Here is a 61,065-nt window from a genome sequence, read left to right on the forward strand (position 1 = left end):
GCTAAGCTTAAACAAAATGGTTATTAATTATGAATGTATATTCTGTTAACTTCTTTGGGCTTGCTATTCTTGGCAGATATATAAGACAATATAAGCAACTATTCTGGCTATTAGGCAAAATAAACTTTACCTGCTAGGGACAGCATGCGGTTCAGGGCTATTAGGTGTGAGGTTACCTGCTAGTCATCAGTGTCTATATACTTTAGCCTCCCCTTTATATATACTTGCAGTAGTTTCTCTCCATTCTGTATTTCCCATTTTCTATCTTGCACGACCTACTATTATGTAAGATGAACAAGGAAAGAAAACGGAAATAAGACGATGTATTCCTGAGATAACACAAGGCGTGAACAGTATGAGAGGGAAGGGTTCAACAGGGTATGGGCTGAGGTCCGTAGCTGGCCCAGCTATACGCCTAAGGCTCGCCCAGCTCACAGTCTGGGAAAAACAATCACCCTCCACCCCCCCCCCCACTCTTCCCTCATACTCCAAGTTTTGATTTATCTTTTATTGTTTTCCATTACTTACATGTTCGTAATATCCTTCATAACTCATACATACATACATTGCCTTTAGAAACTGACTTTCTTTAGAAACATTGCCTTTAGAAACTTGTGTTTGCTGATCTGAAGAACGTACAAAGATACGTACGTACTGCCTAAATCCACTCAATAAAACATTTAAATTATTGAGAGTGCTTAAAATGTTTAAATCTGAATTCCATAGAGCGCAGGAGAGATATAGACATGAAAATCTGCACTCGAAAAGTATTAGAGACTGGTTTTAAATCGGCACACGAAAATAACTCTTCATGAGACTAGAAGATGTTGCAGGAAGTGCTAAATATCCCCCCTGAAAAATAAAGGTACAATAGGTACGCTGAGAGAGAATTCTATCAACATCATGGGCCCAGGACTTTTCAACACTCTCCTTCTAAATATAAGGAGGCATAGCGGAGCGACCTCTCACGGTGTTCAAGGGAACTTGATAAACACCTGTAAATGAAGGTGTTTATCAAGTATGAATGACTAGCAGTCGGATGTATGTATCGCAGCCTGATCATACATCCGGCTGCGAGCAACTGCATCTAACAGCCGGGTTGGCCAGACCACCAACAGGAGGCCCAGGCTTTTGGGACATTAATACCCAAAACGGTCAACAGAGAGGAAGGTGCGGTCTAAGACCTCGGAAAAATATGTACCCCTCTACGTAATCGATAGTCTACACACCAATCTAACCTAATCTAACCTAACCTGATTGAACCTAAACTCACCCAACCTAATCTAACCATACCTAATCTGACGGTAAGTGACTAAACTTTACTTAATTTAATGTATCCTAACTTGACCGAACCTAATGAAAATAACAGATAAATTTTCGTGTTTTATATGAGTGTGGACCTGGTGTGTGACGTCAGTGTGGCGTCATAATGTTCATACTGGTACTATTTAGTTTATGTACTGCTGAAGCGAGTACAATATCATACTGGTACAGAACTTAGATCCTACTACTTTTATCCTCTAATTCCGTACATGTTGTTGAGGTGATGCGTGATGCTCAGACCTAGGCCTAAGTTATTCTTTGTGGCGATAAATATATAGCAAATAACAGACACGTTAGATTTGTTCAGAATCATGAAGAGATTTTCTTAATACTGATTCACAGAGTTGTTGACTTATTGAACACGATGCCTGGTGGCCTGGAGGATGTGGCTTTGCTGGATTGTTTAAAACTCAAGCTAGATAGATACACAGAGAAATCACATTATCCTGATATATCAATGAGCAAATCCACAGGAGCCGTGATGAGGATTCGAACCTATACGCTAAGTGTTCCCAGATCCACGCGCATTTTAAGCTTGATAGATGTATGAGTAGCTATAAAAAGGAACGGCCAGGCATGTGGAAATAGGCTTTCTGCAAACGGCGTTCGTCTTAGGTCTATAGATGATCGTTGGTGGTAAGCATTCATGTAAAACGCATTTTAAAATGATAATTTTTACATTGTTTATTATTGTAATATATTGTGGGTCGTGTTCACCACAAACTTCATATAATCATTTTGAAGAAGTGGTCGTCGTTCACTTGAAGGTGATGCCTCGGGCGCGCTGGTCCTCGGCGATGCGGAGGAGCTCGTGGACGTGGGCGGGGAGAGGGTGGGGCGTGGGCAGCAGCGGAGACTCGGGTCTGAAGCCGTTATCGTCGGCGACGTAACGGACCTCAGCGACGGTGCCGTCGTCGAGGGGGAACCTGAAGTGGCAACCAGTTGAATCAAAAGATTGAAAAAAGAGAACAATTGCAAGAAATACCGCACTATACCAGTACATGTAAACAGTTTTTCAAACGCCTTACGCAGTAAAATATAAGTAAATAGCAGACACTCCAACAACGAAAGAAAGTAGGACTAGTAAGAGAACATAGGCCTACAGCAGGAAGACCTCACCTGTACACGCCCTGGATGTTGCTCTGGCCCTCTGAGCCCGGGCTGCCGGAGGCTTCCACGGAGATGCCGTTCTCGGCCTCGAAGGCGTAGTTGAAGTTGCCCTCGCCGGAGTCCTGACGGTCGTCGCGGAGGATGGCCACAGGTGGGGAGTCCTGGGGCTGGGGGGCGGCGGCGGCCATGGCGGCCAGGCAGGCAAGAATTACCTGCAGGTGCGGGAGGGAGGTCGCTGGTGGGGGTCCCTGCTGGTTGCTTTACATTACAGCCGACCTGTCCTCACACTTAGTTGTTTCATTGTTATTTTTCTTCTCAACCTGTCCTCTTGCAATGACTGGTGGGAGTGTTGGTTGTGGTGTTAGCGATGGTGTTGGTAGAGGTGGTGGTAGTATTGGTAGTGATGGTGGTGGCAGTGGTGGTAATGACGTTGGTGGTACAAATATAATGACGCGCTGCTGACAAACATCATAACATTGTTTCCTAGCCCAATATAATGAATGATGGTGATATCAACAGGGATATCAACAGGTCGTTATATACTTTCGTGGAGAGGAGCGATGACTAACGATAATTGTCGTGCAGATGACACTACCAACAACCCCCATCTGCTCCCAAGATTCATGACGTCGAGAGACAGTGTCTCTGACAGCGGGAAGCTGACCCAGGGTCAGAGCCTTGGTGTCAGGATACTCTCTATACATACCTAACACTGCCCCAGGCCTGCGTGCCCAAACGTGGGCGGAGCTTCGAAGAGATGGCGGTAAGGAACCACTTTTTATCATATACAATTGCTAGAGAAGAGCCCGCGTGTGGTCCTTCATCCTGCATACCCATCGTCGAGGTCAGAGGTCATGGCTGTAGTGGTGTGGCTGCTGATGATGACGAGGAGTGACCTGGTCACTGGTCATCCTGGGGATGAGCACCAGACAGGGATGGTAGGACGGGCAGGAGAAAGGGATGGTAGGACGGGCAAGAGACAGGGATGGAAGGACGGGTAGGAGACAGGGATGGGAAGACGGGCTGGGATGGGGCCTCTCCCGAAGGTCGACCACATGGTATGGTAACGGGATGGGTCTTGACTTCTTAGCATAGCAGGAACCTAGATGGAGGTGGCGTCACATACACACACACACACACACACACACACACACACACACACACAAACACACACACAAACACACACACACACACACACACACAAACACACACACACACACACACACACACACACACACACACACACACACACACACACACACTGGGTGTGTGTGTGTGTGCTGGTGTGTGCTGTGCTGGGAAGACGGGACACCACGAGCGTAGCTCTCATCCTGTAACTACACTTAGGTAATTACACTTAGGTAATTACACACACACACAAACATGGGGCCTCGTAGCCTGGTGGATAGCGCGCAGGACTCGTTATTCTGTGGCGCGGGTTCGATTCCCGCACGAGGCAGAAACAAATGGGCAAAGTTTCTTTCACCCTGAATGCCCCTGTTACCTAGCAGTAAATAGGTACCTGGGAGTTAGTCAGCTGTCACGGGCTGCTTCCTGGTGTGTGTGTGTGTGTGTGTGTGTGTGTGTGTGTGTGTGTGTGTGTGTGTGTGTGTGTGTGTGTGTGTGTGTGTGTGTGTGGTGTGAAAAAAAAGTAGTTAGTGTACTTAGTAAACAGTTGATTGACAGTTGAGAGGCGGGCCAAAAGAGCAAAGCTCAACCCCCGCAAAACACAGCTAGGTGAATACACACACACACACACACGCACGCACGCACGCACGCACGCACACACGCACGCACACACACACACACACACACACACACACACACACACACACACACACACACACACACACACACACACACACACACACACACACACACACACACACACACACATTCACATTAGTACGCAGGTGAAATCAAGGAAGAATGGTCAAGTCCTGTGTATCCCCTCTCATGTTGGAATATGTGGAAATGAATAAGCAGATGATTTGGCTGCTGATGGAGACCACATTGAATACTTCATACCCAAGACTCCGCTACAAATTAGAGGTATCATCAGGCAATATCACCGTGACAAGGTAACTGAGGCAAGGAAGACAGTAGAACAAATCAGTGAATCTGTACGCTGGTAAAATGTGGTTGCAACTAGCAATCCCAATTATTATGGACGAAGAGGAGGTGGCCGCGAAAGAGAATTGGTAATAGCAAGAATTCGTCTTGGATACAAATATCCATGGAGATTCGGAATGGAAACAACAGTTGAGCAGAGGTGTTGCAGAATCTGTGGTGAGAGTGACGGACACCGCCTTGACCACAACCTGAGAGAGTGTGAACATCTAGGAGTCATTAGAAATAAGTATAGAATAATAAACCCCACAATGTTTGAAAGAAAAACACTATTTGTCAAATATAAATACTGTTCTTAAAAGATTTCCCCATTTTGCACCCGCAAGATAACGTAAGATTTTAAAGGTTGACGAAAGTTAATCTTTTTGTTTGATAAGCTGTTCATTTGAAACGGTTAAGCAAGTCCCAGCTGTGTCTGGGTACAAGTGATAGGATGAACAACTCAGCGGGTTTTCTTCCTTTTGGGAAGTGTTGTACATGCTACTATGGCAGTATGTCCACTCACAGGATGAGTGGCGCTGCCCAATAAACTCGCCCCTCGAGGCAAAATTAAAAAAAAATAACAATTACTACGCACTCATACATTAGTACACACATGTGTGTACTAATACACACTCATGTGTATTGGTACATATTAGTACACAGTAGTGATGACCAGTTGAGTCCCACAGGGATCAGTCCGTGGATCTCTGCTGTTCCTGATATATGCAAATGATCTCCCAGAGGGTATAGACTCGTTCCTCTCAATGTTTGCTGATGAAGCAACAATTATGAGGAGGATTAAGACAGAGGAAGACAATATGATGCTACAAGATGACCTAGACAAGCTGAAGGAATGGTCCAACATATGGCTACTAAAGTTAAACCCAAGTAAATGTAAGGTAATGAAACTAGGTGGAGGAAATAGAAGGCCAGACACTGGATACCGAATGGGAGATGAAGTCCTTCACTAAACGGATAGAGAGAAAGATCTAGGAGTTGATATCACGCCAAACCTGTCTCCTGAAGCCCACATCAAAAGAATAACATCGGCGGCCTATGCGAGGCTAGCTAACATCAGAACTGCCTTCAGAAACCTGTGTAAGGAATCTTTCCGAATCTTGTATGCGACGTATGTAAGGCCAATCCTGGAGTATGCGGCTCCAGCATGGAGCCCGTACCTTGTCAAGCACAAGACGAAACTGGAAAAAATTCAGAGGTATGTCACTAGGCTAGTCCCAGAACTAAGAGGCATGAGTTACGAGAAAAAGCTGCATGAAATGCACCTCACGTCGCTGGAAGACAGAAGAGCTCAGGGAGACATGATCACCACATACAAAATTTTCAGATGAATTGGCAGGGTAGACAAGGATGGATTATTTAACACGGGTGGTACACCCACAAGGGAACACAGGTGGAAGCTGAGTACCCAAATGAGCCACAGGGAGATTAGAAAGAACTTTTTCATTGTCAGAGTAGTTAGTAAATGGAATGTTCAATTTTGCTCTAAGCAAAATTGAACGGTCAATTCCACAGGGAAGCCTCACTGAAATAACAGTGACACCAACAGTAAAGAAACAACTGCACGAACTGGACGTAACGAAAGTCGTGGGACCAGATAAAATATCGCCATGGGTACTAAAAGAGGCAGCTGAAGCACTGTGCAGCCCACTTGCCATAATATTTAATTCGTCTCTAGAGATAGGACAACTTCCTGATTGCTGCACAATGGCTAACATGGCGCCAATCCACAAGAAAGAGGGAAGGCAGAAACCGTTAAATTACAGACCCGTATCATTAACAAATATCCTGTGTAAGTTGCTAGAGAGACTGATTCTAAGCAGGCTAGTAGAACATTTAGAACAAATTAATTATATCTCAAGGCTCCATCATGGTTATAGTAAAGGAAAATCTTGCTTGACAAACTTGTTGGAGTTCTACAACAATATGACATAAATCAAACAAGAGACAGATGGATGGGCTGCCTGTATCGGGTTGCCTGTACCTAAGGTGGGTCACAGAGTATTTCTCAGGAAGGAAGCAAAGGGTTACAGTGAGGGCAGAGACATCAGAGAGGGGAAAGGCTGTGAGAAGAGGACCACAAAGGTCGGTTCTAGGGCCCGTAATATTTCTGATATATGTCAACCACCTAACAGAGGAAATTGGCTCCTTCATATCAATGTTTGAAGATGATGCATAAGTGATGAGAAGAGTCAGGACAGAGATAGAGTGTGTGAGATTGCAAACGGATTTGGACATATTCCAGAAGTGATATGAAAAATGGCTGCTAGAACTTAATATAGCCAAATGTAAAGTAATGAGGATTGGCAGGAGTGGGATGTGCAGCAGTATAGGATGAAGGGAAGACAGATTCTTCAATCAGAAAAAGAGAAATACCTGGGATAAATATAATCCCAAATCTGATGCCAGAAGCCCACATTAGCAGAATAACAACAGCTGCATATAACATACTGGCCAACATCCCTGAATCCTTCAGAATGCTGGAGAAAGGGGTTTTCTGGGTCCTATATATAACGAAGGTGAGACTTACACTTGAATATGCATCCCCAGCATGGAACCCGTACCTGAAAAAAGGACAAGGAGAAATTAGAAAAGGTCCAGACATATGCAACAAGACTCGTTTCTGAGCTGAAGAGCTTAAGCTATGTGGAAAGACTGAGAAAACTGGACCTTACCTCACTGGAGAAAAGAACAGATAAGGGGGGGGGGATAAGATAACAATATATACGAGGCGTCAAATGACTATTGTTGGTCACATCTTGGAAATAGATTAGTTGGCTATTGGGTCCTCGGTGAGACTAGGCTGCTTCTTGTCCCTATGCAGGCGATGAGTCACAATAACGTGGCTAAAGTATGTTGACCAGACCACACACTAGAAGGTGAAGGGACGACGACGTTTCGGTCCGTCCAGGACCATTCTCAAGTCGATTGTGAAGTCATTCTCACAATCGACTTGAGAATGGTCCAGGACGGACCGAAACGTCGTCGTCCCTTCACCTTCTAGTGTGGTATGGTCAACTTTCTGTCCCTAGATAATGGGAACCATATATTTTAAGAGTGATGTATGTGGATCTCATGTATTGGAAGAGGACGTCGAAAATTATAATATTCTTAATTTCCGTAATCGACAGTAATAAATGGAAATGGCTTATATGAATTAGTATCTTATCACTACAATTGTGGACCCTCGTGTCCATCCTATGGACGGTGACAAAATGTTTCAGGAAATACTTTTCCTGAAGGTCTTTTATTATCTCTACACATGTTTGAGTCTTAGTATCTAAAACACTGGCAAGTCTATAGGTTTTACCAATTATTTTCAACACTCAATATCATTAACACTATCTGCATCTTAAGTCTAACAACACCCACTACCACCTGAAATAACTTGTAATTTCATCGCTAATTGTGTTGCTATGTGTGAAGGTATTCAAACACACGAGAAGATGAAAGAGAGGTCAAGACCACCTTTTCTTTTTTTCTTCTTGTAGGGGGGGGGAGAGGGAGCAGATATATGCTCCTCCCCCAAGGTAGCAGAACTCCGCCCCCATCGCTGGTGCAGGAGCGGGCAACGTTGGGTATAAATACTGGGGGCATCCGGCAGGCAGTCAGCGTCCTCAACACCAACCTTAGACATGAAGCTGGTGAGTTGGCCATCACCCGCAACCCCTGCGTCTCCCACCTGGATTCTTTTAGCGGTTTTGGGCCAGGTTTCGCCTGTTCTAAGCGTGTTGTGTTGTTCTAAGCGTTTTCTACTGTTATCATAGTTTTTGGTTGTTCTAACCGTGTTATGCTGCTCCAAGCGTTTTCTTCTGTTCTAAGCGTGTTATGCTGCTCCAAGCGTTTTCTTCTGTTCTAAGCGTGTTATGCTGTTCCAAGCGTTTTCTTCTGTTCTAACCGTGTTATGCTGCTCCAAGCGTTTTCTTCTGTTCTATGCGTGTTATGCTGCTCCAAGCGTTTTCTTCTGTTCTAAGCGTGTTATGCTGCTCCAAGCGTTTTTTTCTGTTCTATGCGTTTTCTGTTGTTCTCAGCGCATGCTCGTCGTTTCAACCAGTGATACTATTTTATTATTTACTATTCAGTACAGTTACAATAGATTTTTGTATTGTTTCTAATGTTATTATTTATAGTAATATTAATGCTATTATTACAATTACTTTTACATTTTTTCTTGTAGCTATTACTACTACTTCTATTACCATTACTACTACTACTTCTAATACTATTATGGTTTCTCTTACAAATTACTGGCACTTATATCGCTGCTTCTACTACTACCATCATTACAACCACTGCACCGGGTGCTTCCACTAGTATTAAACGATTACAACCACTCAACATATCGTTAGAACTAGCGTGATTGTGCCATGGACGGTATTGTGCGTGTACTCACCTAGTTGTGCTTGCGGGGGTTGAGCTCTGGCTCTTTGGTCCCGCTTCTCAACCGTCAATCAACAGGTGCACAGGTTCCTGAGCCTATTGGGCTCTATCATATCTACACTTGAAACTGTGTATGGAGTCAGCCTCCACCACATCACTTCCTAATGTATTCCATTTGTCAACCACTCTGACACTAAAAAAGTTCTTTCTAACGTCCCTGTGGCTCATTTGGGTACTCAGTTTCCACCTGTGTCCCCTTGTTCGCATACCGCCAGTGTTGAATAGTTTATCCTTGTCTACCCTCTCAATTCCCCTGAGGATTTTGTAGGTAGTGATCATGTCTCCCCTCACTCTTCTGTCTTCCAGTGTCGTAAGGTGCATTTCCCACAGTCTTTTCCTCGTAACTCATGCCTCTTAGTTCTGGGACCAGTCTAGTGGCATACCTCTTAACTTTTTCCAGCTTCGTCTTGTGCTAGACAAGGTACGGGCTCCATGCTGGGGCCGCATACTGCAGGATTGGTCTTACGTATGTGGTGTACAAGATTCTTTTATGTGTGTGTGTGTGTGTGTGTGTGTGTGTCCTTGAGGCAGTAAGCCTTGATTTCCTTCTCCTCAATATCATTCTGTTTGCTCACTACTTTTACGGATAAATAAAGGATTTCTTGCTGACCAAAGATTCATCAGAATCTTCTTGACTTTTACAACTAAAGTTTTTTGTTTACGTTAAACAGCTCATCTTTATAGTTCCCATCAAGATCGTATATAATTCTTTTTTAATTTCCATCAAGACATCCCAAGACATTAATTCCCATATACATCACGATCATGTCCCCTTCGTCCAGATTCTTTAGTGAAGTAAGATTTAGCTTTTTGAGACTTTCCTCACATTCCAAGTCATTCAGTTTTAGGAATCAATGAGGAAAACTCGTGAAAAACTGGTGCCGTGTTTATGGGTGTTCCTTGTAACCTTTACTCATGCTATGGTCTTGTGTGGACAGCGTGCAATGGCCTTAATCCCTCTTTGTGAAGTGCTTAATAAATGCTAAATCCCTTAATATATAATAAATCCCTTAATAAATGCTGTTCAAATTGGCATATGTTTTGGATGTGATTCTGCTAATGTGTGCTATCTAAGACAGCCATATTGTTTACTCCAGCTTCCACGTCATAATATTCTGTCCTTGTTTGTCTCCGTGCTCCTCTCATAATCCTGCATTTACTTGGGGTTGAAGTCGAGCAGCCATCTCACACCACACTAGTTGCTCACGAATATTTATTCTTCTTTTGCACCTTCAGGTAATTCTTGCCTGCCTGGCCGCCATGGCCGCCGCCGCCCCCCAGCTCCAGGACACCCCACCTGTGGCCATCCTCCGCGACGACCGTCAGGACTCCGGCGACGGTAACTTCAACTACGCCTTCGAGGCCGAGAACGGCATCTCCGTGGAAGCCTCCGGCACCCCTGGCTCAAAGGGTCAGAGCAACATCCAGGGCGTGTTCAGGTGAGGTCTTCCTGCCCATATAGTTTCGTTAATTTAATTTCTTCAGCTGTTGTTATAAATTTCCAATCTATATTTGCATTTCGATTCGACCATTATCGTAAATTTTTCTGGTTCCCACTTTAGATTCACTCTTCCCGACGGCACCATCGCTGAGGTCCGCTACATCGCCGACGAGAACGGCTACCAGCCACAGTCTGACCTGATCCCCACGCCCCACCCGCTACCCGCCCACGCCCTCGAGCAGATCCGCTTCGCCGAAGAGCAGCGCGCCCGAGGCATCGTCTATGACGATAATGGATTCATCGTGAATAGAAAGTAAACTCATTTGGAGATCCCTCCGCTGTTAACGACGTCGATAACCACGCCAAACTCCCGCTGCTGGCCACCTCCCGCGCATCCTTCAACCCACACCCCTCTCACCCAACGGCTCAACATCTCCCTTTCCTCAACCCTCATTTCACAGTTTGTCATGCTCTCCCTTCCCCCCCTTCCTCCTTCGTCCACACGTCAACTAACAAACTCGATTCCATGAGGAACGTCACCGCTAACGCCTCCATCAGTGATGCTGAAGGAGACTGCTGGATTTTCCATGACTGATCAACGCTCAGAACATTGCCAGTACACCGGTGCTCTCGTTATAGTCACGGAATGACGACCAAAAAACACACCTGTAGAAACGACTACGTTTCGATCCGTCCTAAACCGATCCGTTCTGGAGCACGATCCGTACTCCAGGACGGTGAACCGAAACGTCGTCGTTTCTTCATCTTCGAGTGTGTGGCTTGGTCATCCTATCTTTAGTCCCGGATTACTACTACGACAGTGATGTGCATCACTGTTAATATTTGTAATAAAATACACGAATTTGAATTGCTTTTTACATCTGACTCCAGTGAATAAGGACACAATTTGTTCATATCTCCACTGAATACAGATTGTATTTACACACTCCAGTGATAAACAATCTGTTTTACCCCTGATTCCAGTGAATAATTATAGTTTACACTTGACTCCTGTGAATAAATACTGTGTTTTACAACTGACTCTAGTGAATTATGATTGTGTTTACATCTGACTCCAGTGAATGAAGATTGCGTTTTACAACTTCATCTCCCCTCCTCTTGTCCCATCGTTGTGGAGAGCCGGCTGTTGCCCGTGCAACAGATCCACCCTCTCCACGCCACCGATGGTCCAAGGGAAGGGCTGGGGCCGATACGCTTGGCATAAGTGTTGTTGCAGGAGTTGCTGGAATGTAGCTGTAAACCGTCATAGGTTGATATACATATATATATATATATATATATATATATATATATATATATATATATATATATATATATATATATATATGATGGGAATATCAAATCATTTGAAAATTCATTGGACGGGGGAGTGGGGAATGGTGGGGCGGACGAGGGAAGAGGGTATTGTGGGGAGGATGAGAGGACGGGGGAGGGGGGGGGAAGATGAGGAGGACGAGGGGACAGGGGAGTTCGGGAATGGTGTGAGGGACGAGGGAACGGGGGGGGGGAGTGAGGAATTGTGAGGAAGACGAGGGGAATGGGAGAAGGGGATGATGGGGAGGACGAGGGACGGGGGAATGGGGAGTGGTGGAGAGGACAAAGTGATGGGGGAGTGGGGAAGGGTGGGGAGGACGAGGGGACATTGGCACAATGGGTATAATAGGCCAGTATACCCATTGTACCATTGATCCACTTGTTCATCTCAATAATGTCCTGTGTCCGTCACCCGAAGCAAATATAAGAATTAGCAGAGTATGGAAAATTTGTCTTTGAAAATGTAAGGAGTGTCTTGTAAAATGCTTCCTTAGGCATCAGACCATAAATATAGTGCGAAAAGGAACTTTGGAGAGTTGATTTTTCAACATCCCTCGACAGTGAAGTAAAACATAAGAAATATTGAGAAGATCCGTGTTAGAATCATTAATCTTACCTTTTCCGTCACTTTCAACAACATATGTTTACAAAAAAGACTGCTACCAAAATATACCAATATATTTATATAGATACTTTCCTTAGCTACTGTTGAAGCTCACAGAAGAATTCCAGTTTGGAAGCAGGAGGCTGCTTCTGGAAACTTTCCTTACTAAGATAAGGACTCAATAGCTCGGTCGATAGAGCTGCGGCCTCACACACGAGGGGCTCCTAGAGCCCAGGTGAATGGAGCTGCATGAACCTCCAGGGAATATGAAAGGTAAGTTGCTGCGAGGGGAGCCAGGCATGCGTCACAAATTGTCATTTGTTTGCCTGCAGAGGACAACGTGTAATTTACACGATGATGATGACAATAATGATCTACAGATAACTTTATTAATGTGAACATCCTGCTTGAGACACTCTAATATGACTAGAAAGTCACTCGTCTGTGTCTGTTTCATTGTTATGTCGCTTCGTTCTCTTGTTTGTCGCTTTGTATATTGCTAGTTTGTCTGTGTTGCTAATTCCATTAGAATTTTCTATGGTACAGTAATGTTTCACCTATTAATGTGTGTGTGTGTACTCACCTATTTGTACTCACCTATTTGTGCTTGCAGGATCGAGCATTGACTCTTGGATCCCGCCTTTCCAGCTATCGGTTGTTTACAGCAATGACTCCTGTCCCATTTCCCTATCATACCTAGTTTTAAAAGTATGAATAGTATTTGCTTCCACAACCTGTTCCCCAAGTGCATTCCATTTTTCCACTAATCTCACGCTAAAAGAAAACTTCCTAACATCTCTGTGACTCATCTGAGTTTCAAGCTTCCATCCATGTCCCCTCGTTCTGTTACTATTCCGTGTGAACATTTCGTCTATGTCCACTCTGTCAATCCCTCTGAGTATCTTATACGTTCCTATCATGTCCCCCCTTTCCCTTCTTCTTTTGTGTGTGTGTGTGTGTGTGTGTGTGTGTGTGTGTGTGTGTGTGTACTCACCTAGTTGTACTCACCTAGTTGTGTTTGCGGGGGTTGAGCTCTGGCTCTTTGGTCCCGCCTCTCAACCGTCAATCAACAGGTGTACAGATTCCTGAGCCTATCGTGCTCTGTCATATCTACACTTGAAACTGTGTATGGAGTGAGCCTCCACCACATCACCCCCTAATGCATTCCATTTGTCAACCACTCTGACACTAAAAAAGTTCTTTCTAATATCTCTGTGGCTCATTTGGGCACTCAGTTTCCACCTGTGTCCCCTTGTGCGTGTTCCCCTTGTGTTAAATAGACTGTCTTTATCTACCCTATCAATCCCCTTCAGAATCTTGAATGTGGTGATCATGTCCCCCCTAACTCTTCTGTCTTCCAGCGAGGTGAGGTTTAATTCCCGTAGTCTCTCCTCGTAACTCATACCTCTCAGCTCGGGTACTAGTCTGGTGGCAAACCTTTGAACCTTTTCCAGTTTAGTCTTATCCTTGACTAGATATGGACTCCATGCTGGGGCTGCATACTCCAGGATTGGCCTGACATATGTGGTATACAAAGTTCTGAATGATTCTTTACACAAGTTTCTGAATGCCGTTCGTATGTTGGCCAGCCTGGCATATGCCGCTGATGTTATCCGCTTGATATGTGCTGCAGGAGACAGGTCTGGCGTGATATCAACCCCCAAGTCTTTTTCCTTCTCTGACTCCTGAAGAATTTCCTCTCCCAGATGATACCTTGTATCTGGCCTCCTGCTCCCTACACCTATCTTCATTACATTACATTTGGTTGGGTTAAACTCTAACAACCATTTGTTCGACCATTCCTTCAGCTTGTCTAGGTCTTCTTGAAGCCTCAAACAGTCCTCTTCTGTTTAATTCTGTTTAATGTGTGTGTGTGTGTGTGTGTGTGTGTGTGTGTGTGTGTGTGTGTGTGTGTGTGTGTGTGTGTGTGTGTGTGTGTGTGTGTGTGTGTGTGTGTGTGTGTACTCACCTAGTTGTGCTTGCTATGGTTGAGCTCTGGCTCTTTGGTCCCGACTCTCAACTGTCAATCAGCCGGTGTACATATTCCTGAGCCTACTGTACTCTATCATATCTACATTTGAAAATGTGTATGGAGTCAGCCTCCACCACATCACTTCCTAATGCATTCCATCTGTTAACTACTCTGACACTAAAAACGTTCTTTCTAATATCTCTGTGGCTCATCTGGGTACTCAGTTTCCACTGGTGTCCCCTTGTGGGTATATCCCCTGCGTTAAATAAATTGTCTTTATCTACCCTATCAATTCCTCTGAGAATCTTGTATGTGGTGATCATGTCTCCCCTAACTCTTCTGTCTTCCAGCGACGCGAGGTTAGTTTCTGTAGTCTCTGATCATAGATCACACCTCTCAGAACGTACTTGTCTGGTGGCATTCCTTTAAACCTTCTCCAATTTAGTCTTGAGCTTGACGTAATGCGGACTCCGTGTTGGAGCTGCATACTCCAAGATTGGTCTGATATATGTGGCATACAAGGTTCTTAATGATTCCTTACACAAGTTTATAATGGCCGTTCATATGTTGGCCGACCTGGCATATGCCGCTGATGATATTCTCTTGGTGTGGGTTTCAGGGGCATGTCTGGCGTGATATAAACACCCAGGTTTTTCTCACTCTCCGATTCGTGAAAAATTTCGTCTTCCAAATGGCCTCCTGCTACCTACACACATTTTCATTACTAGGGTTAAACTCTAACAGCCATTTGTTGGACCATTCCTTCAGTTTGTCCGGGTCACCTTGAAGCCTCATGCTGTTGCAATCTGTCTTAATCCTTCTCATAATTTTGGAATCGTCAGCAAACATTGAGAGGAATGAGTCTATATCCTCTGGGAGATCATTTACGTATATCAGAAACAGGATAGGTCCGAATACAAGACCCTGCGTGATTCCACTAGTGACTTCACGCCATTCTGAAGTCTCACCCCTCACTGTAACTCTCTGCTTCCTATTACTTAGGTACTCCCTTATCCACTGGAGCGCCCTACCAGTTACTCTTGCCTGTTTCTCCAGCTTATGCAGCAGCCTCTTTTTGGGTACTGTGCCTAAGGCTTTCTGACAGTCCAAGAAAATGTAGTCTGCCCAACCTTCTATTTCTTGCTTAATCTTTGTCCCCTGGTGGTAAAATTCTATTAAACCTGTGAGGCAAGATTTGCAATCCCTGAACCCATGGTTGTGGTGTGTCACGAAGTCCCTTCTCTACAGATGTGCTGCTAGGTTTTTCTTACAATCTTATCCATTACCTTGCATGGTATACAAGTTAGGGACACTGGCCAGTAGCTCAGTGTCCCTTGTCTGTCACCCTTTATTGTATATTGGGACTACATTAGCCGTCTTCCCTATTTTTGGTAGATCTCCCGTCTCCAGTGACTTACTATATACCATGAAGAGTGGCAAGCAAAGTGCTCCTGCACACTCTTTCAGTACCCATGGTGAGATTCCGTCCGGACCAACACCCGGACTGCTGTTGTGTGTGAGTGTGCGCGTGTGTATATGTGTGTGCCCGTGTACATGTAATGTGGGTGTTCATGTGTATGCGTGAACAATTCCACTGCCACAAGCCACACTGTAGAGGACTAACGTCACTACAGGTCATCAGGACGACCTTCACTAGGTATTGTTCCTCCTACTAACTTTCTCCCCCCACCCCTCACCCCCACACTCCTCCCCCCCCCCCACCCCATACAGTCTCTCGTGTGCTACCTCACCCTGGTTGCATGCTCACTTCCCAGCCGCCCTAACTCACTATCTACTCAATAACCACACTTCATAAATAACTTTCACAGTCGATTCAAAATGCAACTCATATCAGCAATTTACCAATCTAAATTAATCGTTACGTAACCCGGCAATTTTTTTCCCCGAAGTCCTGAGTTCAATGTTATGAATGCAGAAGCCCCTCCCCCCCTTTCAGTAAGTCCCCGCCCTCTCCGTCACGCAGATCGAAGCGGCTTCTGGTATATAAGTCAGCAAGAACACACACACACACACACATATACACACACATATACCAGACATGAAGCTCGTGAGTGTTCCAGAGATTTCATCTCTCTCTTGTATTTTATCCGTCTGTCTTAGTGACTGTAGTTCATTTGGATTATATAAACAAGCAATATGTGATTGTGTGTATTAAGCTGTAGCATCACCAATTAAAATTATTTATCCAGCAAAGTTAATTGCATCTATGTGTTGGATTATGTCAAGTAATGATACACTGACTTTCTTCAGCGGGTGATCCTCCTGCAGGTAGTTCTTGCCTGCCTGGTCGTCGTTGTCGTCCCCGCCCCTCAGGACCAGGACCTACCGCTTGTGGTGGAAACAGTTCGCGATGACCGGGAGCACAGCGATGACGGCAACTTCAACTACGCCTTCGAGGCTGACAACGGCATCGTGGCGGAAGCCATCGGCAGCCCTGGTTCTCAGGGCCAGAGCAACATCGAAGGCGTCTACAGGTAAAGGCGCCTTTCTATAGTCACTAACACAAGCTCAAATTCTGTCAACTTGTCTTCAGGTTCATCTGGACACGACAACCCAAGTTACAAAGACCATTACATATACAATTTTCCTTTTCAGACACACTTTCCCTGACGGTGTCGAGGCTGAGGTCCGCTACGTCGCTAACGAATTCGGATTCCAGCCAGAGTCTGACCTGTTGCCCACCCCCCACCCCCTGCCCGCCCACGCCCAGGAACAGCTCCGTATCGCCGAAGAGCAGCGCGCCCAGGGCATCCAGTTTGACCAAAGAGGTTTTAGAGTGAACAAAAAGTAAACGTATTCTGAAGAGTTATATGAACGAATAACACGTGCGAAACCTCCACGAACGTCTTATTCGAACGTCGACGAACCCTCGCTGCTGCCCAGTCTACTCCCCCATGCACGCCCACGGTCCCTATGCATGCCACTGTGCTCGTGTGTTTCCACAGCCCACTGCACGCCCACGGTCCATATGCAGGTCCAATAGCCGTGTACTCCCACAGCCCACTGCACGCCCACGGTCCCTATGCAGGTCCAATAGCCGTGTACTCCCACAGCCCACTGCACGTCTACGGTTCCTATGCAGGTCCAATAGCCGTGTACTCCCACAGCCCACTGCACGTCTACGGTTCCTATGCAGGTCCAATAGCCGTGTACTCCCACAGTCTACTGCACGCCCACGGTCTCACGCCCGCCCATACTTCTAGTACACACCCACAACCATGAGGATCGTCATGATAGCTGCATCAATTCCCGGAGGTACGAGAGAGTACGCGGTCTTCCACGATCGCTCCGAAATTCTAATACTGAGTTTTTAAAGAGCATAATCTTCATTGTATTTTCACGGTAATAAAATATAAAAATAACAGCAAGTAATATACCCGCACACTTACACAGTACTAGCACCTTGAGGACCGCTTGTTCTTGCTGCCCGCCTCACTGAAAAGTCGATTTTTGTGTGGCTGGTCGACCGCATTGGTAAAACCTTGAATTTAATTGAACATAATTGTTAGTTTCCTCTCTCCCTTGTTTTCCAGTTTTATCCAGTCGTCTTTTGTTCGTTATTACAGCTACGTGTGCTAGTAAATGTGATTGGGCTTGAGGGTGTACTTGTTCTTAGCTCAAGGTGTCTGTAGTGAGTCGTCTGATGCAGTGCCTCAGACGACTTGGACAGTCGGAGTTCAATCCTCGACCGTCCAAGTGGTTGTAGGCACCATTCCTGGCCTCAGTCCAATCCTAAAGCCTTTCCCTCATTTCTCTCTCAAGTGCTGTATAGTCGTAATGGCTTGATAGCACTTTCTCCTGATAATTACCCTACCTGACTTCCCTCAGCACCCAGCTCACTACCTGCTCGGAACTCTTAAGGTGAAGAAGACCTTTACATCCCTACGACTCGTCCCAGACTCAGGTTTCCGGTCATCTTCACTTGCACTGTTATTATTATATTTAAATATCTCGTTCTTATCTTTCTTGTTATTCTCCCTTGATAATCTTGTATGTCGTGATCATATCACCCGTTTTTTATTATATTTTCAAGCTTTGTAATATCGTGTTTTTCTCAGTTTTACTTGAAGTTCACCCTTCTGGGATAGTGGATTAGTTTTAAAATTCAAGGATTAGTCGTAGTCGCAGGATCAATCTTAGCTCAAGGCCCATGGCGCTAGCAAGGTCTTGGGCCTTGAGCCGTATTATTAGTAGTAGGCATCTATCAGTCTCAGGAGATTAGGGAGTTGCGCTCTGGTTGTCGGTCTGGAGTGGTGTCTCCAGGGCGCAAAGCCAGGGTAGGTTAATACGGGGGAGAAGCTGTCACCCATGCAGCAGGTCCCCCCCCCCTCTCCACGGCGCCGAAAGTTTCCAATGGAAAGGCAAACGCCAAAACGATTGGTTCCAGCGCCGTGGCAGGAACAGTCAGAACGAGGTTGAAGGCAACAACGAGCTGCCCCAGGGGCTCCAGCTCCAGCTCCAATAAAAATGCAATAAAAACACAGTAAAATAACACAAAAAGGGAAGTTAAAGTTAGCCAACATGACGTTGAAAATGACGATTCCAGCCGACGTCGGGACGTTCTGGCGTTTTGAGCAAATGAAGACTGTAGGCGTCACGAAAACGTTGAAGGGTTAAATCGAATAATGACAACAGTTTAGAGTAATTATAACCTGTTTGATCGAATATTAATGAGCCCAAATAGATAATCATTGGTCTTAAGAACTTTACATATCAAGTGTAGGTTGACCAGACCACACACTAGAAGTTGAAGGGACGACGACGTTTCGGTCCGTCCTGGACCATTCTCATGGTTCAGGGAGGGTAAATCTTGCCTTACTGGCTTAATGAGATTGAAAGCATTGTTGCTCAGCCAATTATCATAAAAGGAGTGAGTTGGTATGTCGGCACCAGTCAAAAGGGTGTTAACAGCACTAAATAATTTGTCTCTGAGCGATGTAGGATCTCTCATGACTTTAAGGCAAAAGGTAGTGTTGACTTGCATTATTCTCTCTAGTATGGTTGGAAGCTTCAGTTCTTCCCTCATGTTGATGATTCTTGTGCATCTTGGAGCACCAAGAATTATCCACCCGGGCTGAGAGGTATGAGCTACGAGGAAAGACTACGGGAATTAAACCTCACGTCGCTAGAAGACAGAAGAGTTAGGGGGCATAAGATCGCCACATACAAGATTCTCAGAGGAATTGACAGGGTAGATAAAGACAGGCTATTTAACACAAGGGGCATACGCACTAGGGGACACAGGTGGAAAATGAGTGCCCAAATGAGCCACAGAGATATTAGAAAGAATTTTGTTAGTGTCAGAGTGGTCGACAAATAGAATGCATTAGGAAGTAATGTGGTGGAGGCTGACTCCATACACAGTTTCAAGTGTAGATATGATAGAGCCCAATAGGCTCAGGAACCTGTACACCAGTTGATTGACAGTTGAGAGGCGGGACCAAAGAGCCAGAGCTCAACCCCCGCAAGCACAATTAGGTGAGTACACACACACACACACACACACACACACACACACACACACACACACACACACACACACACACACACACACACTCTCATACATTATACACGTCTGGACCGCCGCGTGTAAAAAACCCGGGGAGGATTGACTGGGAACCCATCCCTAACTGTTCGCCCTTGTACAACAAGCAGTAATCGGGGACCATGGAGTCAAACCGATTAGCAGGTCGTGTTCCACGTTAAACTAATTGTGTCAGGCTGACCAGGAGCTCTGCTAACAGGAGTTATACGTCGTCTACTCCTGTACTTACCTGTCATTAACAGAAAAGAGAGAGAGAGAGAGAGAGAGAGAGAGAGAGAGAGAGAGAGAGAGAGAGAGAGAGAGAGAGAGAGAGAGAGAGAGAGAGAGAGAGAGAGAGAGAGAGAGAGAGAGAGAGAGAGAGAGAGAGAGAGAGAGAGAGAGAGAGAGAGAGAGAGAGAGAGAGAGAGAGAGAGAGAGAGAGAGAGAGAGAGAGAGAGAGAGAGAGAGAGAGAGAGAGAGAGAGAGAGAGAGAGGGAGAGGGAGAGGGAGAGGGAGAGAGAGAGAGGGAGAGGGAGAGAGAGAGAGAGAGAGAGAGAGAGAGAGAGAGAGAGAGAGAGAGAGAGAGAGAGAGAGAGAGAGAGAGAGAGAGAGAGAGAGAGAGAGAGAGAGAGAGAGAGAGAGAGAGAGAGAGAGAGAGAGATAAAGAAAGAAAGAAAGAAAGAAAGAAAGAAAGAAAGAAAGAAAGAAAGAAAGAAAGAAAGAAAGAAAGAAAGAAAGAAAGAAAGAAAGAAAGAAAGAAAGAAAGAAAGAAAGAAAGAAAGAGGCAGACATTCTTGGATGACAATGTCTTGCACGCGTTATACTGACTAACTTTGCCTGTCTCTCCAATCTTCTCTCATCATCTCACACCTTATTCAGTCTGGCCTCACACGCGCCCATAAAGTCTTCACAGTAAACAAACACGTTTTCACCAACGCTTTTAGGCGTTAATAACAGATGTCTTTACTAACCTCGCTCAAACACTAATTACCCAACATTTCACTTTTTTTTTTTTCTTCCAAGTCCTGACAGCTACGAGGGCACGTGGCCCCTCCCCTCTCCGGAACGCCCCGCCCCCATCCGGAGACGAAGACGGGGCAGGGCTGGGTATATAAAGTCAGGGGCTTCCTCCAGCCAGGCATCGTCCGCCGCCGCCTCCACACACAGACAGACATGAAGCTTGTGAGTCCACATAGATCTTGAACTGTCTCTTGTAGTTGTCGGGGGGTCTTGTGGGGTATTGTTGACGAGTGGTAAGCGTTTGTGACGTATAATCCAGTTCAAGATGGCAGAAGGCTAGCTGTAGTTTTGTGTAGCATACAGATGATACATTTCGTTATTGATGTTCGTTGACTGATAACGTCTGCTTAACGAAATGTTTGTTGCAAGGATTGTCTTTACCCGGGGGAGACATGAAGCAATGATTACCCCTCCCACTGTGCCTTCTTCAGGTAGTTCTCGCCTGCCTGGCCGCCGTCGCCCTTGCTGCCCCACAGCCCCAGGACGGCAAGCCCGTGGTGGTGATCCTCCGCGACGACCGTCAGGACTCCGGCGACGGTAACTTCAACTACGCCTTCGAGGCCGACAACGGCATCCTCACCGAAGCCTCCGGCAGCCCTGGCGCTCAGGGCCAGAGCAACATCCAGGGCGTGTACAGGTAACGATGTCTCGCAACGACTGATACTGTATTTTAACAAAACCTCGGGTGACTACATCTCTCTGTCTCTCTCGGTCTCGTCTAGAGAACAAATATATATATACTTATAATTCGGTATCTAGTATCTCTTTACATGGATTTTACGTGGAAAGATACTTTACATGTATCTCTTCAGCGTGATGGCGCCCTTGGGTTTATATCACAAAAACTATAACTGTATTCCCTCTTTCGTCAGGCTCACATTCCCGGAAGGCGGAACTGCTGAGGTTCGTTACGTCGCCGACGAGAACGGTTTCCAGCCGCAGTCTGACCTCATCCCGACGCCCCATCCGCTCCCCGCCCACGTCCACGACCTCCTCCGCATCGCCGAGGAGCAGCGCGCCCAGGGCGTCCAGTATGACCAGAGAGGGTTCAGAATCAACAAAAAGTAAATACATTCTGAGGAACTATCGTCCCACACCCGCTGCTGTCCCACCGCTCGCACTCAAGCACGCCAACCATCGAGCAGACCAGCCATGCTCAGGAATATATTACCCCCCTTCCGGTGTTAATTCCGAGATAACATGATCTTCCCGATAAATTATAACATGATCACTTTTATCGCACTGTGAGAAGAAAATAAAGTCTCAAATAATATATATGTTATATGCCTGACCGCTGACCAACACACGCGCCAGTCACAGGGCCTGTGGAGCGCTCCTCGCCAGTGATGGATGTACACAGTTCCAAGGTTAATTGTTGTCATGACAGTATTTTGAGAACGATTGGTTTCTCATTTCTGCGTGACACTTAACCCAGAAGAGTAGCAGTGTGTGAATGGGTGACCGCGAAATCTATATGTAGGCCTTGAGTACATGGGTGTGACGGCATAGCAGCGGCCTCGACTACATGGGTGACAATTTAGGCCTCGGCCACATGGGTGACAATTTAGGTCTCGGCTACATGGGTGTAACCTAGCTGGGGCTCGACTACATGGGTGATAACTTTGGCCTCGACTACATCGGTGACAACCTAGGCTTCGACTATATGGGTGACAAACTTTGGCCTTGACTATATAGGTGACAGTATATGCCTCGACTATATAGGTGATAGTATATGCCTCGACTACAAGGGTGTAACCTATGCCTCGACTACATGGGTGACAATCTATGCCTCGACTATATGGGCGACAATCTATGCCTCGACTACATGGGTGACAATCTATGCCTCGACTACATGGGTGACAATCTATGCCTCGACTACATGGGTGACAATCTATGCCTCGACTACATGGGTGACAATCTATGCCTCGACTACATGGGTGACAATCTATGCCTCGACTACATGGGTGACAATCTATGCCTCGACTACATGGGTGACAATCTATGCCTCGACTACATGGGTGACAATCTATGCCTCGACTACATGGGTGACAATCTATGCCTCGACTACATGGGTGACAATCTATGCCTCGACTACATGGGTGACAATCTATGCCTCGACTACATGAGTGACAACCAAGGCCTTGAAAACACAGACATTGTAATCTTGTCAGAGTATTCCCTCTCGACCAAAAGATCTATTTACAGTTGCATTTTATATATATTGAATTTATAAGTGCAAATCAAATTTCCAGCAATCGTGAATTAGAAATATAATCCAATTCCCCAACGTTGGTTTAACAAATGATTATCTTGACAATTGAAAAGTGAAAAATGACGAAATAAATAGAATTAACAAAAAACTTATTGTTTAGAAGTTGAGTGGTGTGACTAACAATGAATAAACCAAGAAGAATTGTTAACGGTTGTGACAGTGACGAGTGAATTAGTTACGGAATAGTGATTAGCAAATGAGTGTTCATACAATGGTTAACCCATAACAGCATTGGATGAGTGGGTGCCAGGCATTGGATGAGTGGGTGCCAGGCACTGGATGAGTGGGTGCCAGGCACTGGATGAGTAGGTGCCAGGCACTGGATGAGTGGGAGCCAGGCACTGGATGAGTAGGTGCCAGGCACTGGATGAATGGGGTGCCAGGCACTGGATGAGTGGGTGTCAGGCACTGGATGAGCGGGAGCCAGGCACTAGATGAGTGGGAGCCAGGCACTGGATGAGTTGGAGCCAGGCACTGGATGAGTGGGTGCCAGGCACTGGATGAGTGGGTGCCAGGCACTGGATGAGTGGGGTGCCAGGCACTGGATGAGTGGGGTGCCAGGCACTGGATGAGTGGGTGCCAGGCACTGGATGAGTGGGAGCCAGGCACTGGATGAGTGGGGTGCCAGGCACTGGATGAGTGGGAGCCAGGCACTAGATGAATGGCGTGCCAGGCACTGGATGAGTGGGAGCCAGGCACTAGATGTGTGAGTGCCAGGCACTGGATGAGTAGGTGCCAGGCACTGGATGAGTGGGGTGCCAGGCACTGGATGTGTGAGTGCCAGGCACTGGATGAGTGGTTGCCAGGCACTGGATGAGTGGGGTGCCAGGCACTGGATGTGTGAGTGCCAGGCACTGGATGAGTGGTTGCCAGGCACTGGATGAGTGGGGTGCCAGGCACTGGATGTGTGAGTGCCAGGCACTGGATGAGTGGTTGCCAGGCACTGGATGAGTGGGGTGCCAGGCACTGGATGAGTGGTTGCCAGGCACTGGATGAGTGGGTGCCAGGCACAGAATCAGTGGGTGTCAGGCATTGTATGAGTCTATGAATGGCACTAAATGAGTGTGTGAATAGCACTGGATGAGTTTGTGAATATTACTAGATGAGTGTGAGATAATCACTGGATGAGTGTCACAGATACTGGATGAGAGTTACAGATACTGGATGAGCGTCACAGATATTGGATGAGTGAGAAACAGGTATTGGATGAGTGCGTGAGTAAATACATAGAAGCACGTAGAGAGGACAATGTTAAAGTCTTCGTGAAAGTATGTGTTGAGTAAATCACACGAAGGTTTTAAAAATATGCCACCGACTGGTAAATTAAACAAAGAGGAATGACTAGTGAGTGTGTGTGTGTGTGTGTGTGTGTGTGTGTGTGTGTGTGTGTGTGTGTGTGTGTGTGTGTGTGTGTGTTTGTGTGTGTGTGTGTGTGTGTGTGTGTGTGAGTGTGTGTGTGTGTGTGTGTGTGTGTGTGTGTGTGTGTGTGTGTGTGTGTGTGTGTGTGTGTGTGTGTGTGTGTGTGTGTGTGTGTGTGTGTGTGTGTGTGTGTGTGTGTGTGTGTGTGTGTGTGTACTCACCTAATTGTGCTTGCGGGGGTTGAGCTTTGGCTCTTTGGTCCCGCCTCTCAACTGTCAATCAACTGGTGTACAGATTCCTGAGCCTACTGGGCTCTATCATATCTACATTTGAAACTGTGTATGGAGTCAGCCTCCACCACATCACTTCCAAGTGCATTCCATTTATTAACTACTCTGACACTGAAAAAATTCTTTCTAACGTCTCTGTGGCTCATCTGGGTACTAAGTTTCCACCTGTGTCCCCTTGTTCGTGTCCCACCCGTGCTGAAGAGTTTGTCTTTGTCCACCCTGTCAATTCCCCTGAGAATTTTGTAGGTGGTTATCATGTCTCCCTTTGTGTGTGTGTGTGTGTGTGTGTGTGTGTGGGTACTCACCTAGTTGTACTTGTGTGGGTTGAGCTTTGGCTCCTTGGTCCCGCCTTCCAACTGTCAATCAACTGGTGTTCAAATTCCTGAGCCTACTGGGCGCTATAAAATCTACATTTGAAACTGTGTATGGTGTCAGCCTCCACCACATCACTGCCTAATATATTCCATTTGTTAACTGCTCTGACACTTGAAAAAATTCTTTCTAATATCTCTGTGGCTCATTTGGGTACTCAGTTTCCACCTGTGTCCCCTTGTTCGAGTACCTTCCGTTTTAATTAATATGTCTCTATCTACCCTGCCAATTTCCAGGAGAATTTTTGATGTGGTAATCATGTCTCCCCTAAATCTCCCGTCTTCCAGCTAAGTGAGATGCAATTCTCTCAGCATCAGTGGATGCCAGGCACTGGATCAGTGGGTGCCAGGCATTGTATGAGTCTACGAATGGCACTAAATGAGTGTATGAATAGCACTGGATAAGTTTTTCATCGTAAATCATATCCCGTAGTTCTGGAACTAGACCTGTGGCATACCCTTGAACCTTTTACAACTTCATTTAATGCTTGACTAGGTTTGGACTCCATGCTGAAGCTGCATGCTCCAGGATTGGTCTGACAAATGTGGTGTACAATTTTCTAAATGATTCCTTACACAAACTTTGAAAGACAGTTCTGATGTCATCCAGCCTCGCATACGCCGCTGATGATATCCTTTTTATGTGGGCTTCAGGAGACAGGTTCGGCCTGATATCAACTCCTAGATCCTTCTCTATCCGTTTCTTCGTCTTCCATTTGGTACCTTGTGCCTGGCCTCCTTTTCCCACCACCTTGTTTCATTACCTTACATTTACTTGATTTGAACATTAGTAGCCCTTTGTTGGACCATTCCATAATTTTGTCCAGGTCATCTTTTAGCCTCTTGCTATCTTCGTTGTCTTAATCCTGTTCATAATTTTCACATCATCAACTAACATTGACAGAAACGAGTCTATTCCCTCTGGGAGATCGTCTACATATACCGAAAACAAGATAGGTCCAAGGACTGAATCCTGTGTTCATGAAAGTGACATGAAGGTGAGATTAGTAAGTGGATATTAACTGGGATATTAAATGGATAATAATATCCATTTAATAGCCCAGTTAATATCCATGAGGCTATATGGGGGTTCACAACAAGTCATGAGGCTTTATGGGAGTTTACAACATGTCGTGAGGCTATATGGGGGTTCACAACAAGTCATGAGGCTAAATGGGGGTTTACAACAAGTCATGAGGCTATATGGGAGTTTACAACAAGTCATGAGGCTATATGGGGGTTCACAACAAGTCATGAGGCTATATGGGGGTTTACAACATGTCATGAGGCTATATGGGGGTTTACAACAAGTCATGAGGCTATACGGGAGTTTACAACAAGTCATGAGGCTATATGGGGGTTTACAAAAAGTCATGAGGCTATATGGGGGTTTACAACAAGTCATGAGGCTATATGGGAGTTTACAACAAGTCATGAGGCTATATGGGGGTTTACAACAAGTCATGTGGCTATATGGGGGTTTACAAACAGGTCATGAGGCTATACGGGAGTTTACAACAAGTCATGTGGCTATATGGGGGTTTACAACAAATCATGAGGCTATATGGGGGTTTACAACAAGTCATGAGGCTATATGGGAGTTTACAACATGTCATGGGGCAACATGGCATTCACAACACTTGACAACTAGTCCCACAATCACCTCAGTATTGGTAATACTGAGGGATCTGTGTGACACGTAGCTATTCACAAAATAAACATTGCAGATGCCAGTGGTAAACATGACACATGGGAATGAGCATCAGGAAACAAGAAATCAGGTTAGTCACACCTGAATTTAAATCTTAGATTGCTGAGCACTATTCTGTGTGAAGTTGCCACAAACACTTTGGATGACAAAGAAAATAAGAGCCAGGCCGAGTCAATATCACTGACGACACACACACACACATTATATATATATATATATATATATATATATATATATATATATATATATATATATATATATATATATATATATATATATATATATATATATATATATATATATATATATATATATATATATATATATATATATATCGCCACATCATACCGATGGCCAACACACCAGCTTTTCACACATAATATACAAAGGGGATAACTGCTGTTTAATTTGAAAACATAAAGTTCAGGTTCAAGACAGAGAGAGAGAGAGAGGGAGAAAGAGAGAGACTGACTCATGGAAATAAATGGACCTCCAGGATTAGGTTTCAACTAAGCTGAGATAGAATTACATCTCTTGCATGCAGTTTCACCAGGTTCCTTATATGATATACACGCAGAAATCCCAATAATGTGATATATCAAATTAACAAATGAACAAGGGTAATGATGAGGGTTCGAACCTACGCACGGAATGTTCCCAGACGCGCCTTAGTCAGCTGTACCACCACATGGTCAAGAGAATTGCAACCTGGAGTGCTTCTGCCCTCACGAAGATCCTGAAGCTTCTCCTAAGCACAACCGGGATTTCACACAATTCTGTGTATTGAAGTAGAGGCGTAGAGGTAGAATATTTGGTTGACAGAGCCCGAGTGCATGGGGGGAATTGTGTGAATCCTCGGTTGTGCTTCGAAGAAGCTGCAGGATCCTAGTGAGGGCAGCAGCACTCACGGTTGCAGTTCTTTTGATCATGTTGTGGTACAGTTGACTAAGGCGCGTCTGGGAGCATCCTGTGCGTAGGCTCGAATTCTCACCATTGCCCTTATGGATTTGTTCCTTATATGATAGTTTCAAAGTGCATTCTCATGAAATAAATGAGTCTCTAGGAGCAGGCTTCAGATGATCTGAGGTAGGATAACAGCTCTTGCTTGCAGTTTTACTAGGTAAATTATATGACAGCCTTTATAAACCCTAGTTTTAGTTTTCAAACAAAAAAAAACAAGAGAGAGCTAATAGCTCGATTCTCCAGACACAAATAGTAAACACACACACACACACACACACACACACACACACACACACACACACACACATACACATATTCTCTCTCGTTCGTTCCATATAAAATGATAAATTTTGCGACCTGAAAAGAACAAACATTTTTAATTCTGTATTTAGAATTTCTTCAATGTTATGAACAAATGTAACTTTATTGGGTTTTATTGTTACCAAATATATAAATATTTTGCTTCTCACGTCAGGCTCACATTCCCGGAAGGCGGAACTGCTGAGGTTCGTTACGTCGCCGACGAGAACGACTTCCAGCCATATCAATTCAATTTCTTTCTTTATTATGCTCCTCATACCCATCCCGTGGGCGGTGGTGGAGAGGGTTATAGAGGCACAAAAAGGGTTCTCGAACTGAACCCAATAGTTCGTTTATTTAAGCAAGTGACAATCTTTTCACGCTAGTTACACAATTGTTAATGTTACATATGCATGTACATATGTATACAATCATATACATAAAATCATAATCATATACACAAATACATATACATAACGATAATCTGTTTACTTAACAAGTGAGTCAGCAAGAGGTTCACAACAGTCACTATACAAGGCACTTTACATCTATGGTCAGTCACACAGTTACTAGTCGTGCTCCACACCCACCCAACTGGGCGGCAGCTTTACAGTCACATGCAGGCTGCACCTTCAGTAAGCACATTTTGGATACGTCGCTAAAATACCTAGCAGTACATCATTATAATTGAAGCATTCACACATTTCTTGGACTCCATTGATGGTGTTATCTCTGAAATCCAGGATTTTTTCACATTCGCAGTCCGACCTGATCCCGCCTCCCCACCCGCTCCCCCGCCCACGTCCACGACCTCCTCCGCGTCGCCGAGGAGCAGCGCGCCCAGAGCCTCCAGTATGACCAGGGAGGGTTCAGAGTCAACAAAAAGTAAATATATTCTGAGGAATTATCATTCCACTACGAGACACCACGCCACTACCCGGCGTTCAGCCAGGCACGCCCCAGTCATTAATCAGACCCACAACTCTCGGGGGATGGTGTGGGGGGTTGGGTAGTGCGTCCGGACGACCGTGTCATTAATTCTCAATAAACGAGACTTTTATCATCGCGCTACGTTCAAGTCCTCATTAAATCCTATAAATGTTCATTATCACGATAGTGTAGCAGTAATGTAAATGTGTGTTGTTAATGGCCAGTGAGAAGCAATTGCGAGAGATTTGGACTGCCTGGCCACTCACTGACAGCCACAGCAACAAGGGATCTTGACTCTTTAGCCACTAAAAAATTATCATAATAACTATGGGTTTTGGCAGCTGTTCACTTGAGACAGTTAAGCAAGTCCCAGCTGTGTCTGGGTACAAGTGACAGAATGAACAACCCAGCGGGTTTTCTTCCTATTGGGGAGTGTGTACATGATGCTATGGCAGTGTGTCCACTCACAGAATGAGTGGCGCTGCCCAATAAACTCGCCCCTCGAGGGCAAAATTAAAATTCAATTCTAGGCAGCTGCATGAAACATTCTTTGTCGATGGTCACAGTTATGAATATCAATAACCTTATAATCGGAGCTTTAAGGTTCAGAGTATGGGTCAGCGACGCTCCAGTATGTGAATTAAGAGTAACATAGGAAGATCAGCAGTAACAGCAATAGGAGCATCACAAATATCAGCCTACACTGAGGCTAGTGGTGTCCGCTTCCCTTTTGTCCGTACCTTAATTGCTGCCTTATGCGTGCCAGCCCCTTGTATCCGCTCACAAACCATACATTAGACTGCAGACCCTCATCCTCTTACACGAGTGTGTCGATTCAAGATCATAAGCGGCGATTACCTTTTGTGTATTTTTAAAAGCGACCCGAATCAGTCAGATCAGTGTAAATAAAAATATAACAGAAAGAGAGAATGAGTCAAGATCAGATATCCATAGCTCCTCCCTCGTTCCCCAGAGCCCCTCCTTCCCCTATGGTCGAGCAGGTCTGGGTGGCGTCGGGTATATAAAGTCGTCCGCCTGCCAGCCCGGGTCTGGACCCCGACGCCTTCCCACACAACGCATCAGACATGAGGCTCGTGAGTACTGCCAGTTCCTGGTTCATTGTTTCTGACGCATTCTTTTTTTATTTATATATACAAGAGTTCTTGCATTCTTGTAAAGCCACTAGCACGCAGAGCGTTTCGGGCAGGTCCTTAATCCTAATATTTTACCCGGAATATGACCCGCTAAATCGTTTAACAATCAGGTATCCATTCATTGCTGGGTGAATGGATACCTGGATGTTCGTATCCTGGATACGCGGCCAGGATACGAACCCAGGCCAAAGCGCTCACGATGCACCGGGCGAGTGCTTTACCACTTGTTTTAGATTGTGGATACTACAGTAGAGTCATTCTGTGTTTACGACTCCTGTTGATAGATACTGGCCAAGATACGTACCAAGATACTGGCGTATCTTGGTACGTTTGTATTTTCTGTGACACCTACATTGCTACTTAGCGTAACGCTCTCCTTTTGGATAGTTACTTACTGTTTGAAGTGTTACTTGTTCTCGCATTATTGTTGTAACTACCACCATTATGCTGTTGTTTCTGCTACTGTCGTGTCATAGTCTCCCCGGCTTGGTGCCTTTTTTTGGTAATTATTTGTGCTACCGTTACTACATAGTCCTTCATACTACTGTGGACGCCGTCCAAAGCTGAGTGGACGGCGTTTCGGATTCGTAGTCCTGAAGTTCCGGGTTCGATCCCCGGTGGAGGCGGAAACAAATGGGCAGAGTTTCTTTCACCCTGATAGTCGAGGAGCGGGCCGCGGGGACGCTAAGCCCCGAAATCATCTCAAGATAACCCCAATAAGATAGTCACCCCGGCTTGGTGCCTTCTTTTGATAATTGTGCTACCGTTACAACGACTGCCTCTGATACCATGACTGATGATGATGCTCAACCAGTCCTCGACTCAAGTCCATTCCATCCAGCGGTCGACCACACAGGCACATTCATAAATTTTATCATGCTGTTCATTCAAAACAGGAATTTTCTCAAATACAAATTAATATTATAATATATTAGCATATTGTGCATATATAGGCATAGGTTAGGTTAGGTTGGGTATTTAGGTTCTGTTGGCGATTATTTGTATTTGTAGTACGTGGGTGAAGCATTTACAGCGTTGTGGGTCGGACGAAATTCGTCAGTGAAGCACTTGTTCCGGAAGTGTTCGAACGTCATCAGTTGTGAGTCGAGTGTAAGCCGTTTTTCCTTCATAAACAGCTGGGGTTTTTGGGTGCATGGAATCACTTTTGGGTCATTGTTTGGAGGACGTATAGTTGGGTTCGTTTACTTCTCACAATCAGGAATTCCGGGTTCGAGTCCCGGGCGTGACAGAAATGCTTTGGCGCGTCTCCTCTTTCCGTATGCTCCTGTTCACCCATCAGTAAAGAGGTACCCAGGAGTTAGTATTATCTTATCTTGAGGTTATCTTCAGATGATTTCGGGGCTTAGCGTCCCCGCGGCCCGGTCCTCGACCAGGCCTTCTGTTTTTGTTACACGCCCTCAGAAAGCTGCCCGTAGCAGCTGTCTATCTCCCAGGTACCTATTTACTGCTAGGTGAACAGGGGTAACAGGGTAAAATAAACTCTGCCCATTTGTTTCCGCCTCCGCCGGGGATCGAGCCCGGAACCTAAGGAATCCGAAGGAATTCGGATCTGAAGCGAATCCGTAGCGCGTTCCACTCAGCTATCAGGCCCTTATTGTGTAGGGTTGCATCCTGGGTCAGTAGTTCAACTTTCGTGGGGCCTTGATATAAGCCTAACATATACATATACCCTGGCTGCCTGTCCCCTGGCGCCTGACAGTTGAATGGACAGCGCTTCGGATTCGTAGTCCTGAGGTTCCGGGCTCGATCCCCGGTGTAGGCGGAGACAAATGGGCAAAAAATTTTCTTTTACCCGATTCCCCTGTTACCTAGCAGTAAATAGGTACCTGGGAGTTAGACAGCTGCTACGGGCTGCTTCCTGGGGCTGTGTGTAACAAAAAGGAGGCCTGGTCGAGGACCGGGCCGCGGTGACGCTAAGCCCCGAAATCATCTCGAGATAACCGTCCCCCCAACATAATGAATTATTATTATTAATTACTGCACAAATACTGATATCACTTCAACTACCATTTCTGATGTTAGAACTGCCACCTGTTACCACAATTAGTGTTGTTGCTACTACTACTACTACTATTACTACTACTACTATTACTACTACTACTATTAATTCTACTACTAATACTTCTGCCGATAATACTGTAATTTCTGATGTTACGCTTGTTCATTCGTACACTGGTACATTGGTACACTAAATCATTGCTAAACTGGTACACTGGTTCATTGGTACACTGGTACATTAGTGCACTGGATCATTGGTACACTAGTTTATTTGTATACTGGTTCAGTGGTGCACTGTTATTGGTACACTGGTACATTAGTACACTGGATCATTGGTATACTAGTATATTTGTATACTGGTTCAGTGGTGCACTGTTATTGGTACACTGGCATATTGGTGCATTTACACACTGGTTCTCCGGTTCATTTGTACATTGTGACACTGGTACACTAGATCTAAGGTACATTGGTTCATTGGTACACTTGTACATTTGTACTCTCATACATTACTACATTTGTAATCACATACATTAGTACATTAGTACATTGGTTCATTTGTGCTCTGGTACATAGATGCATTGGAACACTTTTACGTTGGTACAGTTGTGCACTTTCACTGATACCTCTACACTTGTACATTGGTTCGCTGGTTCATTGATGCACTGTTACACTGGTACCAATGGAACCAGTGAACCTAATTTGTTAACTGCAGTTTCTCTATTCCTTCAGGTGATTTTCGCCTGTCTGGCCGCCGTGGCCGCCGCCGCACCTCAGCTCCTGGACTCGCCTCCGGTGGTCGCAATCCTCCGCGATGACCGACGCGATGACGGTAATGGCAACTTCAACTACGCCTTCGAGGCCGATAACGGCATAGCTGTGGATATCTCCGGTACCCCGGGTGCAGAGGGACAGAGCAACATGCAGGGCTTCTATAGGTGAGGGGTTTCTTGTTTTTCTACTTTTTAAGTTAATTAATGAAGAGGAATGTATGTTGACTAGACCACACACTAGAAGGTGAAGGGACGACGACGTTACGACTTGATCAACCGACTTGAGAATGGTCCAGGACGGACCGAAACGTCGTCGTCCCTTCACCTTCTAGTGTGTGGTCTGGTCAACATACTTTAGCCACGTTATTGTGACTCATCGCCTGCAAGAGGAATGTATTCTCACGTAAATCTTTCGCAGACGATGAGACACAATAACGTGGCTAAAGATATACGATGATTCAGCTACAAACCAGAAGATGGGTGGAGAGTCGACGACGTTTCGGTCCGTTTTGGGGTATTATCAAGTCGATTGTGCGATTATGATCCAGGACGGAGCGAAGCGTCGTCGTCCCTTCATCTTGTGGGGGTGTGTCGTTTGGGTCATCAATCTTTCGCATGCTTTATTGAGCAACATTGCTATTCAGCATGGAGCAAGACATAATGTGGACCTCAGTGATCAAATTTAACAACATTTCAAGCAATTATTCCCCATACATATTGATCAATACCTTATTTTGTTGCATGCCGTTGCTATAATACATTTGTTCGTTCAGGTTCACCCTCCCTGACGGCACCATCGCTGAGGTCCGCTTCATCGCCGACGAGAACGGCTTCCAGCCGGAGTCCTCCTTGTTGCCCACGCCCCACCCGCTCCCCGCCCACGCCCTCGAGCAGGTCCGCTTCGCTGAGGAGCAGCGCGCGCGAGGCATCTTATGGGATCAAAATGGGTTTATAGCAAACAAAAAATGAGCTGTATTCGATATTTGTAGTATTGTTGACAAGCCTGACACCTGCCGGATCCTGTCTCATGTACCAGTCCGTCCTCCGAAGGTTCCCCAACGTCAGGAAAACGGTCAGATTAAAGTGATCCTTATCCTAACCTACCAGGAGGACCCCAAATAGAAAACGGGACGGAACGTCACTTTCGTGAGCCGCTTCCATTTTCTAGTACGACGATGTTTGGTCTTATGTAACGCATACGATCGAAATGCGAAGTTCTTTGTAAGAGGACAAGTTGCTCATACACACATATTTACTATCATGTCTGAAACACACATATTTACTATCATGTCTGAAACACACATATTTACTATCATGTCTGGTCTCCAAAATACACGTCCTACTAAGGAAACCTTATATTTCCTGAACATATGTGATTACATAAATAAAAATATGACGACAATTCTTTGTAGTTCCATGATTGTACTTTCCTTTACCATTTACTGTTAATGATGCTGACAAACAACATATCATTGACATAGTGTCAAATGATCATTCAGAAAAGAAGGTCGGACAGTTTTCAAGAATTAAACTGATTTCAAAACAAATAGTAAAAATATGTTCCTGTGTTATGAGGAAGAGTGCGCCGTTTAATCTTCCCTTCTTCACTCTGCCTCAACCTAATCAGCTTCAGCTTCAATCAGTATCAGCTTCCTCTGTGTTTGTCAGCTCATCATACTGTCTAACATCCAGAATGCTTAGGGCCTGTTTTCCTTATTAAATCACTATGTGTGCCTTAACCAAAACACTGCACATTAAAGATACAAGTTTATTTAACAAATTATGTAAAGGTATACATACCATTTTGTTCTCCAGTTCCAAACCTAAGCCATAGTTCTTTTGAACCTTTTAATGTGAGACCGTGAACACATCGTGAACACATACCCTGTTGACGCATCTTCTTAGTTTGTTAAAATGACAAATTTGAACATTGCAATGATTAAATCTAGGTAGAATGTTCTACCTAGAATATTTTTCCATTCTAGAACTCTGATTCCAAATCTGGACCTTTGGAATCAAGCCCAACTCCTGAACCTTAGGAGTTCAGATTTTGTTTATTTTAAAGCATTTAATTTATCTAAAAAAATAATTTGGCAGACATTTATAAGCTGAATGTCATTGTCGAAGTGCATTGAAAAGACGATCTTTCACAGATTCATCAGTATACTGCTTCGTTATACAACTATAAAGTTTCAACATTGCGGATGACTACAAAAAGGTTACCTTTCTACATTTTTATCAAAGATCTTTCCCTTACTTCTTGTAAGTGCATAGCGCGTTGTTTCTGTATGATTCATTAAATCTGAATTTGTAAGATCTCGAAAAATGTATTCACTGAAGGTCTTCGGTACTCAGAGTAAAAGGAAACACAAACAGCGGTTCATATTTGTTACTAATTAATGGACAAAATATAATTATGTCTTTACAAGCCGTCTCAAGGAATATCTTTACTTCATTGTTATAGATTACAAGTGTTTCTTCAGATCTACACATTTATTCTATAATGTCAGAGTAAAACTATATCTAACGCAATATCTGAAACGGCAGGCCGTGTTCCAGGAAACTAGTAGGTAAGGCAGACCTAGGTAAGTAGGTAAGGCTAGTAGGTAAGGCAAGGGAGAGCTTTCAGGCTGCTAACAGGAATCAGCTGTCGTCTCTTACTGTATCCATCAATGTAAACAAATTAATACATACTGACACAGGTGATACATATTGAAAGAGAGAGGTGGGGGGTGAAGAGGGGAGGGGGTTGCGACAGACTGACAGACAGACCCGGGCATCGCAGGGTACCGCTACACAGAACAAGCCATAAACGAGCAAATCGACTAAAAAAAAAAAATATATAAACAGCCTTCATGAGCTAGTTGTTGCTTGTTAACTAAGTCAGTGACTCAGAACAAGGGTTAAAATCAAACACAATGACTCAATTGAAGTTTAACTGTGCTTCTTCCCTCTGGCCGCCAAGGTTGTGATGACAGACGTAAACAATGACAAGGAACGAGGCCCTTACTTACCTCCTTGAGGAAACACTGCATGACTCGTCAGCACCCGTGTTACACACACACACACACACACACACACACACACACACACACACACACACACACACACACACACACACACACACACACACACACACACACACACACACACACACACACACACACACACACAGAGAGAGAGAGAGAGAGAGAGAGAGACTTAAATACCGTTGGTCGACATTTCATAGTCTTTTCATTGACACTTGATCGACTGTTAGTCAAAATTTGAGTCTGTTGCTCTACACTTGTTAGACTGTTGCTCGCTCGATATTTGATAGACTGTTGCTCAACACTTGATACACTGTTGTTCAATTATAAACAACTCTTCATTTTCCGGAACAAGCAAAATCTCATAAAAATATATTGATTCTTTTATCTCTTTTAATATACATTCTTAATTGCATAATAATATTTAGTCATTTGGATTGAGATCCATAATCCTTCCTAAATTAAGGCCGTTCTATCTCCATATTCACAACGCGTCTCGTATCTTTATCTTTTCATATTCACAACCCATCTCTTATCTTCATCTCTCCATATTCACAACCCATCTAGTATCTTCATCTCTCCATATTCACAACGCATCTCGTATGTTGTCTCAGCTTCAGACGCGCCGATCATTTCATTGTGATATATGTGCTTATAATATTTGACAGAAGTTCGTTTGAGTAGACTTTAGTGCATATATTTGAGCCAGGTTAGATAAAGCAATACAGCATTACTTTATCCAAAAATGCAGTATTATTGTATAATTTTGTTTTATTGTGTAGCTTTAGTAAACATCATATATTATCCTTAGAAAGCCGCATTTTATTCAATATATTGGTTGCATTATTGCTAAATGGTATACAGATTATTTTTACTTATACACACAGTACATGAAGTCTTTAATAAAATATGTGCGGCACAAAATTGCTTTATTTTATATCGATATGTATTGAACATATTTCGTCAGAGTTAACAGTAATTTGAGAAATAAAGTGTTAGTGCGTTTTTTATTAAGGAAAATGGATCGAAATGTTGAAAAATATAATAATTCCACGCTTAACTTTATTCTTTCTTGAATGTTTTTGTCTACATAAGTGCTTGTGAGTGTGTGTATGAGAGTGACTGTACTCACCTACAGTCACTTATGAGGGTTGAGCTTTGGCTCTTTGGTCCCGCCTCTCAACCGTCAATCAACTGGTGTACAGATTCCTGAGCCTATTGGGCTCTGTCATATCTACATTTGAAACTGTGTATGGAATCAGCCTCCACCACATCACTGCCTATTGTATTACACCTGTTAACTACTCTGACACTGAAAAAGTTCTTTCCAACGTCCCTGTGGCTCATTTGGGTACTCAATTTCCACCTGTGTCCCCTTTTTCGCATACCACCCGTGTTAAAAAGTTTATCCTTGTCTACCCTATCAATTCCCCTGAGGATTCTGTAGGTAGTGATCATGTCTCCCCTTACTCGTCTGTCTTCCAGTGTCGTAAGGTGCATTTCTCGCAGCCTTTCCTCGTAACTCATGCCTCTTAGTTCTGGGACTAGTCTAATGGCATACATCTGAACTTTTTCCAGCTTCGTCTTGTGCTTGACAAGGTACGGGCTCCATGCTGGGGCCGCATACTCCAGAGTGGATACTACATACCGCATACTACATACAGTGGATGCATGTGTGTGTATTCACCTAGTTGTATTCACCTAGTTGTGCTTGCGGGGGTTGAGCTCTGCTCTTTTGTCCGCCTCTCATCTGTCACTCAGTCAACTGTTACTAACTGCTAACTATTTTTTCCCACACACACACCCAGGAAGCAGCCCGTAACAGCTGTCTAACTCCCAGGTACCTATTTACTGTTAGGTAATAGGGACATCAAGGTAAAAGAAACTGCCCATTTGTCTCTGCAGGCGCCGAGAATCGAACCCGGGCCACAGGATTACGAGTCACACGCACTATCCACTCAGCTACCAGACCCCTCACATACCAGTGTATCTGAGCGTTTGTGAGTCGAGTCTGCTTTTCAAGTTTACACAGGAGTCGCTTGTGAGGGAAGAGTGTCAAAAGCAGTCTGCCTGTCCAGGAAAATGCAATATGTCCCTCTCTCTCTCTCTCTCTCTCTCTCTCTCTCTCTGCTAGTTGTCATCATGTCACAGAATAAGTTGGTCAAGCAAGGTCTTCCATTGATGACTCCATGAAGATGCTTGGAAACAAAATTTGTATTCTAAATAATGAACCTTTCTTGAGCCTCTTATGAATCTTAGATCGAATACTTGCTAATGATACCGGTCTGTAGTTCAGTGGCTTCTGTTTTCCTCCTCTCTTTTATATAGGCACTTTATTTACCACTTTCCTTATGTCAGGAATATCCCCCATTTCTGGGGAGGAGTTGAAGACTATATTAATTAAAGGGGTACACACAATGCTGCCGCTGCCTCTTTTAGGATCCAAGGTGATGTCTACTCCGGGCCAGAGGCTTTCATCACATCCAGCTCTTCTAATTGTTTCTTTACTTCCTCTGGTGTTACTTCTATTTCAATTTGTCTTTCTTCTGGTAGCACTTTCTTGGAAAGTGCTTTTAAAAAAGTTTTTTTAAAAGCGCTTGGTAGAGCTCCAGGAGGCCTGGTCGATGACCGGGCCGCGGGGACACTAAGCCCCGGAAGCACCTCAAGGTAACCTCAAGGAGCTTTTTCTTGTATGGAAAGCTAGTTCCTCTTCCTTCTTTTCTGCCTCCTTCCACAACTTTCGTAACAACTACATAATGACAAATTATTTCACAGGATACACTTGCCCCCCAATGGCATTTCATGTTCTATGTGTGTGCGTGTGTGTGTGTGTGTGTGTGTGTGTGTGTGTGTGTGTGTGTGTGTGTGTTTTGACTCCTTGTGTATTTAACTAGTTACCTAGTTGTACTTACCTAGTTCTGCTTGCGGGGGTTGAGCTTCGGCTGTTTGGTCCCGCCTCTCAACTGTCAATCAACTAATGAACAGGTTCCTGAGCCTACTGAGCTCTATCATATCTACACTTGAAGCTGTGTATGGAGTCAGCCTCCACCACATCACTTCCTAATGCATTCCATTTGTCTACTACTCTGACACTGAAAAAATCTTTCTAACGTCTCTATGGCTCATTTCGGCACTCAGTTTCCACCTGTGTCACCTAGTGCGTGTGCCCCTTGTGTTAAATAATCTGTATTTATCTAACCTATCAATTCCTCTGAGAATCTTGTATGTGGTGATCATGTCCCCTCTAACTCTTCTGTCTCCCAGTTACGTGAGATTTAATTCCCGTAGTCTCTCCTCGTAGCTCATACCTCTCAGTTCAGGTGGTGGTCTGGTGGCAAACCTTTGAACCTTTTCCAGTTTATTATTATGCTTGACTAGATATGGACTCCATGCTGGAGCCGCATACTCCAGGATTGGTTTGACATATGTGGGATACAAAGTTCTAAAAGAATCCTTACACAATTTTCTAATGGCCGTTCTTATGTTAGCCAACCTGGCATATGCCGCTGATGTTATCCTCTTGATATGGGTTCCAGGGAACAGGTCTGGCGTGATATCAACCCCCAGGTCTTTCTCTCTCTCTGACTCTTGAAGTATTTCATCTCCCAAACGATACCTTGTATCTGGTCTCCTGCTCCCTACATCTATCTTCATTGCATTACATTTGCTTGGGTTAAACTCTAACAACTATTTGTTCAAACATTCCTGCAGCTTTTCCAGGTCTTCCTGAATCCTCAAGCTGTCCTCGTCTAAGTACATGCGCATGTGTGTATTTGTTAGGGTGTTCATGGGCTTGTGAACGCATGTGTGTTCATGAGAGTGCGCTTACGGGATTGTTTTGTTTGTTTACGCAGTAGCTGACATCATCCATGGTCGTATAACTTAAACGTCGTCACAATAAATGGTGACAATCACCTGCTGAAGGTCCCTCAACAATGATACAACAATATCAGACGTTTCCTCCTGCGTTTCGGGATTGTGAAAGAAAGAAATTCTGGCTCTGTGTCAGAAAAAATCAACTGTGTGTAATTATACTTAGTTTCTTTTAGAAACTAAGTATAATTAAAAATAAAATTAAAATTAAATTAAAAGTATAATTAAAAAGTATAATTAAGTAAAAGAAACTAAGTATAATTTAGAGACCCTAAAATCTGTTCCATATACATCCAGCTACATGTGCAAACAAACACCAAATTTTGTTCCATTGATACAAATAACGTTCATATGTGACTGGGTCAACTTAGAATGTGTTAATATTGTACAGAAACAAATCAGTTCTTGTTTATACAAGCGATGACAATGACTCGATTATTCACGTTAAAAAATGCAACATTTAAAATACTATGAACACAAGTGTTAAGGTGAGAATGGCTTCCCCTTTTCACAAGAACCGGATTTAGTGTATGTAACCTTAAGGAGCCACCAAAAATCCCTTTCTAATACTTGACCTCTTGCGGGACGAGGCCGCCAGCAGCATCCTTCCCCCACATTTATCAATTCACCTTAACCTGTCCTCAATATGTCTGCCTTTCTACTGCCCAACCAGACCTCTCTTGACCCATTCCCCACCCCCTCCCCCATCTCCCTGTTTTGACAATTCATTTGTAATCTTCGACATATGAATCAGCGACAGTCAACAGCCTACAGGGACATTGACAGATGCTGTCCTACCCGCCCTCCCTCCCTTCCTCTCTCTCTCTCTCTCCCCCCTTGTGTGCATTCTCCCAGTGACTCTCGAAATCTAAGACCTCGCCCCCCTTGTGTGGACCAGGGCATCGGCGGGATATATATAAAGTAGCTCTCCAGCAGCCAGGCATCATCTGCCACAGCTTCCCGACAAGCACACACGCACTCTCTCCTACCATGAAACTTGTGAGTACAGAAGCCGTGCAGTTATAACGTGACTAAGACCCACATACCACTCTTCTTGTTCACTAATACACTGACTCTTTAATGGATCAGAAACTGATACCGCGTTTACCAAAACTTTGTTTCAATTTAAAGCTTAAATTTTTTAAGAAATAATTATATTCTATATTTTAAGTTTATAGCACTGCCTTGTTAGAACACCCATCATTTTGTTGATGGCCTTTTGAGAAGATATTAACCACGCGTCAGGTTAATACACAGTCAACAGAGGCCCTTACGCTGCCGTGTAAGCCGAGTCTCTCACCTATGATGGGAAATAACATTAAATATATTTTTACAGGTAATTCTTGCCTGCCTGGCCGCCATGGCCGCCGCCGCCCCCCAGCCCCAGGACTCCCCACCTGTGGCCATCCTCCGCGACGACCGTCAGGACTCCGGCGACGGCAACTTCAACTACGCCTTCGAGGCCGAGAACGGCATCTCCGTGGAAGCCTCCGGCAGCCCGGGCTCAGAGGGTCAGAGCAACATCCAGGGCGTGTACAGGTGAGGTCTTCCTGCTGTAGGCCTATGTTCTCTTACTAGTCCTACTTTCTTGGGTTGTTGGAGTGTCTGCTATTTATTTATATTTTACTGCGTAAGGCGTTTCAACAACAAAAACTGTTTATATGTACTGGTATAGTGCGGTATTTCCTGCATTTCATATCCTGCCTATAGTGCGGTTTTCCTCTTCTCTTTTTCAATCTTCTGATTCAACTGGTTGCCACTTCAGGTTCCCCCTCGACGACGGCACCGTCGCTGAGGTCCGCTATGTCGCCGACGAGAACGGCTTCAGGCCCGAGTCTCCGCTGCTGCCCACGCCCCACCCTCTCCCCGCCCACGTCCACGAGCTCCTCCGCATCGCCGAGGACCAGCGCGCCCGGGGCATCACCTTCGAGTGAACAACGACCACTTCTTCAAAACGATTAAATGAAATTTGTGGTGAACACGACCCACAATATATTACCATCACAATCAACAGGACAGCTGTGATTTCGTTGTGACATTAATGGTGGCGGCCATGAGAGCTTAAGCCAAATTTAATTAGAAATAACAACTTAATTCAAAATAAATTTACGAATATATACTGTATGTAGTTTGTATTTCCTTGTGTTGTTCAGCAGAGATATTTAATATGAGCTTATGAGCTGGAGAAATTGTGCAGCTGATATATTGAAACCCCAAATGCCTCGTCTTACATTGTTGTTTTAGATTTAGCTACTCAGAATGAAATGTCCATGTAGCACGGGCTATGGTGAGCCCGTAATTGAGTTCGGTTATTCGCGATAACCTTGTTACTCTGATATTTGGGTCAAAGTTTTAAATGGAGGTGGGGTTTCCACCTTTTTCCCCGTTTCTTTTTCGCTTCTATTTTAGTTCACTGGTTTTAGTCTTGTTTTAATAGCATTATCTTGGTGGCGGATGTAGATGCAGAATGTTCACTAGTGTGTCCCATTCTTCGACGACTTTTCTAATCATTGTAGTCGCTGTGGAATGTGCATCTAATGCAGCTACTGCCGTTGGATTAATGTTGAGTTTGATGCGCAGGGCTTCAGTAGCTTCACATTCCAGTAGGTATTGCACTCTTCTTACACTGACCCGGTCTTTTAAAGTGCACTTGACACCTGATTCACAGATCTACCTTCATAAGCTGTATTAAGTTTCACATGACTCCCTCGCAGGTAAACAAAAAATTACCAAAATGTGCGCTGTTTCAAGCCTGCAAAATCCAGTCGAGAGACATTGTAGTAGCCATATACAGACTCAAACTTGGCTACAAGTGCTACCTGGGAGGTAATAAATCCAGTAGTTAAAGATTGTTATATATGTGGAACAGATGTAGAAATACCACTATTGCATTACTTACTAGAAAGTGAAGCAACCCTGCGCATCAAACTCAACATTCAACCAACAAGAGCAGCTGTATTAAATGCAAAATCCACAGCGACTACAATGGTTAAAAAAACAGTTGAAGAAATGACACACTAGTGAACATTGTGCATCTATATCCGCCACCAAGATAACGTCATTAAAACCAAAGATTAAATCAGTGCGAAAAGGAGAAAACCCCTCCTCCATTTAAAACTTTGACTCAAATATCACAGTAACAAGGTTATCGTCAATAACGGAACTCAATTACGGGCTCACTATAGCCCGTGCTACATGGACATTTTTTCCGAGTAACTGAAACAACAACAATAATGTGCGCTGTTTTACAAAATTTTACAATACCTCATCTCGGCCTGCGATAATAGTGTTATCGTGAAAGAACAAAACAAAAAACCACTCTATGTAAGCTACTCCTACTCCACCGCCGGTTACCGCACGGAACGTCATTACCGGAGGCCAGAGTGTGGTCGGGTCGACTGTAAAACCCTGGGTTGGTGCCACCAGAACCTCCATGTGAATTCAATATAGTTCCGGGTTGGTCGGCTTTTGTATCCTCGTGGCCGAGTCGATTAAGGAAGGTGTCTGGGAATCACCAGAACGTGAGTTCAAGTCACTCCATTGCCACAGAATGGTTTTCATTGATATATCATGTCATTGTGATTTCTTTGCGAATAACAATAATAATCATTGAGGTATTACTAAACGCGCACCTTACCCCTGCACCACGACATGGTATAAATTATGCAACCTGGGATTCCACTGACTGAAAGTGTCTCAAAAGGATGCCTTCAGAACAATGCTGGGAGCACCTATATGGACGCCTCGAGAGAATCTAAGAATGGAAACCAACTTACCAGCCTTAGAAAACAGGATCAAACAAAGGATAGCCACCATAACAGCAAAACATGTTGGAACCACTACCAGACTGTCAATCAAAGATAGCATACACAGATCGCTTCAGAGAAACCTTCAATATAGAACAAGTGCATGGACGGTAATCTGGTCAAGATTCTAGAGAAAGTGGACTTGAAATGGACCATTAAAAACAAAGGAGAAGATAGACCATATCAATACTTTCGGCAGCCTCCTCCATGGGAAGTATCGAGTCTAAAGATAATCATTGAAGGATTACCAGTTAAAAAATCATCATGTGACTCGCAGAGGCTCAAAACAGTCATAGAACGACAAATGGAAACCATCTCAAGACCTACAACGACTCACATCTTCACAGACGGATCAGTTGATCAAGAAAGAAGTTCTGATGGGACAGCAGTTTACACTAACAGCCATGAAGCTTACTGGAGCATGAATAGTGGGTATCTCCCCCTACTCAGCCTGTTCTCAGATTTGAACCATTACAACGAGACACCAAATCCCCCCCCCCCTACCCCAGTCAAAGCTTCTGGATAGTTATCTAGAAATTTGCGATAGTCTGAAAGCATATTACGGTTCCAATAATAGCCTACTTGTAAATTGTCACGTGAACCTTCGTCTTAAACAGAATATTCTCAAGTTATAACTTTATTACATTATAAATCGTTGGTTGTAAATATAAAAAGTATATGCTGAACTCGTTTGCATTGAAACGGTCAAAGAATTTGGTTTTCTGTAAATTAAATTATATAGGATACTCATAAAATTTGGAATTTTCGAATTCCATATTTCACACATTTTTTAGAATAATACATCGTCTTAACCTAACCCAACTTGACATAACCTGACCAAACCCAACCTAACCTAACCTAGCCATGAAGAGGGAGAAGATAATAGCATTAATTATATAGTGGTTTTAAAGTCACTGAGTCCAGGGAATCTCCTCCATGAGGACAGGTCGCCCCTAATATGTCGGATTGTCTACGGAACCGACCAAAGTTTTCGGTCGGTGTTTAAAATACAAATTTTTCACTCGATATATATATTTACCTTTTAACGTCTCGTAAATGGTTAGGTAGATTACCAGGGGTCGTAGGCGGGTTATCTAGGGTCGTACATTTTTTATTAGGCAAAACAGGTGCATTTGTTTTGTTTAGGAATGGCAAATCAGGATGACTGTTCAGCACTCGCCGTATTCCTGGGGTTGTGACTGACAAACAGCCGGGTGGCCAGAGCTCTCACTGCACGGTAAGGCGGGTGGGGGTTCAGTATGCTCTCTTCACTTGCCACAACGTACAAAATACAACGTAGTAATCTAAGCAGAAGCTTACGTGCCTAAAACCACCCGCCTAACCTAACCTACACATGGAAAGAAAACGTGGAAATGTGTGAACTGCTACTTTTACTTGATAATGTGTACGTTGGGGGCCATAACGTGAGAGACTGGCAGACAGGAGAAACTGACAGACAGTGAAGACAGGCAGTTCGAGGAGAGACAGACACACACACAGGAGAGACAGATAGACAATAACAGAGGCAATAGGAGGTAAAACAAGCTCATTATTCCTTCTTTTTCATTCCAATAAATTCTAATATAAACATTTTGTTAAAAATAAGTTTGAAGTGCTCGTCGCTGCCTTTCCCTCGCCAGTGTCATGACCTGAATTGCTACCTGCTGTTATTTACACACCACGCCTCCCCCTTCGCTTCTCTCGCTTCCCATTCTCTACTGATTAATCTTCCAGTTCTCCCTACCTCTCCTTTTTTTTTACTCCTCGTATATATTCCCCACTATCCTCTCTTGCCTTCTCATTCCCCACTCTGACCCCTTCCCCATCCCCCACTTCTATTTTTTCTTCCTCACTCCCTTTTTTCTTCCATCTCTTCCTTGGTCTTCCCTTTGCACTTTCTCTTTCATCTTACCGATCTGTCTCACTATTATTATTTTCTCCTGTTCGTCTGCCTCTCCTTCACCTGCTCGTCTGCCTCTCCTCTAAAGATGTAAGCACCATCAATTGTGTCTGAGAGACATAATATGGGTTATCTTGCATGATATGCAAAATACATTACAAAATTATTTTAGCTTATAAATTAAAAAAAAAATATTGACTGCTCACTCCTAAGACGACCTCTACCGCCATGGCAAGAGAACAAAGACAATAAAATAACATGAAAGATATGTTGTTGTTGTTGTTGTTGTTGTTTTTTAGCAGGGATATTCCTGAAAAAAATTAAAAAATATGTATATATATATATATCTTTCATGTTATTTTATTGTCTTTGTTTTCTTGCGATGGCGGTAAAGGTCGTCTTAGGAGTTGTTGTTGTTGATTTAGGAGCGACGACGATCGTAGGATCGGAGGCGCCCCGGCTTACCCGTGAATGGTTAATCGCAAAGCCAGGAAAGGTGAAACGCCAAGCCTAATCGCGAAACGAGTGACGCCAAACACTGGAAACTAATATGTCTCGCGGCAAAGAAACACAGACAGGCAGATGACTGGGGAGTCCCAGGAGTCCCTCAGGGTGACAAGCACCGGCCCCGCCCCACACAGAAACACTGGATAGCAAAATTAAAAACTCCGCCCCCAGTTAAAACGCAAAAGTCATCCAGCGCCCCCCGGCAGAGCAGATGCCAGCCGCCCACCACGGCTGAGGACACACCAGGAGCCCACCAAGACCCAGCAACTCCCGGCACCTCTCGGCCAAGCCGGCGCCGGACACCGTCACCCAGCCGGGAGAACCAGCCAGAACACGTCAAAATAAATTCAATCGACAATCCCGTGACACAAGTCGATATTTGCGCCAGTCGTCGTACAACCGGACTGTCGAAGAGGAATGCCGAACGGCAGTATCAAAACCAAATCGCAAAACAAAACATGATCCGGCGGCTCCCAGGCAGGGGAGGTGTCCAGACGTCCGCTCGGCGTCAAGGTTGAACCAGGAGTCAAATTGAAAGATAATCAGGTAGAAATACTCCAGACATTGTTTACATTCTCAAGGGAGCGGCAATAGTCGGATGGGATACTGGAAATCTGGGCTGGCGACGTCTGGCAGCCCTGGTGACGAGACGTCGGTAAATATTAGCTGCGCTTATGTCTCCCTCAATATATAAATATACATAGCGGTTATTGTGTGATTTATCTCCTTCTCTTTTAATTTTTTGAGTGTGATGCGAGTAATTCTATATTACGTGTAAATATGCAAGGCTGGTTCTCATGATTTATTTGGCAGGAGTCTGAATATATGCCGTCACGCATCTGAGCCTTGGCAAGGTTGTGTCAATACAGGAGCCTTGTGGGGGAATACTTGTTTATTTTCTCACTCGCGTGACGCGAATGTCCCTACTCTGACACGCTTCGAGCAGGAACTACTCCCTCAGACACCTGGCGTACGAACTATTCACTCAGACACCTGGGGCAGGAACTAATCACTCAGACGCCTGGAGCAGGAACTACTCACCCTGACGCCTGGCGCAGGAACTACTCACCCTGACGCCTGGCGCAGGAACTACTCACCCTGACGCCTGGAGCAGGAACTACTCGCACCTGGAGTGGGTGCTGTAGCAGGAGCTGGCGGAGACCAACTCCAACACTGAGCCTCACCACTGAGGAGTCTCTGCGCCGAGAGGTGACTCTCATTCCCGCTAGTTATAAATATACAATAACCCAGCACGGAGCAGCTCGACAGGGAGGCAGCATGGCTTCCAGAGAACACAACATGAAGATAACATTTCACAAAGAGAACACTACCTGGAGAGAACACTACCTTGAGAGAACACTACCTTGAGATAACACTACGTTGAAAGAACACTACCTTGAGAGAACACCACCTTGAGAGAACACTACCTTGAGAGAACCCTACATTGAGAGAACACTACCTTGAGAGAACACTACCTGGAGAAAACCCGTTATAAAGAGAAAACGACAGAGAGAGAGAGAGAACACAGCATGAAAAAACAAGAGATGTGCGAACAATCACATCCAGGATAAAACACGAGAAATGTCTTATGACTCCGGAGTGACTTGGGCAGATGTGCCCTTACTGTGTTCAGACTGGACAACGAGAAAATAAATAAATAAATTAAAGCCAAAATTAAAGCACATAGAGGCCCGGAGGCTCCAGGGAGCCTCTGTGCCTGGTCTCGGCCTGGTCGAGGTTTCTGCCTGGAGGCCCAGGGAGGCCTTGTCGAGGACCGGGCTGCGGGAACACTAAGCCCTGAAATCATCTCAAGATATCTCATCTCAAGATAGGGATGAACACAACCAGTCGCAATTATGAAGGGAATAATTTTGATGAACTAATCCGCAACTACAAACATGACCTCTCAGACGCAGAACCAAGGAATTATTCACAGTAAACATGGTGAAAATATATCTCAAGTATGTTTACGGTGTCGAGTGTGTGAGGAGGAGACAGATCAGCAAGTCACACTTCACCCTCTTGCCGTCTACTGACCCACCAACACGTTCACTTAATCTACGCCAGTCTGTTCTAGTCGGCCTTCCCTGGTTCTCCAGTCATCCTCTTGGTCATCTCAAGCCACAAAAGCACGCACAGTGTTTGTTAAGTAAAGGTCACCATGACTCTTCAAGTCTAAGAGGACATCCTTTCGATATCCCCCCTTTTGCCTCTCGCATCATTCATCGTCAAAATCGCCGAAACGGGACACAACACACATGGTCATTACTTTTGCTTTCATACCCAGTAGCTCCGCCTTTTGTCGAGATGCCCCGCCCCCAATACAAGTGCTAGGCCGGGTATATAAAGTGGGCACTACGCCACCAGGGCATCACCCTCGACGCCTCCGACGGACACACACACACAACAGCCATGAAGTTTGTGAGTATACCAGCTCCTCACGGCTCTTTGATATGCTAGGGATGAGACGACGAGTCACAGTAACGTGGCTGAAGATGTGATGATCAAACCACACACCAGAAGATGGAGGAGCGACGACGTTTTGGTCCGTCCTGAACCCTTATCAAGTCGTATGTGACTTGACATATCACATATCTTCCTTGTGTAGCTCGTCCCTATCTTCTGCTGATGTTTGTGACTCGTTAGTGTATATGGCTCATTATGATACCAGAACTTGAAGGACAAAGGAGCCAAAAGGATTTATATATATATATATATATATATATATATATATATATATATATATATATATATATATATATATATATATATATATATATATATATATATATATATATATATATATATATATACACACCGAGAAATGTCCCCTCTCTTATCACTGTATAAACACTGAGAGTTTACTTCAGTCCTGTAATATGTAAAGGACTAAAATATTCTTGCTGGTTGGTCAGTAGTCACTTGTGGTGGCCTTAATAACCCTTCAGAGGTGGAGAGGCCTTGAATAAATCCACAAGGGTCTTGATGAAGGTTCGAACCTACGCACAGGATATTCCCAGACGCACCTTAGCATGACATGGGCAAAGGAATTGGAACCCGGAGTGCTATTGCCCTCACGAGGATCCCGAAGCTTCTCCGAAGCCTAACCGGGGGTTTCACACAATTTCCACAAGCCCAACATTGGAAGAGGATCCCCTAACCTGCACCATAGTGCAGGAACTTTTGGTGGACGGTTGTGGTGGTTCTATTATCTGATAATCTGATCTGCAGATTATCTGATAACTGCAAGACGAAAATGGAACCCCATACCCCTATAACCACCATTATCCCTCAGTTACAAGAATGATATCAGATAATTCCTTCTATATTCCCGCAGCTTGAATATTTTCTCCTCTGGTGGATCCATCGTTGTCCGTCAAACCTTTGTTATTATTATTTAATTAATCACACTTGATTTATCCGAAAGAGATCCACTATTTCCCTTGTTGATAAACCAACCACGAATATTGCATAAGACTATGCGGTCACATCACCAAAAATTATTTATGCTCGACAACCAAAAATCTATTTAAAATAGTCCCCATATTGTTGGAAATTAAGTGATAACAAGTTAAACCATATTTATAATTATATAGACTGCATCGTTCTCTATTAAGGTTGCCAGATTCCAGCCCCTTCTTACTCAGTAGGAAGCCATATTTGAGTTATAACAGGGAAAACTAACATTTGCCTTCTCCCGCACCTTCAGGTAGTTCTTGCCTGCCTGGCCGCCATGGCCGCCGCCGCCCCCCAGCCCCAGGACTCCCCACCTGTGGCCATCCTCCGCGACGACCGTCAGGACTCCGGCGACGGCAACTTCAACTACGCCTTCGAGGCCGAGAACGGCATCTCCGTGGAAGCCTCCGGCAGCCCTGGCTCAGAGGGTCAGAGCAACATCCAGGGCGTGTACAGGTGAGGTCTTCCTGCTGTAGGCCTATGTTCTCTTACTAGTCCTACTTTCTTGGAGTGTCTGCTATTTATTTTTATTTTACTGCGTAAGGTGTTTAAAAAAAAAAACTGTTTACATGTATAGTGCGGTATTTCCTGCAATTGTTCTCTTTTTCAATCTTTTGATTCAACTGGTTGCCACTTCAGGTTCCCCCTCGACGACGGCACCATCGCTGAGGTCCGCTACGTCGCCGACGAGAACGGCTTCAGACCCGAATCCCCTCTGCTGCCCACACCCCACCCTCTCCCCGCCCACGCCCTCGCACAGGTCCGCTTCGCCGAGGAGCAGCGAGCCCTTGGTGTTGTCTTTGAGTAAATATCTCCCATCGACCTCCTCCAAGCAATACATTTATATAATATATTTAATATAAATGCTCAAGATGTGTACGAATGTACTGAACGGATTTAACAATATTGCGTTTCTAATAAATTGCAGTTGAATGTCTTGTTTCCTTTCCATAGACGAATAAGATAATGAGTATGTGACAAATATTTATGACATGTGAAATGAGGATTCTTCGCAAGTCGTCCAGCCGGTTATCAAACCACTAGACAAATGGTCGTTAATGTGATTTTATTATACATTTGGAGGCGTTGAGGAGATGAGGCGTAGAACCCCTGGATTTCAACCAGAGTGCATGGGGGAGGAGGGGAATGTGTGAAACCCTGACTTGGTTTCAGTTAAAGCCTCGGGATTCCTAGAGGATTCAGTTAAATCCTAGGGTGCAGTGCTTTTTGCATGTCGTATTATAATAGTCTAAGGCGTGTGTTTGAGAGTACCCAGAGTGCAGGTTCAAGTCCTCCTCATAGCTCCTACTGATTTTCTTAATAATTCAAAGCATACCTTTGTCATTTTGCAACAGTCGAGTGGATCATATAATCAAAACCAAACAATCTTTGTCTCTGAAAGTATTTAATAATGACACTAAAGTTTCAAAAGATTTAATATTTCAAGCATGAAAGTTGCAATGAAATAGTTTAATATTTATACATGCAATATATATATATATATATATATATATATATATATATATATATATATATATATATATATATATATATATATATATATATATATATATATATATATATATATATATATATATATGTTATTAACAATGGTTATTAAGACCATGGCAGTAGCTCATTGAGTAAACTAGTAAGTATGCTTTATTCTTGAACATAGGAGTAAACTAAACTCTCAGAGTGTGTGTATATACACCGATATATGGGGTATTCATACCTGTGTGTATGTATGTCATTCTTCAAACACCACCACTACCACCACCACAATATCACCACCACCACTACCACCTTCACAAACACCACCATCACCACCACCACAAACACCAGAACTACCACCACCACCACCACCACCACCACCACAAACACCACCATCACCACCACCACAAACACCAGAACTACCACCACCACCACAAACACCACCACTATTAGTTCCTCAACGCGACTCTCTCTCCAACAATATTTAAACCATACGAGGCCTCCACAGGATTTTGCTGGCTAACCAGCAAAATTACTTTATTCGAGAACATAATTGAAGGATAAATTAAAGTATCCATTTTATAGGTACACCGAGAAGTGGGGTAAATCTCTCGGTTAACATGTTAAAGGATTTTGTTATAATAAATCAGCTGATACGAAACGTATGTGGTTGGCCTGTTGTCCAGCTGAGCCAACAACGTGATTGGCCAGACGATGACCAATGTTATCGTCTGTTTCACCTCCGTCGAGCCGCAGGTAAACCAGACCATAATCCAAAATAACTTCGCACGAACACCTTCCTCAATTTTGCCCAGGTCTTACGGAAACACTGTGACCCTTTGTGACACAACCATTTACGAAGAAATACATGACGCTCCGTGAATCAAGGTCCAGGAGCTGAGGGGCGATGACGGCCAACATTGCCAGGCAGGCGAGAGCGCCCTGGTGGGGAATTATGTCTTCCCTGTCATTGCCCAGATATGACTTTGCTTTATGTATGGAGCAGCTGGTCTCTGGAAACCTAAAGCGACAGTGTTGCAAGGTATGTAATTGAATAATTTGCCTTATCGATGATTGGAAGCCTGTCTATATACATATATATATATATATATATGTATATAGAACGTTATATATATATATATGTATATATATATATATATATATATATATATATATATATATATATATATATATATATATATATATATATATATATAAATATGCCCAAGATTACCATCCTAGTGCCGGCGGGGGGGGGGGGGGTCAAATAGCTTCGGCTATCACCTTCTTATTGTCGTGATGGTCGAGTGGATTAAGGCATCCTGTACATACCAGTTGCGTTGCTCCTGGCTGTATGAGTTTGAGTCACTTCTGGGGTGTGAGTTTTCAGTTGCATATAGTCCTGGGGACCATTCAGGCTTGTTCGCATTTGTGTTCCTCACGTGTGCCCCAAAGAATGAGGTGATTTGATAAAATACTATGCCCAAGATTACCATCCGAGTGCCGGCGGAGGGGGGGGGGGGGTTCAAATAGCTTCGGCTATCACCTCCTTATTGTCCGGTCGTGATGGTCGAGTGGATTAAGGCGTCCTGTACTTACCAGTTGTGTTGCTCCTGGCAGTATGGGTTTGAGTCACTTCTGGGGTGTGAGTTTTCGGTTGCATATAGTCCTGGGGACCATTCAGGCTTATTCGCATATATATATATATATATATATATATATATATATATATATATATATATATATATATATATATATATATATATATATATACAATATCTCTCTCTATAGAGAGAGAGAGAGAGAGAGAGAGAGAGAGAGAGAGAGAGAGAGAGAGAGAGAGAGAGAGAGATAAACAGATTTGCACGTGGCCCGCTTGAGGTACGTACAGTTAGAATGGAAATTGAAATTGAAATAAGTTTATTGAGGTAAAATACACACAAAGGGATGAGGTAGCTCAAGCTATTCTCACCCCGTTCAGTACATCGTGTTAATACATACATAGACACACATCACGAACAATAAACATATTACCAAACATTCTGAGAGATAAACATATACATTTCCTCCTTTACACAAGTAGTTAGAATGGATCAGGCGCGAAATGTTCCCTCATCCATTTCCGTGTTTGGATTCTCCTTGCATATTATTTACTTTGGACAATGCAGACATGTTATAGGTGTCGTCTTTCGGGTCACTTGGCGGCTACCTATTAAGTAGTAGCAGGGGATCGTGTGAACCTAACTAGGAGTTGAACTTTCCCACATACAACTCCTGTATTTACTATTTGTCTCTGCAGAATCGAGCCCTTGAACCCCGTCTTTTCGCTCTTGGTCCTCACCTTTCTAACCAATTTATTATTTCTAGTAAATATATTTTTCTCTAACATACACACACATCCCCAGGAAGCAGCCTGTAGCAGCTGTCTAACTACCAGGTACCTATTTATTGCTAGGTGAACAGGTGCATCAGGGTAAAAGAAACTCTGCCCCAATTGTTTCTGCCTCGGCCCGGAATCGAACCAGGGCCCTTAGGACTACGACCCCCGAACGCTGTCTACTCAGACGCGAGGGCCCCTATTGTGGTGCTAACATGGATAACTCCCAGGTGGACGGGTGGTGGTCGCTGTGGCTTTATCGAGGTTCCTCAGCTAAAGCCAGTTTTGGGATGGTCGCTCCGCTAGCTCCATGAGTAGCTGCGGGCGAGCGTGTGGTACTGTCGTCAGGTGCAGGCGTCGTCGCTATCGCTGTGAATGAACTGGTCCAGGAACAGAAGGTATACAGTGGATGTCCACTGGGGATAGGAAATGTCCTGTGGTTTCGCCTGTACCGAGGGTGGCGTTGGCTTGCATGCTGCCCACTGTGGCTGCCGAAGCGCCCCGTGATGCAGGCGATGGCTGATACTCGGAAGGGTGAGGGGTGACTCGCCATTGGCCGAGGATGTTGTCTTGCCCCATTGTTGGGGAGATGTGACTAATTGGGGTTCCGGCGGTGTACCGGGTGTTGGCGTGTCGTAGTCCTCGGCTAAGGAGGAAAAGGTATGGTCCTCGGGTATGGATATCCAATATGGATATTCGCTATATGGTGATAGGTTGCCGTTGGATGATGGTATGTGTGACGGTGGGCCTCTCTCGTCCGCTTCCAGTGGGCCGGGTCCTACAGTGAAGACTGGACTCTGCGAGGCTGGCTTTGTGCTTCCACTGATGTCTTCTGTTACGACGGTCTCGGTGAAGCGGAGCGTGGTGGAAAGGGTGCAGTGTAGTGTCACTGGTGATGACCTGCAAGATGTTGACAAGGTTTTGCTTCCTGCTTCGTTGGCAGGTGTGACTAGTGGCCTAGTAGGTCCGTCTATCAAGACATGCGAGCCCGATGCCTATGGGTTAATCCGGTATGTCACCAGGTTTCCTGGAAGTCCTGGTGTGTTAGGTGTTCTACTGGATGGTTGGTGGAGAATTGCGGAACAAGACGAACAGCAGTCGGCTAGTGACGCGCTGACGGTGGCATTGTTGAAGGTGCAGAACCATCCAGCCTCCGGTGGATGGTTCTATATCTACTGAATTGGCGACTGTCGTGAAAGGGGTGCCGTATTCGGTGGGAAATTCGTGGAGACAGCCTACGTGGCAGTGTCTCTATCGTTGGTGGTTGGGTAAGTCCGCTAATGTGTTTTATGCCCTGTTTTGAGTGTGCTGCGCTCCTTGATGATTCAGATGCGTTCCCCTTTTTGAGACATGGTTGTGTCTGTGTTCCAGTTGTATTGGCCAATGGGTGTTGAGGGGTCTTGTTGTTGTTGTTCTTCTTCTTCTTGATGGTACGTGCAGTTTGCATGGTTTATCCTCTCAATGACTGTACCAGTACAAATGTTGGGAGACGCGTTAATGTTGAGAATGACAAGATTTCAAGTGTTTATTGTGTTGTACTGTAGATAGAGGTTCCGTGTGGACTTCGGTGTCTTTGTTGTCATGTTGTACTGTAGATAGAGGTTCTGTGTGGACTTTGGTGTCTTTGTTGTCATGTTCTCCAATTTTTTTTTTTCATGCCTCTTTGTAATTTTGTTACTTGTACTTGTATATTGTGTTTGTTGTCTTCAGTTGGTTTCTGGTTGTCTTGGCTGTAGTTATTTCTACGTTTGTTGGTTTTAAGTATGAACAACGCCTTCTCCTCTCCGGGTCTAGTACCGAGCGGCTAACATTTTGGTGTTTTGTTCCTACTGTATGTTTAATGTTTCCTCGTACTTTATTGCCTGGTTGTGCTTGCTTAACTGGGGCGTGTTGAGTTTCTGCAATATATTTTGTTAGAGCAAATCCACAAGGGCCGTGACGAGGGTTCGAACCTACGTCCGAGAGGATCCCAGACGTTGCCTTAATCGACTGAGCTACGACATGGTTAAAAGAATTGCATTGATGAAGATTAAATTGAATTGATGATTTCCTGGTTGCAATTCTTTTAACCATGTCGTAGCTCAGTCGATTAAGGCAGCGTCTGGGATCCTCTCGGACGTAGGTTCGAACCCTAGTCACGGCCGTTGTGGATTTGCTCATTTGATGCATCACGCTATTGTGATTTCTGTGTGTATTTTGTTAGATTTTGTCATGTGTCTGTATGTGTTTTGTGTGATGCTCGTTTTGTTTTAATATGCATTGTACTGAATGTCTTTAACAGGCATTTTCCTGTTTTGTGTTGTTCTTCATGTTCCTTTAGCTGTGTTTTTGTATTTTACCTTATGTGTTATTCTTATCTTTTCATTTCGAACATATCTTCTGTAATTGTATTAATAAAGAAAAAACTTAACATCTTTTCTAAAGAGGCCAGCGTCATCATAACTAATTTTGGCGATGACATTTTCCAGTTTTATTTGATATTAGCAGTACCCGGCCACGCGTTGCTGTGGCTCAGCAATGTATGTGCGTTGCTGAGCTACACCAACCTTCCCCTGTCCCCCAGTCCTCCCCACCATCCCCCACCCCACCATCCCCCCACCCCACCGTCCCCTTGTCCTCCCCCACCAGTCCCCACTCCCCCGTCCCCTCGTCCTCCCTACCATTCCCCCCCTCCCCTGTCCACTTATCCTCCCCACCATCCCCCACTCCTCTGTCCCCTTGTTCTCCCCCACCATTCTCCATTCCCTCGTCCCCTTGTTCTCCCCCACCATTCTCCATTCCCTCGTCCCCTCCATCCCCAACTACCCATCCCCTCGTCCACCCCACCATCTCCCACTCCCATGTCCCCTCGTCCTCCCTACCATTCTTCCCTCCCTCCCTCTTCCTCCCATCATTCTCCATTCCCCCGGCTCCTCGTCCGCGCCATCCCCAACTTCCCCGTCTCTTCGTCCTCCCCACCATTCCCAACTCCCTCGTCCGATTCATTCCCAAATGATCTGATATTCCCATCCGAAAATTTGGAACATCAAATGATCTGATATTCCCCATCACTGAAAAATATGAACAGTTAAAAAACGAACTGAAAAACAATGAAAAATAAAAATATATACTGTACACACGAAATGAACGGTATGGTGAACAACACAGTTCAATTCCAATGCAATGTCACACAAAATAATTAAATCAAAATGAAAATAAATCGAAATCTATGAAAATTCCATTGATCAATGCAATCGGAAACATTGACATGGAATCGTAACATATTTAATATAGCGTGTGCTGCTATTACGTGCAACAGATGGTGCTGTTTTTCAAACAAAGCATGTTTTACCTGTCACAGGTGTGGCATCTATATAGTAGGTATATAAAAACATGCGCGTATTCGAATGAAACGTTGTGTCAAAATTTCAAAGCATTTGGTGAAGAACTTCTGGAGATTACAACGTGTGTTGCTCTTATGTCCAACAGTTGGCGCTGATTTAAAAAAAAAAAATTCCTGTCACAGGCAAGGCATGTATATGGTAGGTATATAAAAACACGCGCCTATTCGAATGCAATGTTGAGTCAAAATTTCAAAGCAATCAGTAAAGAGGTTTCGAAGATTTCCCTTACAAGAAAATCAGTTTTTCAAAAAAAGCATGTTTGTTCACGTCACAGACGTGACATCTATATAGTCTGTATATAAAGCCCCGCTCGGATGTGAATGGAACATTGTGTGAAAATTTCAAAGCAATCGGTGAAGAACTTTCGGAGATTAGCGATTTTGAAGAAACGAACATTTACATTTTTATTTATATAGATTACTGATATACATATTGTAAGGAGCAACGGCTCAACTCTTATACCCAAAAATATGGTTGGAGTGGCAGCGAAGATTTGCCCACTGGAACTGAGATAGTGACCACTGTATGTCACTGTCTTGGGAGATAGTGACATACAGATAGTGACGTACTGCGAAGAATAATAATGATATTCTTGGCAGCATAATATTTTAAGTTTCAGTGATGTAAAAAATAATGCCAAAGCCACTCTTGTATATGAAGGAGAGAGGGGGGAATGGGAGGCCCAGTTTCACCTTTACAGTTATTAGGCGATAACGTCACCGACAACAGACCACCAATAAATCAGAAACGGAGAAAGTCATATGTTAATTGGTGCCCATCACCTGAGGATCTACTTCATGGCCTGAGCTGTGGTGTTGGTGGGGCGATGCTCTCGTCCTTGGCTTCTTGTATCATAATCAGCCATATACATAACGAGTCACTAACATCAGTGGAAGAGAGGAACGTGCAACACAAACATGGAAGACGCATCAGCAGTGACGGACAGCTAAGATAACGTCTCATCCTTATCATATCAAAGACCAGAGAGGCGCTGGTATATTCTCAAGGTTCATGGGGTCGATGGAAGGGGTGAAGGGGTATGTGCAGGTAGCGTTGGGCTCACTTTATATACCCGACCTCACACTACTGATGAGGGTGAAAGGGTATCTCGTGTGTACTTACCTAGTTGTTCTTGCTTGCTATTGAGCTTTGGCTTTTTGATCCCGCCTCTCAACTGTCAATCAACTGGTGTATAGATTCTTGAGCCTACTGGGCTCTGTCATATCAACATATGAAACTGTGTATGGAGTCAGGCTCCACCACATCACTGTTTAATGCATTCCGTCTGTTAACTACTGACACTGAAAAATATTTCAAATGTCGCTATGGCTCATCCGGGTACAAAGTTTCCACCTGTGTCCCCTTGTTCGTGTTCCACTCGTGCTAAATAGTTTGTCTTTGTCCACCCTGTCAATTCCCCTGAGAATTTTGTTGGTGGTTATCATGTCTCCCCTTACTCTTCTGTCTTCCAGGAACGTGAGGTTTAGCTCCCGTAACCTTTCCTCGTAGCTCATACCTCTCAGTTCTGGGACTAGTCTGGTGGCGTTCCTTTAAATCTTGTCTTTGTCTTGTGTTTAACTAAGTATGGACTCCAGGCTGGAGCTGCATACTCCAGGATTAGTCTGACATAAGTGCTATGCAAGGTCCTGAACGATTCCTTACACAAGTTTATAAAGGCAGTTCTTATGTTGGCCAATCTAGCATATGCCGCTGATGATGCTGATGATATCCTTTTGATATGGGCTTCTGTGGGACAGGTAACATGTGATATCACTCTCCAGATCTTTCTCTCTATTTGAATCTTGCAGGATTTCACCTCCCAGATACATTTGTCCCTTGTGTTCAGCCTCCTGCTCCTTTCGCCTAATTTCATTACTTTACACTTTCCTGAGTTGATCTTTAGTAGCCATTTTCTAAACCATTCCTCCAGTTTGTCCAGGCCGTCCTGTAGTCTCTGTCTATCTGCATCTATCTTGATTCTTCTCACATTTTTTGCATCATCAGCAAACATTGAGAGGAATGAGTCCATACCCTCTGGAAGATAGTTTTTATATATTAGAAACACGATGTGTCCAAGTACAGAGCCCTGTGGGACTCCGCTGGTGACATCTCGCCACTTTAATGTCTCCCCCCCCCCCCCCCCCGCTCCGAGTTACTCGCTGTTTCCTGTTGCTTAGGCACTCCCTTATCCACTGAACACCTTACCTTTTACTCCTTTCTGCTGCTCCAACTTTTGTAACAGCCTTTTAAGGGGTACTGTGTCAAAGTTCAAAAAAATGCAGTCTACCCACCATACTCTTTCTAGACTAATTTTTGTTGCCTGGTCATAGAATTCTATTAAGCCTATGATACACGATTTAGCATCTCTAAACACATGCTGGTGGTGTGTTACACAGCGTTTTCTTCCCAGATGTTTTACTAGCCTTTTTCTCACGATCTTCTCCATCACCTTGCATGGTATACAAGTTAGGGAAACTGGCCTGTTGTTCAGTGCCTCTTGCCTGTCACCCTTTTTGTATATAGGCTATCTATAATTTTGTATATAGTACATTAGCTATCTTCCAGATGTCCAGTAGGTCTCCTGTTTCCAGTGACCTGTTATACACCATAGAGAGTGGCATACTTAGTGACTCTGCACCTTCTTTTAGTATCCACGGCGAGACTCTGCCAGGCCCAACAGCCTTTGTGTTGTTCAACTCCAACAGATTCCTTTTGATCTCATCAGTGTGTGTGTGTGTGTGTGTGTGTGTACTCACCTAGTTATACTCACCTAGTTGTGCTTGTGGGGGTTGAGTTTTGGCTCTTTGGTCCCGCTTCTCAATCATCAATCAATCAATTGGTGACCAGATTCGTGAGCCTACTGGGCTCTATCAAATCTACATTTGAAACTGTGTATGGTGTCTGCCTCCACCACATCACTGCCTAATGCATTCCATTTACTACCTACTCTGACACTTAAAAAGTTCTTTCTAACGTCCCTGTGGCTCATTTGGGTACTCAGTCTCCACCTGTGTCCCTTTGTTCGCGTACCACCCGTGTTAAACTATTTATCCTTATCTACCTTGTCAATTCCTCTGAGAATTTTGTAGGTAGTGATCATGTCTCCCCTTACTCTTCTGTCTTCCAGTGTCGTGAGATGCATTTCACGCAGCCTTTCCTCGTAATTCATGCCGCTTAATTCTGGGACTAGCCTAGTTTCATATATCTGAACTTTTTCCAGCTTCGTCTTGTGCTTGACAAGGTACGGGCTCCATGCTGGGGCCGCATCCTTCAGGATTGGTCTTACATATGTGGTATACAAGGTTCTGAATGATTCCTTACACAGATTCTTGAAGGATGTTCTGATGTTAGCCAGCCTCGCATATGCCGCAGATGTAATTCTTTTGAAATGAGCTTCAGGAGACAAGTTTGGTGTGATATCATCTCCTAGATCTTTCTCTCTTTCATAAAGTAATTCATCTCCCATTTTGTATCCTGTGTCTGGCCTCCTGTTTCCACTGCCTATTTTCACTCGGATTTACTCGGAATGAAATTTAGTAGCTATTTGTTGGACCATTCATTCAGTCTGTCTAGGTCATTTTGTAGCCCCATACTATCTTTCTCTGATATAATCCTCCTCATAATTTTTGCATCATCACCAAACAATGAGAGAAACGATTCTATACACTCTGGGAGATCATTTACATATATCGGAAACAGTATAGGTCCAAGGACTGAACGTTGTGGGACTTCACTGGTGACACCTCGCCAATCTGAGACCTCACCCCCTCACAATGACTCGCTGTCTTCTGTTGTTTAGGAACTCCCTTATCCAATGGAGTATCATTGGATAATTCCCTTTCACTCCTGCCTGCATCTCAAGCTTTTTCACTAGCCTTTTGTGAGTACTGTGTCAAAGGCTTTCTGGCAATCCAAAAATATGCAGTCTGCCCACCCCTCTCTTTCTTGCCTGATTTTTGTTGCCTGGTCGTAAAATTCAAATAATCTTGTAGGGCAGGACTTGCCATCTCTGAACCCATGTTGATGCTCTGTTACAAAGTTCTTTTGCTCCAGATGTTCTACTAGCTTTTTTCACACAATCTTCTCCATCAGCTTGCATGGTATTCTATTAAGGGACACTGGCCTGTAGTTCAGTGCCTCCTGTCTATCTCTTCTTGTATATCGGGACTATATTAGCCGTT

The 61,065-nt window shown here is 44.3% G+C and overlaps 6 protein-coding genes across 6 annotated transcripts; 5 read left to right on the plus strand and 1 right to left on the minus strand.

Moving 5' to 3' along the window:
* Positions 1-2,080: 2,080 nt before the first annotated feature.
* On the minus strand, positions 2,081-7,914 carry LOC123772282 (cuticle protein AM1159-like). The gene is made up of 3 exons (XM_069311484.1): positions 7,906-7,914; positions 2,443-2,645; positions 2,081-2,249 (listed from the first exon to the last, which is right to left on the minus strand). Exons 1-3 carry the CDS (start codon positions 7,912-7,914, stop codon positions 2,081-2,083), a joined length of 381 nt encoding a protein of 126 aa, XP_069167585.1.
* A 188-nt stretch (positions 7,915-8,102) lies between these two features.
* Positions 8,103-34,461, plus strand: LOC123772189 (uncharacterized). The gene is made up of 8 exons (XM_069311458.1): positions 8,103-8,207; positions 10,240-10,442; positions 10,566-10,760; positions 17,322-17,578; positions 22,669-23,078; positions 26,940-26,993; positions 32,893-33,224; positions 33,833-34,461. The coding sequence occupies exons 1-8, from the start codon at positions 8,199-8,201 to the stop codon at positions 34,026-34,028; spliced, it is 1,656 nt and encodes a 551-aa protein (XP_069167559.1). The 5' UTR covers positions 8,103-8,198; the 3' UTR covers positions 34,029-34,461.
* On the plus strand, positions 16,390-17,738 carry LOC138355782 (cuticle protein AM1159-like). Its single transcript, XM_069311305.1, has 3 exons — positions 16,390-16,423; positions 16,645-16,850; positions 16,972-17,738. The coding sequence occupies exons 1-3, from the start codon at positions 16,415-16,417 to the stop codon at positions 17,165-17,167; spliced, it is 411 nt and encodes a 136-aa protein (XP_069167406.1). The 5' UTR covers positions 16,390-16,414; the 3' UTR covers positions 17,168-17,738.
* LOC123772188 (cuticle protein AM1159) lies at positions 20,967-22,193 on the plus strand. The gene is made up of 3 exons (XM_045765252.2): positions 20,967-21,082; positions 21,352-21,557; positions 21,793-22,193. The coding sequence occupies exons 1-3, from the start codon at positions 21,074-21,076 to the stop codon at positions 21,986-21,988; spliced, it is 411 nt and encodes a 136-aa protein (XP_045621208.1). The 5' UTR covers positions 20,967-21,073; the 3' UTR covers positions 21,989-22,193.
* Positions 34,462-40,902: 6,441 nt separating the features above from the next.
* LOC123772312 (cuticle protein AM1159) lies at positions 40,903-42,080 on the plus strand. Its single transcript, XM_045765401.2, has 3 exons — positions 40,903-40,960; positions 41,298-41,500; positions 41,727-42,080. Exons 1-3 carry the CDS (start codon positions 40,952-40,954, stop codon positions 41,893-41,895), a joined length of 381 nt encoding a protein of 126 aa, XP_045621357.1. The 5' UTR covers positions 40,903-40,951; the 3' UTR covers positions 41,896-42,080.
* Positions 42,081-48,550: 6,470 nt separating this feature from the next.
* On the plus strand, positions 48,551-50,563 carry LOC123772311 (cuticle protein AM1199-like). Its single transcript, XM_045765400.2, has 3 exons — positions 48,551-48,595; positions 49,884-50,086; positions 50,270-50,563. Exons 1-3 carry the CDS (start codon positions 48,587-48,589, stop codon positions 50,436-50,438), a joined length of 381 nt encoding a protein of 126 aa, XP_045621356.1. The 5' UTR covers positions 48,551-48,586; the 3' UTR covers positions 50,439-50,563.
* The last annotated feature ends 10,502 nt before the right edge of the window (positions 50,564-61,065 follow it).

The sequence above is a fragment of the Procambarus clarkii genome, chromosome 69, assembly GCF_040958095.1.
Source record: "Procambarus clarkii isolate CNS0578487 chromosome 69, FALCON_Pclarkii_2.0, whole genome shotgun sequence".
Taxonomy (NCBI): domain Eukaryota; kingdom Metazoa; phylum Arthropoda; class Malacostraca; order Decapoda; family Cambaridae; genus Procambarus; species Procambarus clarkii.

Bases quoted from the DNA above. Each gene is read 5' to 3' on its own strand.
- LOC123772282 (XM_069311484.1), bottom strand. The intron at 2,250-2,442 runs GTGAGGTCTTCC...TTGCCACTTCAG, and splicing joins AACATCCAGGGCGTGTACAG to GTTCCCCCTCGACGACGGCA.
- LOC123772189 (XM_069311458.1), top strand. The intron at 17,579-22,668 runs GTACACACCCAC...CTCGACTACAAG, and splicing joins CACGCCCGCCCATACTTCTA to GGTGTAACCTATGCCTCGAC. The intron at 26,994-32,892 runs GTTAGTCACACC...ACGTTGGTACAG, and splicing joins ATCAGGAAACAAGAAATCAG to TTGTGCACTTTCACTGATAC.
- LOC138355782 (XM_069311305.1), top strand. The intron at 16,851-16,971 runs GTAAAGGCGCCT...TTTCCTTTTCAG, and splicing joins AACATCGAAGGCGTCTACAG to ACACACTTTCCCTGACGGTG.
- LOC123772188 (XM_045765252.2), top strand. The intron at 21,558-21,792 runs GTAACGATGTCT...CTCTTTCGTCAG, and splicing joins AACATCCAGGGCGTGTACAG to GCTCACATTCCCGGAAGGCG.
- LOC123772312 (XM_045765401.2), top strand. The intron at 41,501-41,726 runs GTGAGGTCTTCC...TTGCCACTTCAG, and splicing joins AACATCCAGGGCGTGTACAG to GTTCCCCCTCGACGACGGCA.
- LOC123772311 (XM_045765400.2), top strand. The intron at 50,087-50,269 runs GTGAGGTCTTCC...TTGCCACTTCAG, and splicing joins AACATCCAGGGCGTGTACAG to GTTCCCCCTCGACGACGGCA.